Source organism: Dasypus novemcinctus, chromosome 17 (genome assembly GCF_030445035.2).
Source record: "Dasypus novemcinctus isolate mDasNov1 chromosome 17, mDasNov1.1.hap2, whole genome shotgun sequence".
In the NCBI taxonomy this organism is placed as follows: Eukaryota; Metazoa; Chordata; class Mammalia; order Cingulata; family Dasypodidae; genus Dasypus; species Dasypus novemcinctus.
This window is the reverse complement of record NC_080689.1, coordinates 98,279,973-98,352,061: the sequence shown is the minus strand read 5'-3', so window position 1 is coordinate 98,352,061 and position 72,089 is coordinate 98,279,973. Positions and strand designations below refer to the sequence as shown.

General features: G+C 41.0%; 1 long non-coding RNA gene and 1 pseudogene across 2 annotated transcripts; both read right to left on the bottom strand.

Moving 5' to 3' along the window:
• Positions 1-20,569: 20,569 nt before the first annotated feature.
• LOC131274110 (uncharacterized) lies at positions 20,570-70,819 on the bottom strand. Of its 2 annotated transcripts, XR_011646219.1 has the most exons (4): positions 70,577-70,819; positions 65,731-65,925; positions 35,866-35,961; positions 20,570-20,703 (listed from the first exon to the last, which is right to left on the bottom strand). It is a non-coding gene; the product is annotated as an uncharacterized lncRNA (long non-coding RNA). The 2 variants fall into 2 exon arrangements; XR_009181316.2 differs by lacking the exons at positions 20,570-20,703; positions 35,866-35,961 and adding an exon at positions 43,575-43,637 and having other exon boundaries at positions 65,738-65,925.
• On the bottom strand, positions 25,312-25,466 carry LOC111762222 (U1 spliceosomal RNA; annotated as a pseudogene).
• Positions 70,820-72,089: the final 1,270 nt, after the last annotated feature.

Here is a 72,089-nt window from a genome sequence, read left to right as displayed (position 1 = left end):
CAAAAAAGAGAGAGACAGAAAACAAATCCCAATGTGGGAAATATACATCTGAACATGACAATAACTATATTAAATATGAATAGTCTAAACACTCTGAAGTCAGAGATTGTCATGCTGGATGAAATTGCAAGACCCAATTATGTACTGTCTATAAGAGACACACATTACATTTGAAGACACAAATTCAGTACCATAATAGAAAAAGATATACCATTAAATAGTATCCATTAAAGGTCTAGAGTAGTTATATTATTATCAGGCAAAATACACTTTACAGCAAGAAATATCACTAAAGATACAAGGAAATATTGCATAATAATGAAAGGGTCAATACATGAGAAATATATGACCATTGTAATTACATGCATAATTAACAAATATGCCTTCATGTATTAATACATAAAGGAAAAGGACTGGCACCTAGCACAGAGATAATGAAGTAAAGAGGAGGAGGCAAGGTTACTGTCAATTCCTCCCACTGTATGCTGCCAACAAACAGCATTTATCATGATTGTTTTAATCATCTGTTAGTTTGGCTCATATAGAGCAGGATCTTCCTCTAAATGCTCAGCCTATAGCTCTCTTTAGCATGTACATTTGATGTGCAATGAGTGTTACTGAATGAATGAATTAGTAAGCAATGAATAAATGAATGCAACCTCTGCCGTAGATGGGGAAGCAAGGGACCATAATTTGTTATAGGAACTATAATAAAATTTTTGTAGTCCAAATGGAATTCCTAGACTTGTTAATAGAAATTCATTGAAAAACAGGAATGTGGTACTCAACCTTTAGCATCTCTATTCCTTGCTTGGATATTCTCATTGCTCATTGCTGTGTTTAAATCCATTTCTTCACTTTTGCGAACTTATTTTACCTGAATTTTATTAAGATCTTGAGAACTGCCCCTTAGAACCCTCTTTGTAATACTCTGACCTCTAGTGTAAGATAGCTCTGAGGTGGTGGGGGATGAGCCTGGAGAGGTGGATCGTGCTAGGCCATGGTGGGGAATTTACACTTTATTGTGCAGACTACATAACCCACTGAAAGATTTTAGATCTGGGAGTAACTGTCTAAGAGTCATTTTATAAATATCCTAGCAGCTGCATAGAGGATGAATTGGAGTAAGACCAGGCCAGAGGAGGTAGAGGGAAGTTTTTGACAATGATCCTAAGACTTGAAAACAGGAATGGGTGGAGGAATGAATTTAAGGAAACATTTAAGAATTAGGGTTGACATATTTTCATGATTAAATTACAACAGAGAGTGGGAGTAGTTAAGGAAACCTGCCTTCTTCTGGCTTAGAGAATTGTTGGTGACATTCATCCAGACAGAGAAGATCTTTAGTTTGAGTGCCCATGAGAGTCCACTTGGGAATTCAGATGGGAGCTCAGGAGAGTGTTCTGGGCTGGACTTGAAGGACTGGGCTCCCTGGCATGTGGACTGAGTTGAAGCCATGGGCTTTGGTGTGATCACTCAAAGTGGGAGGGAAGTGGGCAGGAGCTTGAACCTTGGGGAACATCAAATTGTAAGGAATATTCAGAGAACAGGGTATTGGCCTAATGACATCTGAACAGCCTCTGCTTATAAAGACCCAGCCATATTGGAGTAACCCACCCCCATTCAGTTTGGCCACACCTTAACCAAAAACATCTTCAATTCTCTACTTACAGATATGTTCACATGCACTGGATTCAGATTTCAGACATGAGCATGCTTTTTGTGGGGACATGGATTGATCTTTGCATGTGTTTACACATGAAATAATATGTATGTATAAATATAAATACATATATATATACACGAATACACACATATATAGACAGACATTCCACAAATATATGTAGTCACACTCAGATACATACAGACACTTACAGCAGACTTACCCTAAAGGAGATGTTAAAGGAAGTTTAGGCTTTCAGTTTGAAAGGATAGAAACAGAGGGAAGAAGACTTGGCCCAATGGATAGGGCATCCGCCTACCACATGGGAGGTCCATGGTTCAAACCCCCGGCCTCCTTGACCCATGTGGAGCTGGCCCATGCACAGTGCGGATGCACACAAGGAGTGCCCTACCATGCAGAGGTGTCTCCTGCATAGAGGAGCCCCACACACAAGGAGTGTGACCTGTAAGGAGAGCCACCCAGTGTGAAAGAAAGTGTAGCCTGCCCAGGAATGGCACCGCACACACGGAGAGCTGACACAGCAAGATGATGCAACAGGTGCCACTGATAAGGATAGAAGAGGTCACAGAAGAATATACAGTGAATAGATACTGTGGGGGGGGGGGGGAAGGGGAGAGAAATAAATAAAATAAATCTTTAAAAAAAAGAATAGAAACAGAAACTTGTGACAATTACTCAACCCTACTATCTTGGCACAGAAACACCATAGACAATATATATTAAATGAGTGTGACTGTGTTCTAATGAGACTTTATCTATGGACACAGACATTTGAATATCATGTAATTTTCTGATATTCATGAAATATTGTTCTTTTTTCCCAGCCATTTAAAAATGCAAAAACATTCTTAGCTCAAAGACTGCAAAAAGAGGTGGGAAATTTCATCTCCCACACACTCCAAGATCTAAATACATCAGATAAATGACAGAAATTATTAGACTGGATACAAAGCAAAATGCAACCATATCCTTTTTATAAGAAATCCAATTAACTATTAAAAAATAGCTAAGTTTAAAAATTGAAAGGATAAAGATAAAACACCAAAGATAAAAACAAATAATTGAAAGGGTATTTAAAAAAAATACCATATAAATGCTAACCGAAGAATGATGGAGTAGCTCTATTTTTTTTTTCAGACAGAAATTCTATTTGATATTTTCAGTGTGGTGAAAGCAAGTAAATACATGAATGAATGTAAGGAAAATATTTTCCTCCATGTTCATAGGTGACAATAGTATTTTCACAGAAACAAATTAAAAGGTATAGACAATAAGAATTAGTATTTAACTAATACCCCTAAATACAATATTTATAAGCAAACAGAATACTACTCATGTTTCTTTTCTTTGATGAAGGAAATAGATAATGGGAGGAATGTTTCAATACTTACAAAAATTTCAAACATAAAATAACCTAGGAATCAAGGCCAAACACACGGTTAAATAACTCCTCTTAAAACTACTGTGTATTACTAAGAAATATCACAGAGGGTCAAATTAAATGGATGGACATACCATATTTATAGATTGGAAAAATATTTCAAAATATCACTACTAGCTCTATTACCAGCACACAAAGTAGACTTCAGAACAGGAAATATTATCAGGGATAGAGAGGGACAGCATGTAATGGTAAAGCAGTCAGTTCTGCAAGGTGACATAATCCTAAATGTGAATGCCCCTAACAACAGAAATTCAAAATAAAAGATGAAAGGAGAAAAAAACACATCTATACTTATATTTGAAGTCTTCAACACTTTTCTCTCAGTAATTGATAAAAGAAATAAGTATAAAATCAAGATGGGTATAGAGGACCTGAAAAATAGTACCATCAACTTGATCCAATTTACACATATAGAACACTAAACCACACCAGAGCAGAATATATATTCTTCTCAAGTGCACATGGAATATACAACAAGTCAGATCATATTTAGGACAATAAAACACACTGTTTCAAACATAAAATAATATAACACAAAGTATCTTCTGTGATCATAGTGGAATTGAACTAGAAATCAATGACAAAAATAACTGGAAAAACCCCAAGTATTTGGACATTTACCAGTGTTCTTATCAACCCATGGGTCAAAGAAAAAATTACAAGGGAAATTAAGAAATATTTTAACTGAATGAAAATGAAAATACAATGTATAAAACTGGGTGAGGTGCAATAAAGCAGTGCTTAAGAGAAAATTTTAGCATTAATATTTGTTTTAAAAGGAGATTTCAAATCAGTAAGCTAAAACTCCATTGAAAGACTCTAGAGAATGAAGCGCTGGGTCTGCCAAGTATAGTATTTAACTAAGACCAGAAACCCTTTCTAATGCGAGGAAAGTTTCTCCTCAGTGAAACTCACTCAACAGGACAGGTGCTTCATGCTGAGTTGTCCTTTGGGGAAGGGCAGGTTGAGAGACATTTGTTTTTCCATTTTTTTATATATGATGCATCATTATGTTGAGTGACATAAGCCAGGCACAGAAGGACAAATATCGTATGGTCTCACTAATACGAACTACTCACGTAGTTGTACTCACATAGGTAAACCCTAGTTTACTAGGAGATAAAATGTGGGTTGAGAATGGGAGATGATGCTCAATGTATGTTGAATTTTTAAAATTGTAAAAGTGTGGAAATGAAGAGCTGATGGTAACACATTACAGTGCATATAACTAACACTGCTGACTTAGAAATGAGATTGTGGCTGAAAGGGGCCGAATGAGGATGTAAATGCCAATTGCAAGGAAACTAGAGAATAATCTAGCAAACATATAGCCATTTCAGTGTTGAATGAGAAGGTGATTAATAGTATAAACATAACAAAGTTCTTTTACAAAGGATTAAGAATATGGTGATATATGGGAAAATTACAACAAATGTTAGTTAAAGATGATCGTTAACAGTAATATTGTAATGTTTTTGCAGCAATAGGGGAATATATAGGGAATATAAGGGATTTTTCCTTCTGGAGTAATGAAGTGTTCTAAAATTGACCAAAGTGGTGACAGAATAACTGTGTGATGAAAGTGAGAGCCACTGAGCATACACTTTGAATGGACTGTCCAAATCATGAGACTGTATAACACAGGGAACCTGGTGGCAGAAGGACTGTGGATAAGATCAAATATTAAAACATTCTCTCATGAACTATAACACATATATAATACTAACATAGTGTGTTCATAAACAAAAGGGTTGGGGGAGAATACACCAAATATAAGACATGGGCTATTGTCAGTTCATAGTTTGTAAAATGTTTCACAACAAGGCAAGGTGTTGGTGGTAGGGTGATGTATGGGAGCATGCTTGTTAAATAAGTTCACAAATTTTATTATGTACTTACAGTTTAGGTGGGTGCCTGTATGATATAGCTCATTAAAATTTTAGAAAAAATATGTAGAGCACAAAACATACATTAGGTGCTCATTAATTGGCAACTATTATAACTGTTGCTACTATGGTTGATAAATGCCATACATATTAGCTCATAATTTGCATTTTACAGTGCCCTAACACAGACAAATAATTATGACTTGCCCTTACTGTGGTCTTACTTTCTGCCAAGCATGAGGCTAATTCTTCATAAAAAAAGTGATGTGCACCTTTTTATTACAAATTACTAAACCCTAATTACTCTAGAATGTGATGGCATCCTCTGGCTTATAACACGTTCATGGCTACCCATTATACTTAGAATCAGATTAAGTGCTCATTTTAGTTTATGTGGTGAGCAGCCTGTAAATGGCTTCTAAGGATCTCTGCCTCCTAGTTTACACAACTTTGTCTGGAATTAGGGACTCTTCTAATGAAATAATATGGACAAAAAGATGATGTGTCACTTCCAAGATCCATTAAGAAGCCATCTGTGATGACTGTCCTGCTAGTTCTCTTTTGTTCTTTCTCTATGGATGTATGTGTCTATATCTATCAATCTTTCTGCCTCTATCTTTCTCTTACTCTCCCTCCCTCTCTCTATCCCTCATCTGGAAAACAAGCCGCAGTGTTATGGGCTGCCCTGTGCAGAGGTCCACATAGAATAAAACAGAGGCAGTGCCTGAAAACAGAAAGGGACACAGGCCCTCAGTAGAAACTGAATCCTGCCAATAACATGAGTGACCTTGGAGGTGGATCCTTCCCCAGGGGAGCCTCAGCCTTGGGAAGGGTGACAGGGGGTGCCAGGGGCCTCCAGATTAGGAGAACTGGGCCAGACTTGACCCTGGATTTGGCAGCAAGTAGATTGTTGGGGATTGCCAAGAACAAAAGTGGGGGTAGAGGTCATAGTGGGGTCCCAGACAGAGGTCATAGACACAGGGAGCTGTGCATTGGAAGGCAGGAGGCAGGGCAGGCCGCTGGGAAGGGGCTGTTGTCAGTTAAACTGCTGCAGGCTGATGGGGCTTTGTGTGCCCTAAAACTCTAAAGAGGAGGCAAGGGACAGTGTAATCACCTGTGCCTCCTAATGCAGGGAAGCAGGGAGAAGAGGAAGCCAGGGAGCTTGGAAGCATGAGAAGGACCCCAGGTGCCGCTGCTGCCCTGAAGAGGGAGGAAGATGTGGAAAGCTTGAGGAGCAGAATTTGCCAACCTCCTGAATGGACTTAGAAGTGGATGTTCCCTAGAACCTCCAGGAAAAGCAGCCCTGTGCACCCTGGATTTCTGCCTGGTAAGATCCTGAGCACAGGACCCAGCTGAGCTCACCCAGACTTCTGACCCACAGAAGGTGCTGGGTAATAAATAGGTGCTATTTAAACCATTACATTTGTGGTAACCTGCTGTGTGGCAAAAAGCCAAAACCAAACCAAAACAAAGAACCACACAAGACACAATCTGATGCAGGCTACTTGATGGACTTTACCTGAGTGAAACTTAAAAAAAATAAACAGGAAATATCTTCATATGTGTGATCTTACTCTTTTTCCTTTTCTTTATTAAAGAAGTGTTTGGTTTACAGAGCAGTCTAGCATAAAATACAGGATTCCCATCTACCGTGCTAGTATTGACACCTTGCCTTGGTTCAGAATATTTCTTACAATTGATGATGGCACATTTTCTAAGTGTACTATTGGATACAGGCAATGGCTTGACTTAGGGTTCATGCCTGTGTAGTGCAGTGTCATGGGTCTTTCGAAAGAGTTTATTCTACTGCCATCTATGCAACCTAACATTTCCTTTTCTAACCTCATTCAGATAATATTTCAGTGCTGTTAATTACATTCACAGCATTGTGCTCCTCTCACCACCATCTATTACCAAAACTTTACAATCACCCAAAACAGAGGCTCTGTAGAGTTTAACCCTGGACTTCCTATTCCCCAACCCCACCCTGTCCCCTGGTAACTTTATTCTAGATTCTGACTCTGAGTCTGCTTATTCTATTTATTTCATATCAGTGAGATCATACAATATAGGTACCTTTGTGTTGTTGTTTGATTCCATTGTTTACATTCATTTATTTATTTTTAACTGTTAATCAAATATTTTATTATTTTATTTTTAATTATCTCCTTAAAAAGTTAATAGATCATGCAAAATGTTACATTAAAAAACATAAGAGGTTCGCATATACCCCACTTCCCACCCCCCCAACATAGGTACTTTTGTGTCTGCCAATTTCATTCAACATAATGTTTTCAAGGCTCATTCCTTTTTATGGGCTTCTTTACATTGCCAATTACAAAGGAGCATGAGAAAACTTTGTTGAATGATGGATATATTCAATGTCTTAATGCGGCAGTGAATTCATGGATATAGTAGTTTAAAAATTATGTCTACCAATTATGTTATGCTCCTGCCTTCAAGAGGTGGAGCTTAATTCCTCCCCTGTTGAGCACAGGCTGCCCTAGTGGCTCACTTCTAATGAATAGAATGTGGCAGAAGTGACGGTGCATCCTTCCAGTGCTAAGTGATAAAAGGCATTGCAGCTTCCTCACTGTGCTCTTCCAGGTCACTCACTCTGGGGGAATCCAGCTGCCATGGCATGAGGACACTCAGGCAGCTCTATGAGGAGACCCATGTAGCAAGGAACTGAGGCCTCTTCCCACAGGCAGTAAGGACCTGGAACTTTCTGCGCACAGCCCTGGCGGTGAGTGATCTTGCCTGGGGATTGTCCAGCCTCAGTCAAGCCTTCAGGTGAGGCTGCCTAACCGAGGTCTTGATTGCAGCTTCCTGAGAGACCCTGAGCCCCAGGCAGCCAGCAAGGCCACTTCTGGATTCCTGGCCCACAGAAACTTGTGAGATAATAAATCTTTATTGTTTGAAGCTGCTAACTTGGGGATGTATTTTATGTATATATTTATTTTTCTTTTATTGAAACATATAATTCACACATGGATATACATAAACATTAAGTATATAGTAAAAGTTGTGAACTTACAAAAATAAACATACATAGCATCATACAGGGGTACCATACATCATCCCACCACCAACACCTTGCATTGTTGTGAAACATTTGATACAAACTATGCAAAAGCATCATCAAAATATTACTAACTGTAGTCCATATCTTGCATTTGGTGTATTTTTCCCAAAATGCACCCTATTATTTTCACAGTATATTTTTATTACAGAGATTGTGAACTTATAAAACAATCATGCACATTTATATAATTCCCATTCTAACACACCTTCACCAACACACCACACTGTAGTATAATATTTGTTACAGATTATGAGGTAATACCATCAGACTATTACCATGAACCATGGTCCATAGCATACATTTGGCACACTTTTCCCATGTCCACACCCCACCCTCCCATTATCAACACAGTACACCTTTGGCATTGATGCAAGAATATTATAATATTGCTGTTAACCACCGTCCATAGGTCATGCCAGTTGTATTTTTCCCATGCTTCTCCACATTCCCTCTGCCCTGCACTATTGATGTTCATCCGCTCTAGTTCACAGAAGCACACTCTTCAATCTGAACCATCAGCTACAATGTTCATCCAACTGAGTTCACCGTGTTCATTCCTAGATCATTCTCTTGCTTTCTTTCAATTGACATTTACATCCTAGACTATCCTTTTCAGCCACAATCTCATTTATAAACCAGCTGCTACTCACTCTAATGTGTTACCATCAACTCTATCCATTTCTACACTTTTACATTTTTGCTAATTAAAACTTCTCTATATGTTAGGCATCAGTAGTCCTTCTCAGCTCTCTTATCTTCTAATGACCTATCCCCTAGGATTTAAATCCATGAGTTTATTCTTGGTATTTAGTTCATGTTAATCAGACTATACAATAGTTATCCTTTTGTTCTGACTTGCTTCACTTAGCATAATGTCTTCGAGATTCATCTATGTTATCATATGTGTCCCAATTTCATTTCTCCTTACTGAAGTATAGTATTCCATCATATGTATATATAATATCACATTTTGCTTATCCATTCATTGCTTGATGGATAATTGGGTTGTTTCCATCTTTTGAAATTGTGAATAATGCCACTATGAACATCTCTGTGCTAAAGTCTGCTCATGTCAGTTTTTAATTCTTCTGTCCTAGTAGAGGAATTGCTCGATCATATGGCAGTTCTCTAGTTAGCTTTCTGAGGAACTACTAAACTGTCTTCCACAGAGGCTGCACCATTTTACAATCCCATCAACAGTGAAGGAGTGTTCCTTATTCTCCACATCCTCTCCAGCACTTATTGTTTTCTGTTTTTTAGTAATGGCAATTGTATGTGATGTGAGATGATATCTCATTGTCACTTTGATTTGCATTTCCCTAGTAGCTAGTGGTATGGAGCTTTTTTCATGTGTTTTTTGTCCAATTGTATTTCCTTTTGTAGAAATGTCTATTTAAATCTTTTGCCCATTTTTAAATTGGATTGCTTCCTCTTTTAATAAGTTGTATGATCTCTTTATATAAAATGAAAATCAAACAATTATCAGATATATGGTTTCAAATATTTTCTCCCATTGAGTGGGCTTTCTTTTCACCTTCTTGACAAAGTCCTTTGAATTAATAAAGTGTTTTAAGTTTGAGATGGTCATATTCATATTTTCTTTCATTGCTCATGTTTGCAGTGTAAGTTTTAAGAATGCACCACCTACCACCAGGTCTTGAAGATGTTTCTCAACATTGTCTTCTAGGAGCTTTATGGTTTTTCCTTTTATATTTAGGTCTTTGATCCATTTTTAGCTTGTTTTTAAATAAGATGTGAGATAGGGGTCCTCCTTGATTCTTTTGGATATGGATATCCAGCTCTCCGAACACCATCTGTTGAAGAGACTGCTCTGTCCCAGTTTGATGGCATTGGCAGCCTTGTCAAAAACTAATTGACCATAGATGTGAGGGTCTATTTCTGAATGCTCAATTTCATTCTACTGGTCAATCCATCTGTCTTTATGCCAGTACCATGTTGTCTTTACCACTGTTGCTTTGTAATATGCTTTAGAGTCAGGAAGTGAGAGTCCCCAGCTTTGCTCTTCTTTTTTATTATTATTATTATTTTTTAAAATATTACATTAAAAAATATGAGGTCCCATTAAACCCCACCACCCCCACCCCCCACTCCCCCCACAGCAACACTCTCTCCCATCATCATGACACATCCATTGCACCTGGTAAGTACACCTCTGAGCATCACTGCACCCCATAGTCAATGGTCCACATCATAGCCCACACTCTCCCATGTTCCATCCAGTGGGCCCTGGGGGGATCTACAATGTCCCATAATTGACCGTGAAGCACCATCCAGGACAACTCCACGTCCCGAAAATGCCTCCCCATCTCATCTCTTCCTCCCATTCCCCGCACCCAGCAGCCACCATGGCCACCCGTCCCATAACCATGCCACATTTTCTCTGTGGACATTGGATTGGTTGTGTCCATTGCACATCTATGTCAAGTGGGGGCTTAGATTCCACATGGATACTGGATGCACTCCTCCTGCTGTCAGTTGTAGACACTCTAGGCTCCATGGTGTGGTGGTTGACCTTCTTCAACTCCATGTTAGGTGAGTGGGGTAAGTCCAATAAATCAGAGTGTAGGAGCTGAAGTCTGTTGAGGCTCTAGGCCTGGGTATCATATTGTCAGTCCAGAGATTCAAATCCCCTAAATATATCTTAAACCCCAGCACCAACTACAATTCCAGTAAAGTAGTATGCAAGTCTTGTGAAAAGAGATCCCCTCTGAGTCCAGTTCCATCACGCAGAAACACCAGCTCCAAAGAAGGGCCATCTGCCATGGCAGTGAACCCCATCTGCCATGACCATAGAACCCATGGGTCTCTTTATCCCTCAAAAGAACCAATACCTGGGGTTGTATCTACTTTATCTGTCTCTTAGACTCTGCTCAGTTGTGCATAAGGGCATTCCTTCTGACAACCTCCAGACTCTTTTTTAGAGACTCGTAGCCTTATAAACTCATTTCTCCTTTCCATTTCCCCATTACATTAGGTCAAGCAGCATTTTGAAGTCATGTTATTATATGTAGACAGGGATATTCTGCTGATCCGCATTGAACATTTAATTCAAGGTCATTTTCTAGTTGCATCTTCAGCTGGTATGTGGTAGTGATCCCTCGGTGCCAGGGAGGCTCATCCCCGGGTGTCATGTCCCACGCTGGGGGGAATGCACTGCATCTACATGCTGAGTTTGGCTGTGAGAGTGGCCACATTTGAGTAACATGAAGGCTGTCAGGAGGAAACTCCCAGGCACAATGCTACTCTAGGCCTTGTTCTTATTGCAGGTGTATAGGCTCACAAGCATAGCCATTAGTATCAGGAGCCCACTGTTGGACCCTCATTCCTTCCTGGTTCTTACCGTTGCACCTGGGGGACTGCTGCTGCTCCCCCAGGGACCATGACAGAGACCCCCCAGCCAGTAACCCAGTACCCCCCAGCTGTTGTTTTTAATTGTTTCCACTATTAGTATATCTAAACATTACCATGTACCCTGGACATATGCCCTGTATAACTCCCTGTCAACCATATATAGCCTGTCAATAATATCCCATATCAGTATTCCTCCGCCACCATTGTTGAACCACTCTGTGATCCAAAACTTCCTGTAAAGTGAATCCCAACATAATGTCAGTTTCCCTTACTAGTAAAATGGAATATACTGATGAGTTTAAAGGTTAGATCTAGAGTCCATATTGATTCGGAAAAATTTCTACATCCTATCTTTTTCTTTTCTTTTTTTTTCTAATTATTGAACTTCTCTTCACAAGAGTCTTAGATCACAGTAATTCATATATACAATATACAGTACTCCCACAGATCCACCATAAAACCTTTTCCCTTCCACAGCGATAATCTTTTAACTTATTCATATCATATTTCCTGAAACTGATGTACAGATTCCGAAACAAAACTTTCAAACAAGGTGATATCTGTGCTTACAATGTGGTCCATACTTTAGGATGTACAGTTTTCTAAATTTTTTAGTTATCCTATGTTTTGCATTATGGTTTACATTATTAGTCTGTTGTCCCCTATATGTTTTTGGTGTAATATTACATGTTTTATATTCATCCTCGTGTATTCTTGCAAAACTCCTCTCTTGCTCCCACATTTACCTTGGTTCCATCCATTCAACATCCATTTTCCCCTCCCCTTGGGGCCCACAGCGCCAGCCAATCTCCATTTCCCGAGAAGCCACATCCAGAGATACTTGCAGCAGTGTTCAGGGCCTGACTTTCTCAACTGCCCTAATGCCCTGGGAGCCACCCTTTCTCACGAGAGATACAGTTCTCTCTATTTGATGGCATTAGTCCTCCCCAGGATGTGGGTCCACCCCAACTCCCACTTCTTGGGTCTCTATCCAATGGTACAACCCACCCTGGCAAAATGAGCCTTCAGCTATTCCCCCGGAGTCCGTCCCGCATCAGACCACCCCCCTGAGCATCCTAAACAGGTAACCCTCCTAATTATATTTTGATACGATTTTCTCAACATTTTACTCTCAACAAACACCTGACACTCTCCTATGTTCGTATGTTACCCCTCCCTCCCCCCAATTTTTGGACGATATTACCCAGCCCCCCTCAAACCCACAAAGCCCCATCCAAAGGCAACCCCTTGCCCCCATTTTGTCCCTTCTTTGTGCTCATACTTACCACCAGCTCATCATAGATTCCACCCCTGCAGACATCGGCTCACATCCTTCCTCCACCCCCCGATTTCCTGTAAGCCTCTTTTCCAGTCTCTAGCTCTCTGAGGCAGGTTGCTTATTTCATATCATTGAGGTCATGTAGTATTTGTCCTTCAATGCCTGGGTTGCTTCACTCAACATAAGGTTCTCAAGATACATCCATGTTATCACGTGTGTTTGTAGTGTATGTTCTTACAGCCGAGTAGTATTCCATTGTGTGTATATACCACATTTTATTGATCCACTGGTCTGTTGATGGGCATTTGGATTGATTCCAACTTTTTGCAATAGTGAACAATGCTGCTATGAACATTGGTGTACATATATCAGTTTGTGTCCTTGTTTTCAGTTCTGTTGGGTATATACCCAGCAGTGGTATTGCTGGGTCATATGGCAAATCTATGGTTAGTTTTTTGAGAAACCGCCAAACTGTCCTCCAGAATTGTTGGATCCTTCTGCATTCTCACCAGCAGTGGATGAGTGTTCCCCTTTCTTCACATCCTCTCCAGCATTTGTATTCTTCTGTTTTTTTTCATAGCTGCCAATCTTATGGGAGTAAGATGGTCTCTCATTGTAGTTTTGATTTGCATTTCTCTGATAGCTAGAGATTTGGAGCATTTTTTCATGTGCTTTTTAGCCATTTTTATTTGTTCTTTGGAGAAGTGTCTGTTTAAATCTTTTTCCCATTTTTTAAATGGGTTGTTTACCTTTTTATTTTCAAGATATAGGAGTTCTTTATATATGCAAGTTATAAGTCTCTTATCAAATATATGGTTGCCAAATCTTTTCTCCCATTGTGTGGGTTCACTTTTTACTTTCTTGACAAACTCCTTTGAGGTGCAGAAGGCTTTAATTTTGAGGAAGTCCCATTTATCTATTTGTTCTTTTGCTACTCATGCTTTTGGTGTGATATTCATGAAGCCATTTCCTATTACAAGGTCCTATAGATGTTTCTCTACACTGCTTTCCAAGATCTTTATGGTCTTGGCTCTTATATTTAGGTCTTTGATCCATCTTGAGTTGATCTTTGTATAAGGTGTGAGATGGTAATCCTCTTTCATTCTTCTATATATGGCTATCCAGTTCTCCAGGCACCATTTGTTGAATAGGCCATTCTCTCCCAGTTGAGAGGGTTTGGTGGCTTTATCGAATATTATATGGCCATATATATGAGGTTCTATATCAGAACTTTCAATTTGATTCCATTGGTCTGTGTGTCTCTCCTTATGCCAATACCATGCTGTTTTCACTACTGTAGCTTTGTAGCATGTTTTGAAGTCAGGAAGTGTGATTCCTCCAATTTCGTTTTTCTTTATCAATATGTCTTTGGCTATTCAGGGCCTCTTTCCTTTCCAAATAAATTTCATAGTTAGTTTTTCTAGTTCCTTAAAGAAGGCTGTGTTGATTTTTATTGGGATTGCATTGAATGTGTAGATCAGTTTTGGTAGGATAGACATCTTAATAATATTCAGTCTTCCTATCCATGAACAAGGAATATTCTTCCATTTATTTAGGTCTCCTTTGATCTCCTTGAACAGTCTTGTATAGTTCTCGGTGTATAAGTTTTTTACCTCTTTAGTTAAATTTATTCCTAAGTATTTGATTTTTTAATTTACTATTGTGAATGGTATTTGTTTCTTGATTTCCTCCTGATCTTGCTCATTATTGGTGTACAGAAATGCTACTGATTTTTGCGCATTGATCTTATAACCTGCGACTTTACTGAACTCATTTATGAGTTCTAGAAGCTTTGTTGTAGATCTCTCAGGATTTTCTATGTATAAGGTCATGTCATCTGTAAATAATGAAATTTTGACTTCTTCCTTTCCAATTTGAATGCCTTTTATATCTGGTTCTTGCCTCAGTGCTTGAGCAAGTACTTCTAAGACACTGTTAAATAGGAGTGGAGACAATAGGCATCCTTGTCCTGTTCCTGAGTTTAGAGGGAAGGATTTCAGAATTTCTCCATTGTAAACAATGTTGGCTGTAGGTTTTTCATATATACTCTTTATCATGTTCAAAAAGTTTCCTTGTATTCCGATCTTTTGGAGTGTTTTTATCAAGAAAGGGTGCTGTATTTTGTCAAATGCTTTTTCTGCATCTATAGATATAATCATGTGATTTTTTTCCTTCAATCTGTTTATATGGTGCATTATGTTGATTGATTTTCTTATGTTGAACCATCCTTGCATACCTGGAATAAAGCCCACTTGGTCGTGGTGTATAATTCATTTAATGTGGTGTTGAATACGATTAGCAAGTATTTTGTTGAGTATTTTTGCGTCTAGGTTCATTAGAGAAATTGGTCTGTAATTTCCTTTCTTGTGGTGTCTTTGTTTGGCTTTGGTATTAGGGTAATGTTGGCATCATAGAAGAGTTCGGCAATGTTCCTTCTGTTTCGATTTTTTGGAATAGTTTCAGCAGGATTGGTGTTAGTTCTTTCCGGAATGTTTTTTAGAAATCACCTGTGAAGCCGTCTGGCCCTGGGCTCTTCTTAGTTGGGAGATTTTTAATGACTGATTCTATCTCTTTGCTTGTGATTGGTTTGTTAAGATCATAAATTTCTTCTTTCGTCAATATGGGCTGCTTATGTGTTTCTAGGAATTTGTCCATTTCCTCTAAATTGTCATTTTTGTTGGAATATAGTTTTTCAAAGTATCTTCTTATGATCGTCTTTATTTCTGTGGGGTCAGTGGTGATATCGCCTTTCTCATTTCTTATTTTGTGTATTTGCATCTCATTTTTTCTTTGTTAGTCTCGCTAAAGATTTATCAATTTTGTTGATCTTCTCAAAAAACCAGCTCTTGGTCTTGTTTATCTTTTCAAGTGCTTTCTTATTTTCTATTTCATTTAGTTCTGCTCTTATCTTTGTTATTTCCTTCCTTCTTCTTCGGGTTGGGTTACTTTTGTGCAGTTAGTTCTTCAATTTTTGCTCTTTCTTCTTTTTTGATATATGAATTTATGGCTATAAATTTCCCTCTCAGTAGTGCTTTTGCTGCATCTCATAAATTTTGGTATGTTGTGTTATCATTATCATTTGTTTCAAGGTAGTCATTGATTTCTTTTGAGATTTCCTCTTTGACCCACTGTTTTTCTAGGAGTGTGCTGTTTAATTTCCAAATCATGGTGTGAAGTTTGGGTCTCTGTCCCTTGCAAATTTCCAGCTTGACTCCACTGTGGTCAGATATTGTTTTGTATGATTTTGATCTTTATGAATTCATTAAGCCTTTCTTTGTGGCCTAGCATATGGTCTATCTTGGAGAATGTTCCATGTCTGCTTGAGAAAAATGTATATCCTGCTGTGTTTGGGTGTAATGATCTATATATGTCTATTAGATCCAGCTCTTCTAATATACTGTTCAAATGTTTTGTTTCTTTAGTGATTCTCTTTTGAGATCTTCTGTCCAGAGTTATAGTGGTGTATTAAAATCCCCCACCATAATTGTAGATGCATCTATTTTTTCACTTAGTTTTTCCAGCGTTTGCCTCACATATTTAGAGGCACCCTTGTGAGGAGCATAAATATTTATGATCGTTCGATCTTCTTGACAGATTGCCCCTTTCACTAAAATGTAGTATCCTTCTTTGTCTCTCACAATTGTTTCGCATTTAAAGTCTATTTTTTCTGAAATTAATATAGCTACTCCTGCCTTTTTTTGGTTATTGTTTGCTTGTATGATTGTTTTCCAGCCATTCACTTTCAATCTCCATGAGTCTCTGGGTCTAAGATGTGTCTCTTGTAGACAGCATATAGATAGGTCATATTTCCTTATCCAGTGTCCCAGTCTGAATCTTTTGATAGGTGAGTTTAATCCATTGACATTCAGTGTTATTACTTTCAGGGAATTATTTGTGTTAGCCATATTTTGATTGGATTTGTGTTTGTCATATTTTGTTTGTATTATTTTTTCCCTTCTATCTTTGTCTTTTTTGTTGCTCTTACACTCTCCTCCAACTCTGCCTGTCCTGTTTTTTCCTTTTTTCCTGCAGAACTCCCTTTAGAATTTCTTGAAGGGGAGGTTTCTTGTTGGTATACTGTTTCAGCTTCTGTTTATCTGTGAATATTTTGAACTCTCCATCATTTTTGAATGCTTGTTTAGCTGGATAGAGTATTCTTGGTTGGAATTTTTTTTCCTTTATTACCTTGACTATATCATACCACTGCCTTCTTGCCTCCATGGTTTCAGATGAGAAATCAGCACTTAATCTTATGGAGCTTCCCTTGTATGTGATGGCTTTCTTTTCTCTTGCTGCTTTTAGAATTTTCTCTTTGTCTTGAGCATTGGATAATTTGACAAGTATATGTCTTGGGGTGGGCCTGTTGGGGTTTATTACCAGTGGAGTGCGCTGTGCTTTTTGGATATGTACATCTGTCTCTTTCAGTAGATTTGGGAAGTTTTCAGCCATTATTTCCTGCAACACTCCTTCTGACCCCTTTCCCTTCTCTTCTCCTTCTGGAATGCCTATAATACGTATGTTTGAGCGTTTTGCATTATCATTCAGGTCCCTAAGTCCTATCTGGATTTTTTCTATCTTTTTATTGACCACTTCTACTATCTGTTTGATTTCCAATGCACTGTCTTCCACATCACTAATTCTCTGCTCTTCCTCTTCTAGTCTGCTGATATTTGCTGCAAGTGTATTTTTGATTTCTTGAATTGTGGTGTTCATTTCCATCATATCCGTTATTTTTTTACGTATGTCTGCAATTTCCCCTCCAAGTGTTGTCTTCATGTTGTTAACCTCTTCCTTTACTTCATCAAATTTGTTGGTGATAAATGTTCTGAGATCTTTCATTGCTTGTGCGAAGTTCTCCTCCCCTTCCTGATTTTTAGTTTGTTGATTGGATTCAGCCATGTTTTCCTGATTACTGGTTTGGTTTGTAGATTTTTCTTGCTGTTTGGTCATTTATTTTTTTGATGGGTTTAATCAGTTCCTTAGCTTCTTTGTCTAGTCTTGGAGATTAATTAGCTGTTTTTTTGCATAAGTGTTACATCTTCTCTTTGTCACTTTGTTCTTCTTATTCTAATTTCTTATTGCTGGTTAAGTTCTCTTTAAAGGAAAGTATTAGTGCCAGGGAAAGGCAATTGTATAAGGAAGAAAAAAGTGTAAAGTAGTATTGGTGATATATATTAACAAAGCAACAATATGAGTTCTGGGAGGATGAAGGTTAGATTCATGTAAATTGTGTAGAGTTATAGCAGTAGGTAGAGTACCTATAATGAGGTAGATGACTGAATATGGGAGGAATATGGTACGTACTAAGAAGCTATTGTTTTCATGAGAGAGGGAAAGAGAAAAGGTAGGTAATAGTTTCAATAGTGGATACCAGACAGAAAATGAAACAAAGGTATTAGAAATTAAGAGTTAGACACTTTGTGGATCAAAGAACGGGAGGTGGAATATAGGAGAGATAGCAGATGGTGGAGGATATCAAGATGTAGGGGAAAGGGGATAGCGTAGATAGCCAAAATCTATTCACAGAGAAATGAGGCAGTGGAGGATGAGGAAACCCAGCAAATGTGAAGTGTTTCCTGCAGGACCTATTGTATTGTTAAGATAAAATAGAATAAGAAGTAGATGGGGGACAAGAAAGAGAGGAAAAAAAAAGACTTTGGGGGATATGCTGGGAGAAAAGACTAGGGGATAATGCAATGCCAGGAATCAGAACCTTAAAAAAATAGAATAAAAAATAGAAATAGAATAAAAATAAAAACAAAACAAAACAAAGAAAAAATGCAAACGTTGAGGGCTAGGACATTCAAGGACCTCAGATGGACCTCAGGGCATGGTGGATTCAGGGATGAGAAGTCTGAGATATTGAGGACTCAAGAGGTGTGAGTCTCTGGGGTGTGGGCCTCCAGAGTCCAGGGAACTCAGACCTGGCAACCTCAAGTCCAGTTAACAGGAAGCCTGGGAGCACCACAGTGCATCACAGCCTTCACATCCCTGCAGCTGGGTGCCAGCCCTATGGGTGAGGTCACATCCACATGCTCTATCCTGTGTTCTGTACCCTACAATTCACTCATTTACTAGGGTCTATTGTGTGGATATATCACCAATTGACTTCAGGAACCCTCCCACCCTGTGGTCCCCTGGAACGGCCACCTGGGGGCACCTCTAGGCTGCAGCCAATTTAATGACTCAGATCAATATCCAGGTCCGGGGGAGGGGCTCCAGCCAGAAACACTAATAGCAGAGTCCAAACCCGAAATTCCCACGCTTCACAAAATATTCCCCTTATCAGCTTCCAAACGTCTCCCACTCTATGAGACCCTGGTAGCATCTCTTTGTTGCTATCACTTTAAGACTGCTGTAGGTCAGCAGCCGGGCTTGGGCGGGGGGGGGGGGGGGGGGGGGGGGGCGTGTGGCTCTAGTCGGAAACACTATTGTTTGTGTCCGCAATCAAAAATTCCCCCCCGCTTTGCCATAAAACTCCCATCTGTCTGCCCAAATCAGTCTGCAAGTGCCTCCCATTCCACCAACCCCCCAATAGGCGGCCCAGGGCCCACGAACTCCCCAGTACTGCAGAGCCTCCAAAAAAAAGAAAAAAAAAAAACGCCACCGCTCCCGGGCTGTGGCGACTCCCCGTGCTGCCGCGGCTTCCCACGCTGCGGGCGGCTCCCCATGCTGCAGCGGCTCCCCATGCTGCGGCGGCTCCCCATGCTGTGGCGGCTCCCCATTCTGTGGTGGCTCCACCCACCCAAGGAGGGAATCTTCCGCGCACAGCTGGGATCTCCCTGTATATTTCACAGACGCATCCTCTCTGTTATCTTCCCTCCAAATCGATGTCCAGACACCTCCCGACCAGCAAAAATCCCGAAACAGCCCAGTCCCCTGTCTTCTTAATGAAGTGTTTTTGGCTATTTAGGACCTCTTACCCTTTGAAATAAATTTTATAATTTGCTTTTCCATTTCTGCCAAGTAGGCTGTTGGAATTTTGATTGGGATTGCATTGAATCTGTAAATCAATTTGGGAAGATTTGATATCTTAATATTTAGTCTTCTAATCTATGAACACAGAATGCAGTTTCATTTACTTAGGCTTTTAATTTCTTTTAGCAGTGTTTTTGTATTTATATAAATATTTATATTTTTATGTTTTTATATTTAGCCATGTGTGCTGAGGAGGAGACCCTCACTGGGAACTATCAATTCCTCAGAACTGTTGGAAAGGGTGGCTTTTCCATGGTGAAATTAGCATGGCACCTTGTCACTGCTCACAAGTCAGCCATGAAAATCATCCAGAAAACTGAAAACTCTGCCAGCCTCTGCATGCTCTCATGAGAGGTGAGCACATTGAAGGCCTTGAAACTTCCAAACATCATTCAGTTGTCTGAAGGTATTGAGAACATCATGGAGTGGAGTACGCCAGAAGAGAACTCTGACTACCTCATGGCCCAAGGCCCTCTGTTAGAACAAGAAGCCCAAGAGAATATTCACCAAGCAGTATCTGCTATGCAGAATTGCCACCTAAGTTTATTGCCCACAGGGACTTGAAAAGAGAAAACCTGCTTTTGAATACTGTTGAGAATATCAAGCTTACCAATTTTGGCTTAAGTAATACATTTAACATTGACCAGAAGCTGAAAGCCTTGTGCAGCAGTCTCTATTGTACTGCCCCCGAAATCTTTAAGGGACACATGTATGATGGGTCAGCCATCGATGTCTGGAGCCAAATAAAATTAATAAGAAAAAGAAATAATAATAATTTATTTATTTATTTATTTCATTTTTTTCTCTGCCTTTCTCCCACCCCACCCCACCCCATGTCTGAGTTCTGAGTCCATTTGCTGTGTGTTCTTCTATGTCCTCTTGCATTCTCAGCAGCACCAGGAATCTGCATCTCTTTTTGTTGCATCATCTTGCTGCATCAGCTCTCTGTGCGGCACCACTCCTGGGCAGGCTGCACTGTTAGGCACAGGGCATCTCAATGTGAGGAGCACTCCTTGTGCATGGGGCTCCCCTACACGGGGGACACCCTTGTGTGGCACAGCACTCCTTGTGCATGGCAGTGCTGTGTGTGGGCCAGCTCACCACATGGGTCAGGAGACCCTGGGTTTGAACCCTGGACTTCCCGTATGGTAGGTGGACACTCTATCAGTTGAGCCATGTCCACTTCCCATAATAGTTTTAAACATAAGAAATAAAAATCAGAAAATTAAAAAAAAAAAGTTAAAAATTGGGGTTTAAAAAACAATGAAAAATATTTAAGAAAAATTTTTTTGACATTTTGCCTTTCATCACTGTAAGATCTGTTGTCCTATATGTACACTGACATTTTTTTTCCATTTGTTCCCATAGTGTCTTACTTTTTTTCATTTTGTCTTCAAAGAAGTTTTAGGTCACAGTAAAGTCACATAAAAAATACAGTGGATCCCATTTACCCCACACCCTCCCTGTTTCCCCCTTCCCATATTAATCATTTTACATATGGATGATACATTTCTTACAAATGATGAACATAGATACTAACCATGGTCAATAGTTTACATTATGGTTTACATTTTTGATCATACACTTTTACAAAATTTGGTGAAATTTAACGTGGCCTGTATCTATCATTGCATGATCATTTAGAACACTTCCATTGCCCCCAAATTACCCCCTGTTTCATCTTCTATTCCTCCTTTCCCTTCAATTCTGTAGTTAGCAAAAAAATTAGGAGGAACAGTTCAGTGGAGACATTGGTCTCAGCCAGAGGTAACATGATGTCTCAATTTAATAGGAGAGAAAGTGTAGCCAATATGTGTGATTGCAAGGAATATTTGAAGATGTTAGGATATGAAAGGGTAATTTGAAAACTGATGATCCATCTGTTTATTAGGAGATTATCTATTAAAAATGAGGCATTAGGTTAGGATAAGCATGATCAAAAGTCATGGAGAAGACTTCATGTATTTCTTGAGAACAAACCAATAATTCAATTATCAAGACACTAGAGTTGCCTGATACATTTGATAGTCACTAGAGTAGTGAGTTTGTGTTTATACCAGGAACAATATTCTAATCTCATGATGTGTCAGAGGCAATCATGCAAAAATGCAGGTATTTGGGTCTTGATCACTAGAGGTAGCAGTTAGTATGAGGGACATAAGAAATTAAATGTTGAACTTGTAATGTTGAAATGTATAATTGGATTAAACTAGACCGTGAAAATGAGGAGAGAGCTAGGTCACAGGCTGATGTTTGGTGAGAGGCATGAAGGCATGAGGAGATTCCTGTGAACAAGCCAAAAGGGAGGTGGTCATGACCACAGGGTGTGTCCTCTGATGAGCGATGTGAGATGGGACAGTTCAGGTAAAGCCTAAGTGTGGCAAATAGCATGCCAGGAATTTAAGCTTGGCACACAGGCTGAGCAGCATTCAAATTCTAGCTGTGTAATCTTCTAGGCATGTAATTTGAACATGTTATTAAAGTTTGGTGTACTTCTCATCACAGCCTTTGTTAAATTGTTTAAGAAAAACAATCAACAGGATTACTGTGACAATAAATTAAGGGAATCTATGTAAATATTTTTCTTTCTCTAGACGAGGTAAAAATGGGTGTTTACATCATTTATGACACATTAACATTTTTGTCCTTTGAATGCAGTTAATTATTAGCAAAGTTTTAAGGGAAGAATTTACAGTTTATAAACGATTAAAGCTTTTACACTTATGTATATTTATATATAAATAGAAGGATGTTGCAGCAATATTGATAAATATAGGACAGGATTTCAGCAAGCAGTTTCTTAAAAGATCAGATGGGCAAACACCCGTCCATCCTATATTTTCTGAGCCTCTTTGTCCTACAAGGATTGTGTCTCTAGGCACAATATTATAATCTATGTATTTCTGCTAATTTCTAATAAATGGTATTTTCAGAGCTGGGCTTGGAGGATGGGTGACATTGGTCACTCCAAATGAATACATTTTTAACTTATTAACTCCTTCATGAAATAGATTTTAATTTGCATGAATGATATCCAAATGTACAGGAGAAATATCTAAAAGTCAGGCTTGAGGGAGTGATAATTCTTGAAATCCCAAGTGGGACAACCAAAATGATTTAGGGAAAGTGTATATAAAAGGGCAGAAACTGGAAGGATTGAAGTGGGTGGTTTCCAGAGGACTGTGAGAGACATGGGTGAAACAATGAAGTCCTGATGTATGCAACTACATGGATGAATCTTGAGGACATCATGTTGAATGAAATACATCACATGCAAAAGACAAATCTTCTATGGCCTCAGTAATACAAACTAATAAGTAAACTCATGGAGCTAAGATCTAGAGCATAAGTTACCAGGAGAGACAATGAGGATAGATAATGGGGAACTGATACTTAATGTGTGCAGACTTTTTAATAAGGTTGACTGTAAAGGTTTTAAAATGGATACATGTCATGGTAGCAAATTATTGTGAGTGTTCCTATATGGGCATGATTGTGGTTGAAAGGGGAAGTTTATGGTTGTTTATGCCATTAGAAGGAAACTAGACAATGAACTTGGCACTATATAACATAATGAATCCAGTTGTTCATGAATGTAGTCAATAATACAAATATAAGAGTGCTCTTTAATGAACTATAATAAATGTATACCACTCATACAAGATGTTAATAATAGGGTGTTATAGGGGAACAATACAAATAATGCAAATTCTGACTATAGTTAACAGTAATATTATAATATTTTCAACTGTAACAAAAGCACCTTAACAATGCTAAAGAGCATTAATAGAAGAAATAAAGAGTATGGTAGCCTTCTTTTTGAAGTAGTGAAAATGTTCTAAATTCACTGTGTTGATGTATGCAAAGTTATGTGATTATGCTGAGAGCCATGGATTGTATGTTATGAATGGAATGTGTGGAGCACAAATAATTAAAACTTTTAAAAAGAAAAAAATCTGGCAATAATGTCATTCAATTCCTGGCTTAGATGTTAATAATTTGGAAGATTTTCTTGGTTATTCAAGTCCAACACTGGTGCCTACATTGGGCTCACAAAAAGTTACTTTTCTAACATCAAAGTATGATATATTCACTCATTATACCATATTATTAGTGACTCTCCCAGTCATTGACTTATGTGGAGTAGAAATCATGTATGTCAATGTCATCTTTTATGCCAAATCTTGGCAAAAAGAGCAGCTCAAGAATTTTATTGGCTGAATTACAGATTTTATTTTCAGGCATTTTGTGATGTTTCAGAAAGAAAACATCCACAGGGTAGTACGTCAAGAGATATAAAGACATCTGTGTCAGCATAAATACAGGCAGATTGACCAATGGAACTGAATAAAGACCTCAGAAATAGACCCTCACAGCTATGGTCAAGGGATTTTTGATGAGGCTATCAAGTCACCCCCGCTGGACTGGAAGAGTCTATTCAACAAATGGTGCTGGGAAAATAATAGCCATATCCAAAAGAAAGAAATGTGACCCATATCTCACATCTTATACAAAAATTAACTCAAAATGTATCAAGGGCCTAAATATAAAACCAACAACCATAAAAAATACTTGAAGATGTTATAGAGAAAGCGCTTCAAGATCTTGTGGTGGGTGGTGGCTTCTTAAACCTTACATGCAAAGCACAAGCAAAAAAGGAAAATATAGATAAATGGGACCTCTCAAAATTAAAAACTTTTGTACCTCAAAGGACTTTGTCAAAATGGCAAAAAGGCAGGCAAGCATATGGGAGAAAATATTTGGCAATCACATATCAAATAAGGATATAATATCCATGATATATAGAGATCATATAGCTCAACAATAAAAAGACAAACTACTGGATTTTAAAAAATGGGCAAAAGATTTGAAAAGACAATTGTCCAAAGAAGAAATAAAAATGAAGGAAAAAACCCACATGAAATATTGCTCAACATCAGCAGCAATTAGGGAAATTGAAGTGAAAACTACACTGAGAGAGAATTGTGAAAAGATGGTATTAGATTTGGCAGGCAAGACTCAATTCTCTCACAAAAACAATGGAGAAAGTGTCAAAAGCTATCTGAGGGAACTGCTATGGGGGTCAGCAAAACAGTACAGTGCTACATAAGTGCCAGGAAGGTAAGGGACAGAGAGAGGAAGAACCCAAAACAACAAATGCCAGTTACCAAATGCCTGCAGTGTTTGGGCTGGCTCCCCTCCCCACTGCAAAGATATTAAGCTAGGGTAAAACCCCTGGTCCATTGCAGCTGACTGGTATGGGAACAGATTTCTTCCTCCCTTTCAGCTCATTCAAGGTAAAATGGACAGGGAGGTGGGAGGCTTTTTGTGAATTTGGCCAGCAAAGCCCCATAAGAATCTCAGCTCTAGATAGACCAAGACACAGGAAAGCCAAGACTGAAACACTTCCATGGAAATATGTGGTGTTGAGTGCCATCTGCCAACATGTCTGAAAATTGGATGGGAAAAAAAGTTTCTACTTCTCTCTATATCCTATATATCCTAACCACTGGGAGAAAATCTACACCCCATTGGTGAACCCTTGGTCTGATTTTGATAACCTAAGCTGGGTGATTTTTTAAAAATGTGAGAACACAAATGCAGTCACCCACTACCACAAATTAGGCAGGAGATTTTCCCATACTCAGAGAAATCGCACATCCAGAGTACAATGGGTAGACCTCACCCTGGGAAAAACCACCTTCATGATCTTTGTATCTCTCCTGCTAGGTAAGTATGGGGTAATTTGAAGAACATAGAATAAGTTGAAACAAATAACAAAGAAGAGCTGTGAAAAAAAAAATGGAAGAGAGAATTTGGCCATCAGAGTAAATTCACCAACATATTCAGATAGCTAGACATCAGCAAATAATCACAAGCCATACTAGAAAAGAGGAAGAGATGGCCCAGCCAAAGAAACAAACCAAATGACCTGAAGAGATACAGGATTTAAGATAATTCATAAGTGATAAACATGCAACTCTCCTAAATCAATTCAAAGAATTTAAAGAAAATATGACTAAAGAAATAAAGGATATTAAGAAGATACGGAGTGAGCATAAAGAACAACTTGAAAGTCTGCAAAGAAAAGTAACATACCTTATGGGAATGAAAGACATGATGGATGAGAATAAAAAGATATTGACATATATGAGCAGATTTTAATTGCTCTAGGACAGAATTAGTGATTTCAAAAACACAATATCTGAATTGAAAAGTCAAGAGAACAAAAAGAGAAGAGAATGGAAAAAATGAAACTGAGTCTCAGAAAATTGAATGGAAATGAGAAATGTTTGTATACATTGTCAGTGCTCCAGAAAGAGAAGAGATTGGAAATGGGGAGTAAAGAATATTTGTGGAAATAATGACTGAAAACTTCCCAACCCTTTTGAAAGACATAAGCATCAATATCCAAGAAGGACAATGCACCCCAGAAAGAATAAATCCAAATAGACCTACTCTGAGACACCTACTATTCAGAAGGACAAATGTCAGAGATAGAGGATTCTGAAAGCAACACATACAAAAAATACTTGAAAAGATTAAGTGCAGAACCCTCATCAGAAACCATGGAGGCGAGAAGAATTCTACATCTGGCAAAACCGTACTTCAAAAATGAGGGTGATTTCAATGTTTTCACAGACAAATAAAAATTGATGAAACACATTACTAAAAGACCAGAATTACAAGAGATACTGAAGGGAGTGCTGCAGCTTCCAAGGAAAAAGCAATGTTGAGATTTCCAGAAGAGTATATAAATGAAGATATTAGGAAGGGTAAAAATTAAAGTGTAAAAAGGCAGACAATAGAATGATATTCTGAGGGAAACAAAGGACAAAATGGATGATGTAAGTAATGGCTTTATAATAATAACATTAAACTTTAATGGTTTAAATTCCCCAATCCAAAGACATAGACTCATAGAATGAATTAAAAAATATGAGCCATCTAAATGTTTTCTACAAAAGACCCACTTCAGATATAAGGCCACAACCGGGTTAAATGTAAAATGTTGGAAAAAGGTATTTCATGCAAATAGAAAACAAAAGAGACTGGAGTAATGATATTTGTATTGGACAAATAGATTTCAAGTGAAGAGCTGTTATAAAGGATGAAGAAGGTCATATATTTTAAAAGAGGCCATTCACCAAGAAGAGATAGCTGTATTAAATATTTATACACCTAACCTGAGTGACCAAAGATACATGAGGAACACACTGGTAAAACTGAAGGGAGAAATAGATGCCTCTATAGTAATAGTTGGAGACTTCAATACACCCCTCTCAGTATTGGATAGAAAATTAGGACAGAGGATAAATAAAGAAAGAGAGTGTGAATAATATGATAAATGAACTAGACCTAACAAATATCTATGAAGCACTGCACCCCCAAACAGCAGGGTGTACTTTACTTTTCAAGTGCTCATCAATCGTACTCCAAGAGAGACCATTTGTAGGGTCACAAGACAAGTCTCAATAAATTTATAAAGATTGAAACTATACAAAACACTTTATCTGATAATAATGGAATGAAGCTGGAAATCAGTAATGGATGGAAAAAGGGAAATTCTTAAACATATGGAGATTAAACAACAGTCTTTAATCAGTGGGTTAAAGAAGAAATTAAGAGAAATCAGCAAATTTCTTGAAACGAATGTAATGAGAACACAGCATTTCAAAATTTATGGGACACTGCAAAGGCAGTCTTAGATTAAAAAAGAGGAAAGACCTAAAATTGAAGATCTAACTGCACACTTGGAGGAACTAGAAAAAAAGCAACAAACCAAGGCCAAACCAAGCTGAAGGAAAGAAACAAAAAGAAACACAGATTACCTAACACAGATTCCCGTGCCGCTGATAACAACAGAAGCAAACAAAGAAGAAGATGCAGCACATAGACACAGAGAACAGACAACCAGAGGTGGGGGGGAGGGGAGAGAAATAAATAAATAAATAAATCTCTTTAAAATAAAGAACAAAGAAATAATACAGAAAAATAAGAAAACCAAAAGTTTTTTTGAGATCAACAAAATCAACAAACCCTTACCTAGACTGACAAAGAAATAAGAGAGAATACACAGATAAATATAATCAGAAATGAGAGAGGAGATATTACTAATGGTCCTGCAGAAATAAGAGAGCTCATAATAGGATACTATGAACAACTGTATATGAAAAAACCAGACAATGTTGAGGAGATGGATAATTTCCTAGAAACACATGAACCACCTACACTGACCCTGGAAGAATTGGAAGAGCACAACATATTGTAAGAGATTAAAACAGTCATCAAAAACCTCCAAAGGATGAAAAGCCTGGGACCAGATGCCTTAACACGTGGAATTACCAACCGTTCAAAGATGATCTAATACCAATCTTGCTCAAGCTCTTCCAAAACACTTCGGAAGGAAAGAATACTACCAGACTCATTTCATGAAACCAACATCACCCTAATACCAAACCAAGATAAAGATATTTAAAAAGTTTTAAAATTCTGGACCAATATCTCTAATGAATAGAAATGCAAATATCCTCAACAATATACTTGCAAACAGATTCCAAAAGCACATTCAAAGATTTTCACACCAGGAGCAAGTGGGTTTTATTCTGGTTATGGAAGGGTGGTTCAATAGAATAAAATCAATTGGTGTAATAAGCCATATTGATAAGCTGAAGAAGAATAATCACATGATCCTATTCATTGATGCAGAAAAGGTATTTCACAAAATACAACACCCTTTCTTGTTAAAAACTCTCTAAAGATAGAAATAGAAGGAAGCTTTCTCAATATGGTAAACTATAGATATGAAAAACCTACAGCTACCCTTGTACTCAATGGGAAGGACAAAGCCTTCCCACTGAGATCTAGAACAAGATTGTAGGCCTGATGCCACCACTGTTACTCATTATGTGCTATAAAAAGACAAAGTAAACAATTAAAAATGGGCAAGTGACTTGACAAGATAACTGTCTGAAGAAGAAATACAAATGGCAAAGAAACACATAAATAAATGATTCAACATCACTAGCGATTAGGGAAATGCAAATTAAAACCACAATGAGATGTCATTTCAAAACTATTAGATTGGCTGCCATAAAAAGTCAGAACCTGTAAATGTTGGAGAGGATGTGAGAGACAGTGATGTTTATTTACTGTTGGTGGGAATGTATAATGGTACAGCTACTGTGGAGGACTGTTTGGCAGTTTCTAAGGAGGTTGTATATAGACTTGCCATGTAACCTGACAACATCATTACTAGCTACATACCCAGTAGGACTGAGAGCAGAGACACAGACTCTGCACACCAATGTTCATATTAGGATTATTCACGATTGCCAGAGGTTGGAAACAACCCACGTGTCCATCAGTTGATGAATGGATTAACATTTGTAGTTTGTGCACATGATGGAATGTTATGCAGCTATAACAAGATATGAAGTCATGAAGCATATGACAACATGGATGAACATGGAGGATATTATTTTGAGTAAAGCTTGCCAGACATAAAAGGACAAATACTGTATGATTATGCCATTATGAACTAAATATATTGTGTAAACTTAAGGAGCTAATAATTAGAATACAAGCCACCAGAAAATAGAATGAAGACAGAGAATGGAAAGCTGAAGGTTAATCTGTGCAGAACTGGTAAAAAAAGGTTGTTTGTAAATCTTAGAAAATTAATAGAATTGGTGAGAGCACATCCTAGTGTTTGTAACTAGCAGAGCTATTAACATGGGTTTGATAGTGGTTGAAGGTCCGAGGTCGTGTACATTATTAGAAGGAAAGCTAAAAACTGTAACATGGGACTGCGTAAGATAGTAAAACCTCACATAAAACACGGATATGGGTGATATTTTATACTTAAACTGTTTTTACAAAATATAAATAAAAATAACCTAGAAAAAATGAAAAAGAATAGCAGCTATGTATGGCAGGGGAAACAGAGAGAGATTGGGAGGTGCTGAGATTGCTTTATTATTATTATTATTATTACTATTATTATTGGAATAATGAAATTGCTCTAAAAATGACTGAAGTGATGAAAGCACAACTATGTGTTTCTACCAAGTACCACTGATTGAATATTTTGGATCGATGTATACTTTAGTAATATGTATCAATAAAATAGATTTGTTAAAAAAAAACTACAATGAGGTATCATTTTACACCTATTAGAATGGATACTATTAAAAAGTCAGAAATCTCAGTGTTGGAGAGGATGTGGAGAGACAGGAATCTCATTCACTGTTGGTGGAGTGTAGAATGGTACTACGACTGTGGGGGACCGCCTGTCAGTTCCTAAGGAAGTTGAACATAGACTTGCCATGTGACCTGGCAATGTCATTACTAGCTACATACCCAGAAGGCTGAGAGCAGTAACACAAAGAGACATCTACCTGCTGACTTTCATCGTGGCTTTATTCATGATTTCCAAAAGTTGACAACAATCTAGGTGTTAATCAACTAATGAGCAGATAAACAAACTGTGGTGTATATACATGATGGGATGTTATGCATTAAGAAAAAATGAGGTCATGAAGCATATGACAACATGGATGAATCTATAAGACATTATTCTGAGTGAAGCAAACCAGACAAAAAAGGGCAAAGAGTGTATCACTGTGCTATTAAGAACTAAATATAAGGTCCTGAAGATTCGTCCATGTTATCCTATGTGTTAGTACTATATCCCTTCTTACAAATGAGTGATATTCTATTGTATGCTTATTCTACATTTTGTTTATCCATTAATCTCTTTTTAAAGTGTACTAACCACTGAATGGTAAATATAATAACATTCAATTTACTTTTATTTTTTATTTTTTAAAGACTTATTTTATTTATTTCTCCCCCCCTTCCTTCCCATTGTCTGCTCTCTGTGCCCATTCGCTGTGTATTCTTTTGCATCCACTTGCATTATCAGGCAGCACTGGGAAAACTGTGTCTCTTTTTTGTTGCATCATCTTGTTACATCAGTTCTCTATGTGTGTGGTGTCACTCCTGGGCGGGCTGAGATTTTCAAGTGGAGTGAATCTCCTTGTGAGATACACTCCTTGCGCAGGCGTAGCACTGTGCATGGGCCAGCTAACCACATGTGTCAGGAGGACCCTCCATATGGTAGGTGGGTGCTCTATCAGTGGAGCCATGTCTGCTTCCTATATCCATTTATTTCTTGATGGGCATTTGGGTTGATTCCAACTTTTAACAATAGTGAACAATGCCACTATGTACATTGGTGTGCATTTATCTGTCTGTGTCCTTGCTTTCAATTTTTCTGGGTATACACCATACTGTGGAATTGCTGGGTCATATGCCAGATCTACAGTTAGTTTTTAGAGGAACCATTAAACTGTCCTCAATAATCACTGCATCATTCCACATTCCCACCAGCAGTGGAGGACCAGGTTTCCCATTCTTCCACACCTTCTCCACCACCTGTAGTTCCCTGTTTTTTACTAGCTGCCAGTCTAATGGGTGAAAGATTAATATCCCATTGCAGTTTTGGTTGGCATTTCTCTAATAGCTAGTGATGTTGAGCATCTTTTAATGTGCATTTTAGCCATATGTATTTCTTCTTTAGAGAAGTGTCTATACAAATCACTTGCCCATTTTTAAAATGGGTTGTTTGTCTTCTTATTTTCAAGGTATAGTATTTCTTTATATATGCAGGATATTAAGCACCTATAAGATATATGGTTACCAAATATTTTCTCCCATTGGGTAGGCTGCCTTATATTGATTGAAGCAAGCCAGGTATTGAAGGACTTCACTGATAAGAATTAAGCAAATTGAGCAACTCACAGAGCTAGATTTGTAAGACATGTTTACAAGAAATAGAAAGGGAGAAGGTTGTTAACCAATACCCATAAGGTAAAATCTATGATAATGTGAAAATTTGTACTTGTGCAGTGAAGTGGCATGACAGGGGTGTAGGGATACAAATGGGTTGGGTGGTACAGTTTTGACAGGTGGGTAGGGTGGGGGGATGTGTTGAATGGTCCATGGAACTGGGGAGAGGGTTGGAGGAGGGAACTGGTGAACACTGGGGATTCGTGGGTACATAGCTGAAACTACCATGTGGGGAAAGCTCTTTTGGCAATATGACAAGAAAGGGTTACTGATTTAGGGTCTTCAGTGGTGAGGCATTTGGGTCAGGGCAGGCTTGTCAGGAGTGTGCAAGGGATCATTTTGCCATAGTGTGTTATATCAGTGGGTGGAAACTCACATAGAGTGGGAAGGAGTTGGACTCCCATCCTGGGGAGGCCTACTATGTCCTCAAATAGAGGGATGGGAGTTTCTTGAGAGCATGGGTGGTGCCTAATAGGGGAGGACAGACAAGTGTGTCAAGCCCTCAGTGTTGCTGAAAACAATTATGAATCTTGTCCTTTAAGGAGTGAAGCCTGGTGGTCTCTGTGTACCACAGGGGAGGGGTAGGGAGGAATAGAATAGATGAGACAGGGGATATTTTGGGGACAATAGAAGTTTTCTAAATGATCTTGCAATCATGGATACAGGCCATGTTAAACTTCATCAAAATTTATAAAAGTGTACAGTCAAAAATGTAAACCATAATGTAAACTATTGACCATGATTAGTAGCTGTGTTCATCAGTTGTAAGAAATGTATCATCCACATATAAAAAGGTTATTAATATGGGAAGGAGGAAAATGAGCAGGATGATGGGTAAATGGGATTCCCTGTATTTCTTATGTGACTTTACTGTGACTTAAAACTTCTTTGAAGACGAAACAAAAAAAAGTAAAACACTATGGGAACAAATGGAAGAAAATGTCAGTGTACATATAGGACAACAGATCTTACAGTCATAAAAGGCAAAATGTCAAAAAAATTTTTCTTAAATATTTTTCATTATTTTTAATCCCAATTTTTTATGTTTTTAATTTTTAAAAATTTTCTGAATTTTATTTCTTATGCTATTTCTTATGTTTAAAACTAACAATATTATTTCATTTTCTGATTAATTGTATTTGGGTACTTATTGGCTTCACTTTTGAGAAGTTGTGTATCACAGAAGGGTTACAACTCTGGCAGGGGAGGTTCAGTGGGGCAGGGTGTCAGTGATTGGGGATACATGGGAGGAAGTTCACTGGGCATAAATATAAGGCATAGAAATGTGTTCAAAGGTTCATGGGGCATGGCCACAGTGGCTGGAGATTCACACAGCAACCAAAGAATATCAAATGCCCATCCTGGGGATCTCTGCCACATTCTCTCCTGAAGCCCCAAATACAGGGCCAATGGCTACTGGAGGAGAATGGTCCACTGATGGGCCATTGATACTGATGACTATGATTATGAGCCTTTGCTCTTGAAATTGAAACTTGGCATAGTATTGTAGGATGCCTAAGAATTACCTACAGGGAGCCTCCTTGTTGCTCAAATGTGGCCCCTTCTAGGCCAAAATTCAGTTTATAAATGCAATAAATTCCCCCAAGGGAAATGACTCCTGGGGATGAGACTACCTGGCACCCAGGGGTTGCTACAAAGTACCAACAAACAATGCAAGTGGAAAAAAAGGCCTTGACCAAATGGGGGAAAAGGTGGAGGCAAATGAACTTATTTGGTTAAGAGACTTCAAAGTTAGTTGGGAGGGAACTCCAGAGGTAACCTTTATGCACATCTTAGCATGATTACATGGACTGCCAAAGTAGATTCAACCCAAATAGTGGGGCTCCTGAGGGCTCTGGAGACATCCAGACACTATAGTCAGGGTAGATAGCTCAGGAGTTTGGTCCCTTGCCAGTGGGCCCTACTTTGGGATTTATTCTCCCCAGTGTGACAGAATCAGACTCATTTGTGGTTTCCCTACACATGGCTCCTCTGTCCTTCTGTTTGAACTTATAATTAGTACTGAAGTTGGTAGGTATACCTCTAAGAGACATAAATCTCTGGGCTGTCCTTGTGCCAGCCTAGCCCTGAATCTTAAAGGAGTCATGACACCTCCTCTCCAGTTCATTGGACTGACCCAGGACAAGAAACAAGGAGGAGATGAAGGAGAACCAACATACCAAGGAATCAAGAGTGCCTACAACTGCTAGCAAGAGAGTTCCATACACTGGCTGTATGGGATTGAAGCACCCCCCTCAAATAAAGGTGGAGTGGGCATCACCATCCCAGAATCCTCAGGATTGGGGAATGTACTATGGATTACAATACACTTACTAGTATTCTACTCTAGGCCTTTTGTAATTCTAGCAACGGAGGAAATATTGATGTGCAGACAGTGGCCCTGGAGGTTCTGAGGGTAGGGAGAGGGAGAAAGAGGTATAATAGGAGGGCATCTTTGAGACTTGGGAATCAGCCTGAATGACATTACAATAACAGACACAGGTCAATATATATATACTGCCGTAAGTTACAGAATTGAGTGCGAGAAAGTGTAAACTGCAATTCAAACTATAAACCATAATGAGAGGCAATGCTCTAAAATGTGTTTTCAATGCAATGAATGTACCACACTAATCAAAGATGTTGCTAATGTGGGAAAATGTGGGAGGTGTGGGGAGCAGGGCTTATGAAAATCCCCTATATATTCTCTGTAACATTTATATAGTCTAAGTATCTTTTAAAAAGTAAAAAAAAAAAAAAAAGAAAAGACACATACACAAAAGAACTGGAGAAATTTTGTAAGGTCTTGGAGTTAACACTTAGAATACAGGTCACCAGAAAATAGAAAGAGGGTAGAGGAAATAAAAGTTAAGGGTTAAACTGTGCAGAATTGGTATAAAGGTTGTAAATCTTTAGAAGTGAATAGAAATTGTGAAAGCACATCATAGGGTTTATAAGTAGCAGAGCTATTATATAGGTATCACACCGGTTGAAAGGATAAGTCCAAGGTCATGTATATTATTAGAAGGAAAGCTAAAAAATGTAACATGGGACTGTATAACATAGTGAAACCTTATGTGAAATATGAATATGGTGGATATTGCATATTTTAAACTAACAAAATATAAATACAAATAAGTAGAAAGACATAAACAGAATAGCAGTTATGTGTGGCCAGGGAAGCATAAAGAGATTGGCAGGTGTTTTTTGTTGGTATCATACCCAGAGGGATAGATTAGTTTACAAACTTAAGCTTTTCCTTTTGGGGATTTATAAATAACTTCAAACAGCCACATACTGACTGTAGCAGTTTGATATGGCTATGAATTTCAAAAATTGATATTGGATTAAGTTTGTTGTCTGGTCTGTATGTGGGCATGATTAAGTTATGATTAGAGCTTTGTTGGGTCATGTCATTAGGGTGTTCAGTCCCCACCACTTGGTGGGTGGGGACTCACAGATAAAAGGCATGGCAAAGGACAGAGTTGAGGGTTTCTGAAGTTGGAGTTTCAATGTTGGAGATTGATGCTGAAGCCTTAACCTGGAGCCCTGGGAAGTCAGCTGACAGAGGAAACAGAAGCAAGCCCCAGGAAGACAGGAACCCTGATCCCAGGAAGAAGCAAGCCCTGGGAAGAAAGGAACCTTGGATCCAGAGAAGCAAGATCCTGGAAGGGATGAACCCAGGAAGCCTGAATCCTCACAGCTGTCAGCAGCCATCTTGCTCCAACATGTGAAAATAGACTTTGGTGAGGGATGTAACTCATGCTTTATGTCCTAGAATCTGTAAGCTCCTATCCCAAATAAATACCCTGTATAGAAACCAAGCAATTTCTGGTATTTCACATCAGCACCCCTTTGGCTGACTAATACACTGACTTAAGACTTTTCTTTCCCATAATTAGCAAGGTCATTATTATATGGTGAATGAACTGTTAATGAATTCCAGGGAAGAAGAGATTAAACAGGTGTTTTCAGATCTAGCTGTGCAGGCAAGTCAGCGACATCCTCGGGGGTCATTTCTCAGCCTTGTCTCCCCTCCTCACCTTGGTGCACAGAGGCTTCTCCATTCTAGAACCCTGGGAGGGTGTAGGTCTAATGGAACCATCTGAGCACAGCTTGTGACCCAAACGGTGAACAGAAGCCCCAGCTGCTTCTCAGGATGGGAACTGCACAGAGGTTGTGTGGTACCTGCTTCCTCCTCAGGGGCTAGGCCCGCTCCCCACTGGACGTCCTGCCTCTCCAAAGCAAACCTGTGTGCAGGGAGCTGCTGTCCAACAGCCTGACCTGAGCCGTGGACCTCCTCGGGGGATTGGTGAGGAGGGCATCTCTTCCCAGGCCCTTTGGGTGCTCTGTGCTGAAGAAGTCATAAAGTGGTCAATGCTGAAAAAAAAAAAAAAAAGAGTCAGTGTTAAACCAGGCAGTGCTGGGCAGTTACTTGGGTGCAGATTTGTCTTAAAGAGTCAGTGTCAAAGCCGACACACTCACAGCCATCCAGGCTGACTGAGTCAAACCATTTCAAAGATTACTGAGCAAAGACTGCTGAGGACTGGACAGTGAGAGGGAAAGGCTGACCAGAAAAGCCCAAATCTGTGAATACTGAGAGGTTTGTTTTCTCAGGTCAAATAGTTCTCATAAGAGAACTTAACAAACACCAATCACAGGGAGTTCTCATCAAGAGGGCATTTTCTCTAGAGAAGGGCATATATTCTATTTTTCCCCCTGTTCATTGGTGAGCCATTACATTAATTCTGAGTATTTCTTTTTACATTTTATCAAAATTATTTTCATGCTTTAAATCTAAATCATGAAAACACTCCAAGGAACTTCTATTTTAAATGATGGCATCTTTTCTTTTGAGAATTATCTTCTAAATATTTTAATGACATTCAGATTTTTGAAGATTGAAATTTATCAATGAAATATTAGCAATTCCTTAATTTATCTTGTGAGGCTATTGCTCTTATTAGGATTTTTCTTTCTGGTAATAATCAACTTGCAAAACTTTGGCACTCTATAAAATTTAAATATTTTCAGCAATTCTCCTCAATCTTTCCAGGATTGTGACATTTCTGTGTTTCATAAAATTTTATCACTATTTAAAGTAATACATCCCTGATCAATTTTTATATGGACTTTTCTATTGTATCGAATACTGAATCTTCCTATTTCTCCTACTGGGGACAAGAATTTTCACATCTGGGACTTGAAAGAATTTCTTGACCTAAAGACATGATGGTAAGAAAATGAAGTCAACAGTTTGCCAAGCTTAGTTCAAAGCCCTCTCTAAGCATCAACTTGGTTTATCCTTCAAAACCTGCGTGAGATTAATGGGGGAGGGGTGGTGTGGAGGGAGGGGAAGGTCCGTGGGAGCCGATCTCCTCGCGGTCACCGCGCCCATTGTCGGGGCGTACGGAGCTGCGGGGGCCCAGCTGGAGCCCGGGAACCCCCGAGCCCGCAGCCAGGCGACGGGACCAGGCTTGTGCGCCTGGGGCAGGCGCGGGGGAGCCCGAATCGATCCCAGCCGAGCCGAGTTAGGGCGAGTTGAGTCCCGCCGAGCCCAGCGCACTGCGCCCATATGAGCCCAGGCGAGCCCAGCCCAGGCGAGCCCAGCCCTGCCCCGCTGAGCGGGGACCAGCTGAATGGAGCCAGACGAGCCCAACCGAGCGAAGCCCAACCGAGCCAGGCCCAGCAGAGCCGAGCCCTGTTAAGCGCAACCGAGCTGAGTCCTGCTGAATCCAGCCGAGCTGGGTCCAGTCCAGCAGTGCCCAGGTGAGCCCAGCGGAGGCAAACCCGGCCGAGCAGAGCCTAGGCCAGCCCAGCCCGAGGAGCCTGGCCCAGCCGAGCCGAGCCGAGCCAGGGCCAGACTCACCGAGCCGAGCCGAGCCCAGCCGAGGCCAGACTCACCGAGCCCAGCCGAGGCTAGACTCACCGAGCCCAGCCGAGGCTAGCCGAGCCGAGCCGAACCCGACTGAGCCAAACCTTACTGAGCCGAGCTGAGCCCAGCCCAGCCCAGCCTCCCTTGCCACGGCACGCTGCACCTGAACTTCCTGCCAAAGAGAGGGAAACTGGAAAATTCACAACTCAGTGAAAATTATGAACTACACTCAAGCTACAGACGTTAGAGGAATAAAAGGTCAGTAAAAGAATATCATGAACAATAGTACAACAAACTAGATAACTTAGGTAGAACAGACAACTTCCTAGAAGCATACAAACTACCAAAACGGACTGAAGAATAAATAGAAAATAAGATCAGAGCTCTAACAAGCGATTGAACGATCATCAAAAATTTCCCCACCCAGAAGAGTCCAGGACCAGATGGCTTCCTTGGTCAATTATACTAAAAACATACAGAATAATTCAAAACTAATAGTTTTCAAACTCTTCCAAATATAAATACAGAAGGTGAGAGAATTTCCTCATTCCTTGCGTGAGGCCACCCTCATCCTGATATCAAAGATACAGACCAAGAGTTACTTGAATTCGTCTGCAAACTCCTGAACCTGCCGGCACAGCAACCCCTGCAGCTCGTCTGCAGGGTCTTGAGCAGGAGGAGCAGGAGTCACCCAGGAACTCAGCAGGGTCCACGCAGGAAGATCAAGCACTGAACAGCACCTTGGGCTCCTCAGCTCGGCCCACCAGTGGCTGGGGGTGCAGGGGCAGAGCTGGCCAAGTCGGGGGTTGCGGGCCTGCCAGGGCTGTGGGCGCTAAGCCCTGACACCCCAGGATGCTCCATCGCCCCCGGGGGCGGGGGGGCCACCAGGCAGGACGCACAGAGGAGCTTGGCGGCGCATGCGCAGTAGAGCAAGGTGTGGGAGCCGCGGGTGGGCTGCGAGAGAGGGGCTTCCTGCGAGAACCCGGGTTACTAAAGACCCTGGTGTCCATGAAAGAGAAGTCGAGGAGTGAGCTGACCCCCAAGGTGAACCTCCCAGGGAGTGGCACAGATACGTGCAGGTGAGCTCCACCTGCAGCCTCCGTGCACACCTGGCCACGCCCCTGCTAGTGCCAGCAGCAGCGACGGGCTGAGCCCTTCCCTGCCTGGCTGGGGCAGCCGCTATTGGGACTAAGCAGACCCGCCCCTGCCAGGAAAGCCACAAAGAAAACTGATGAACCCAGGTGAGAAGATGAAGATGATCCAGCTGTCACAGAGCAACTCTGAAATAGGGAGGGGATCCTGCCCCTGTTGTAGGAACAACCGGGAACCAGGTCAGTTCTCTAAGAAATCTCTAAATTTTTTTCTGCAAACTCTGCAAAATCAACTGAACGCTATATCTTTGGCACACTGAGCTTGGTCTCATAGTTTTAACTGAATAAAAACATTTGTGTACACTTGTTGACTCAAGAACTAAAATAATGTGATTATTTTACAGTATTCCTTTGAAAAGAAAACAAAACATAAATGAACTTCATTTAAATGTTTTGGACTTTAAACTAGAGGTCACTTTGTGGCCATTTGAGTAAACTTTTTTAGCTCTGGAACTTTTTGTAGGCTTATTTTTTTCTCGTGGACATCTTATTTCATTTTTTGAGAAATATTATATTGTTCCTGTGTATTTGGAAAACAAGAAGGGCAAAATATGGTAGTATAATGCGAACCTACACATTTCAAAATCTTGAATTCTTACAGAACAGATCTTAGGATTCCTTCTCTGTGAAACATAATGAAATTCAGCAAGAGGAAACATGAATAATTTGGGGTTGCACAATTTAAACAAAGTTTGATAGTGGTTATGGGGAAAAGTACAGCAGTAATCTCTCCTGTAATTTTTATTCATGTCAATGTTATTGTAGCCCAATTGAACTCACTTTTTAAAAGATTTCTAGTACCATGAATGTCTTACGTCTGTTAAGATCTATTTAAATACAGTTGATTTCCAGCGGCAATATTTTACTGCAAAAATACAGTGTTTTAGAAAACTGACAGCTGGCTATCAAGCAATATTGGAAATGTGTCCTCTTTGTTTACAGTAAAACATGAATTCCGTACAATTTGGTAACAAAATATTTTTTAGATCGGAAAATATGTGTTTAGAAGTTGGAAACTTTAAACACTGTTTTTAGGATCCATTTGGATTTTTCTTGGATACAAAATAGTGAAAGTTTTACACTCAGAACATGAGTAGGGCATTATGATTTTGCATGTGCTTGAACCAGTTAGTTTTATCTTTGTGGTGGAATTTTTTTTTTTTAGCTGAAACTTACCTCATTTATAAGTTGGGAAAGTAAAGTAGTAGGTAATTGATATTTCAATAGAATCAAGTAAAATATAAAATTTTTAAACTTATTCATTTGAGTTTCATAAAACATTAAAAATGTAAGTTATTTTAAAGTACCATCTACAATAAAAAAGGAAAAAGCTGAAGATATATATTTAGACTGGCATAGAATTTTGATTTTAATTAGTCCTGTTCTGATTTTTTACTTATACATGTTATGCAGACGTTTTCACTTACTTTGCAATTGAGACCAGAAACACTTGAAGATCTGGTCCTGCAAAGGAAGTGGGAAACTTACTCTCAGATCACAAATGCTTGCCTCTGAGTAAATGTGTTCCCTTGAGATGAACCACAGAGGGGCCATGTTTTACTCAACCTTTCCACTGTAGGATAACAGCAGATTTACTTTTTAAAAACCATTCCCTTTTGTTAATAACTTAGAAAGTGTGAGGAGCTGTATTTAATTTTTTAAATGTGGGAAGATAAATCAGATTTAACATGAACATGTTAGTTCTCTAGGAAGAAAAGTACAGTCCAAAATAGCAAAAGTGGGACCAGGTAAAACATGTAGTCTTTATTTTTAAAAACATGTACTTGATCTTTTGTCTGTGCCTCTTTTATGCCACTACAGTAAATGTGTCCTTGATGTAAATGCAAATTGTTTTGTCTTGATTAAATTGTAGACATACTACTTAAGCCTTTACAATATAATTCAATAATAAAAAAAGTAATTAACCACTAAACAAACCTCATGCTAATTTCCTGAGGGACATGAGCCTCAGTGTATCAGATTGAGCCAAGTTGCCTGCCCAAGGACTGCCTCACCAGTTCTAGAGAATGTGATGGAAGGTTTTGCTCATGTGAATTTGCTGTAATGCTGGTGCCTCATGTGCAGGCTTTCTTCCTCATAGAATCATCCAGATTCTTCATGTAATGAAAATGGGTGGAAACAGCATGCTGACAGTAAGTGATCCTCTCTGTAAGCACATAGTGTTCATTTTATCTTCCTTCCCATCCTCTCTCTCCCTTCCACCTTCCCTCACTACCCCAGCTGCCCTCCATGGCAAAGATATTTAAGCCAGGGAGGCTCCCAGATGACTTTTCCATCCAGATGCCAGTCTTCTTCTGACACCCACAGTGGGCACATTAGGGGTTTCATACTTTGGCAAGAGTAGAGAGTTCATATTCCTCTTCTGGAGCTTCAGAAAGCCTGCAAGATTAGTAGCCAAGCTCTTACAAGTGCCACAGCTGCTTGCTGGATTCCTAACAGCTCAACTTTCAGGAAGTGCACAAACTTTGGAGGAAGTAGAGTATCTGCAAATCACAGCTACACCACCCTTGGACATCCAGTTCCTGTTTTCAGCTCCTTTAAATCTGAATTTCCAAATGTTTCTTGCCTCTATAAATGTGTACACATTCCAGGTAAACACTACCACATATAATTCTCATGTGGATAAAAAGACTGTGAATGTTAATATGACCTGGTAAATCTTAAGCTTTGTTAACTTGTCAAGTTAACTGCCAGGTGGCTTTTAATGTATTTAAAAATATACTGCATTCCAAACAAAACAAAACAAAACTATAAAGCTATTGTGATTAAAATAGTGTGGTCATGGATAAACAATAGACAGGCAGTTAATTGGAACATTAGAGAGAAAAGAAGTAAATCCTCCACGTATATATAGTGAACAGTCAACTAATCTATGACAAAGGAGCAAAGGCAATTCAAAGATGTAAGGACAGAGTTTCCAAGAAATTAAGCTGGAAAAACTAGACAGCCAAATGCAAAAAGAATATAGACATATACTTTATAAATTTATCTAAAACAAACTCAAAATGCATTCTTATTCAAAAATAAAATGCAAAAATATACAATTTTTAAAATTATAGGTGGCATTGGGTTTAGCAATGACTTTATACAGAATACTAACAGCACAATATATTGAAAGAAAAAATAATGTTAGGTTGGGCTTCTTTTAAAAATTAAAAACTGTATTCTGCAAAAGACACTATTAAGAAAATGAAGAGATAAACTACAGAGTGGGAGGAAGTATATGCAATCCACATTTCTGATAAAGTATTTATATCCAAAATATACAAGGAACATTTAAAACTCAACAATTAAAAAAAAACAATTAAAATGGACAAAAGATCTGCACAAACACCTCACCAAAAAGGAGATACAGATGACATAGAAGCATAGGAAAGCATATGCATTGTCTTTAGGATGTGGGTATTTAGGGAAATACAAAATTTTAAAAGTTAGATACCACTACACAACTATTTGAATGGTTAGAAACCCAAAAGCTGACAACTGCAAATGCTGGTGCAGATGTAGAGCAACAGTAACTCTCATTCATTGCTTGTGATAAAGCAAAACAGAACAGTCTTTTTTTTTAAAGATTTTATTTTATTATTCCCCCTCCCCCCTTGTCTGTTCTCTGTGTCCATTTTGCTGCATGGTCTTCTTTTTGTCTGCTTCTGTTGTTGTCATAGGCATGGGAATCATCAGCTCTCTGTGTGTGCAGAACCATTCTTGGGCAGGCTGCACTTTCTTTCATGCTGGGCAGCTTCTCCTTACAGGGTGCACTCTTTGCTCATGGGGCTCCCCTACACGGGGCACCCCCGCATGGCAGAGCACTCCTTGCACGCATGAGCACTGCACATGGGCCAGCTCCACAGGGTCAAGGAGGCCCGGGGTTTGAACCGCGGACCTCCCATGTTGTAGGCAGATGCCCTATCCACTGGGCCAATTCTGCTTCCCAAGAACAGTCATTTTTAAAGAGAGACTGTCAGTTTTTTAAAAAGCTAAGCATAGGCTTGCCACACAATCTAGCACTGATACAGCTAACTATTCATACAAATTACTTGAAAATACACATCCACACAAAAACCTGCACTAATTGTTTATAGCAGCATATTCATAATTGCCAAAAATTGGAAGTAATCAATATGCCATTCAATAGGTGCATGGATAAACAATGTGTGATATGTCCATAGAATGTTTTCCAGTGATCAAAACATATTAGCAGGAAGCTGATATGGCTCAACTGATTGGGCTCCCGTCTACCATATAGGAGGTCCAGGGTTTGATCTCAGAGACTCCTGGTGAAGGGATGCTTGCCTAAGTGGAAAGCTGGCCCACACAGAGTACTGTCCCACATGGCAAGCTGGCCCATGTGGAGTGCTGGCCTGCATGGAGTCCTGGACTGTACAGTAGTGCTGGCCCATGCAGAGTGCTGGCTCATGCAGTAGTGCTGGCTCACATGGAGTGCTGGCCCATGCAGTAGTGATAGCCCATGTGGAGTGCTGGCCCACATGGAGTGCTGGTCCATAGAGTAGTGTTAGCTCACATGGAGTGCTGGCCCACATAGAGTGCTGGCTGTGCAGTAGTGCTAGCCCATGTGGAGTGCTGGTCCATGCAGAGTGCTGGTCCACACAGTGCTGGCCCACATGGACTGCTGGTCCACATGGAGTGCTGGCTGACATGGAGTGCTGGCCCATGCAGTAGTGCTAGCCTGCATGGAGTGCTGGTCTGCACAGAGTGCTGGCTCACATGGAGTGCTGGCTCACATGGAGTGCTGGTCTACATGGAGTGCTGGCTGAGATGGAGTGCTGGCCCATGCAGTTGTGCTAGCCTGCATGGAGTGCTGGCCTGCACAGAGTGCTGGCTCACACGGAGTGCTGGCCTGCATGGAGAGCTGGCATAATAAGATGACACAGTAAAAAGAGACACACAGGAGAGACAAGAGACACAGCAGACCAGGGAGCTGAGGTGTGCAAGAGAATGATCGCCTCTCTCCCACTCCAGAAGGTCCCAGGATCAGTTCCCAGTGCTGCCTAAAGAGAAGATAAGCAGACACAGAAGAACACATGGCAAATGGGCAGAGAAGGTGGGCAGTGAGTGCAAACAATGGGATGATTAAATAGATCTTTAAAAACAATAACAACAAAAACAAAATAGCTATCAAGGCATGAAAAAGCATAGAGAAATCTTGAATGCATATGACTATGTGAAAGAAGACAGTCTAGAAAAGCCTACATACTATCTAATTCCAACTATATGATATTCTGGAAAAGGCAATACTATAGAATCAATAAAATGTTCATGGTAGCCAGAGTTTCTGGGGGACAGAGGGAAGGGTAAGTTGGTGGAGCACTGGCATTTTTAGGTGAGTGAGCTGTTCCATATGGTGCTATAATGAACACATGACCTTACACATCTGTCAAAACCCATAGAACTACACAATCCAGAGTAAACTCTAACCTAATCTATGGACTTTCATTGACAAAAATGGATCAATATTGATTCATCAACTGTAAAAAATGTACCACACTAATGCAAGATGTGAATAAAAAAGACAACTGTGGGCAGAGGATGAAGAGGCGGGTATAGGAAATAACTATACTTTCTGCATACTTTCCCTGGAGACCTAAAAGTGCTCTGAAAAATGAATTTTATTGTAGGAAATTAAAATCCAGGTTACCTGTGTCAGGGTGGGGATAGGGAATGGGGTAATTCTAAATTGGTATCGATTTTCTGTTTGGGGTGGTGGGAAAATTGGGGTGGCAGATGTAGTGACAATATTGTGAATGTAAATAACACCATTGAATTGTATATTGGAAAGTCGTTAAAATGGAACATGTTAGGTTGTATATATGCTACCAGGAGAAAAGGATTAAAATATCATAGAATTCTACAACAAAAACAGTGAATCCTAACATAAACTATGACTTAAAATTAAACATATAAATCTTGTCACAGGGTTTCAGTTTTAACAAAATTACCACATTAATGCAAAGTGTTAAGTATAAGGAAATCTGTGTGTCTGTGAGAGGTACATGGGGATTCTGTACTTTATGCATGATTTATCTGTAAAAAACTTCTCATAAAATAATTAAAGTCTATTAAAATACAAAATAATGTATACCATTAATTCAAAGAAAATGAAACAAAAAATTTGATCATGTCTATTGCCACAGAAAAACTATTTGACAAAATCCAATAAGCATTTGTTCTTAAAAACAAATAAGCAAACAAAATCAGGAATACATATTTAGTTTTCTAGTCATTAGGAAAGACTAAATGTTTTCCCAATGGGATAAGAAACAAACCAAAGATAATATTTCATCACGGCTATTGATCATTGTCCTGGATATAACAGCCACAGCAATTAGGCAAGAAAAATAGAATAGGCATCCAAACAGGAAAGGAAGAAGTAAAACTACTGCTACTTGAAGATGATATGATTTATACATAAAAAATGCTCTAGAATTCACAAAAATACTTTTACAGCTAATAAGTATTTTCAGCAAAGCTGCATGAAAGTTTCTTGTATTTCTATACCACAGCAACAAATAATATGAAAAGGAAATTTAAAAAGTCATTAATTTAACAACAGCATCAAAAGAACAAAATACTTAGGAAGAAATTTTAACCAAGGAGGTGGAAGATCTGTAACTTGAAAATGACAAACCATTGCTGAAATATATTAAAGAAGGGGAAGCTGGGGAAGACATTTTAGGAAGGTGTATTAGTCAGGGTTCTTTAGGAAAACAATCAACAAGAGATATCTGTCAATAGTATGCGATTTTATGAGTTTCTCATGCAGCCATGGGGATGCACAAGTCCAGGTTCTGCAGGCAGGCTACAACCAGGGGCTGCAATGAAAGTCCATTGAATGTTCTTGATGAGTTCTGGGAGAGGTTGGCTGTCCAAAGATAAGCTGGGAAATTCTCTCTCAATGCTGGAATCACTTTCCCTTTAAGGCATTCAACTGATTGGGTTAAGCATCACTCACTGCGGATGGCAATCTCCCTGATGTAATTATAATCAGCTGTCTATGATTTACTGCTGCAGTAAAGTCAATGGTGACTAAAGTCCATAAATGCCCTTTTACTACAGTCAGCCCAGTGCTTGCTTGACCAAGCAACTGGGTGCAAACACCTGGCTGAGCTGACACAATATAACCATCACAGAAGGTAACATGAATGAAAACTTATTAATACATAAATATGTGTTAGAAGTTAAAAAAAACAAACACAAACTTATTTAACACCATTACTGGTTCATGGGAAATTGTTAAATGCTGCAATTACGCCAATTGAAAATGAAATGAACATATAGTAAAATTGGAAAATACTTTTGAAATGTCCATTTTCCTAAATTCAAGAAATAAATATTGAAATAAATCCTGGATTTGTTACATATAAAATTTCATACTTAAAATATTGTGTTATTTTCAGTTCACATATTTCTCAATTTTAAACACTTTTCACTACACTAATGTTGGATGAATTATTGCACATTAAAAATTGATGCAAACATGTAAACAGGGCCACCCATGGTCTCTTTCTCCTTGGGCTTCAGTATGGCTCATCTGGCACCAGCCTGTCCCCAACTTAACCAACTGTAAAATCCCATCCTTTTGTATTTTTGTGTCCCAATTGTATATGCTTTCCCACTCTCTCTGAACCTATCAGAATTTTACATGAAAACAACCCTCAGTCAGAAACTATAGCATGCCTTGATTGGAAATTTGCTTAAGTCTTGCTTAAGCATTCCATGAGAAAGTTAAGAATAAACCTCATGGGAACAGTGCAGAAAATGAAATGTTTGTGCTCCCTAAGAACAATTTTCTCAGGGAACACATGGCAAAGCCCCCTCCTCAGGACAGACACAAACAGAAAACCTTTTACTCACTGAGGAAATATCTAAGAATAAATCTAACCAAGGAATAAAGGACTTGTACACAGAAAAATACAAAACATTGCTAAAAAGAAATCAAAGAAGACCTAAATAAATAGATATACATTCTGTGTTCATGTAGTAGAAGACAAAATATTGTTAAGATGTCAGTCATACCCAGAGCAATTTATAGAATCAACAAATTCCCAATCAACACCAACAAGCTTCTTTTAAAAATGAAAGTTTTTCTTTTTGGAGTAATGAAACACTTCTAAAGATTTTTGTGGTGATGAATACACAACATTCTGATTATACTAAAAGTTACTGATTATACACTTTGGATAGATCATATGATATATAAATATATCTCAGTAAAACTGCTTAATAAAGAATTATGGAGGGAAATTGACTTGGCCCAGTGGTTAGGGCATCCGTCTAACACATGGGAGGTCCGCGGTTCAAACCCCGGGCCTCCTTGACCCGTGTGGAGCTGGCCCATGCACAGTGCTGATGTGCGCAAGGAGTGCCGTGCCACACAGGGGTGTCCCCCGCATAGGGGAGGCCCACGCACAAGAAGTGCACCCCGTAAGGAGAGCCGCCCATCCCGAAAGAAAGGGCAGCCTGCCCAGGAATGGTGCCGCCCACACTTCTGGTGCCACTGATGATAACAGAAGAAGACAAAGAAACAAGACGCAGCAAATAGACAGAGAGAACAGACAACCAGGGGAGGGGGGGGAATTAAATAAATAAATAAATAAATAAATAAATAAATAAATAAATAAATAAAAGAATTATGGAAGAATAGCCAGAAACAGCAGCTATGTACAGCAGAGGAAGGATAGAGAGATTGAGAGGTGAAGAATTTTCTTCTTTATTTGTTAGGTTTTTGTTTGTTATTATTATCATTGAAATAATGAAAATATTCTAATGATGATTGAGGTGATGAATGAATAACTATGCACTTATACCAAATACCACTGATTATACACTTTGGGTGATTATATGCTTTATTAATATGTGTCAATAAAATTGATGTGTTTAAAAAAAAACACAGAAAAGAGCATGATATCCCCAAGGACGGGCATAGAGATCAACAGACTAAAATTGAAATGTCAGAAACAAACCCTTCCATTTATGGCTAACCTATTTGACAAGGGGGCAAAGACCATTCAATTACTCAATTATGAAAGAGTACTTTCTTGAACAGGTGTTGTGGGAAAAATTGGATTTCTATTTGCAAAAAAAAAAAAAAAAAAAAAGGATGACTGCTACCTCACACCTCATACAGAAATCAGCTCAAAATGGATGAAAGACCTAAATGTAAGACTAAGATAGATCAAACTCCTGAAAGGAAACATAGAGAAGCATCTTCAAGACCTTGTGTTAAGTGATGGTTTCATAGACTTTACACATAAGGCACAAGCAGCACAGGAAAAAATAGATAAATGGGGCCTCATAAAGTTTAAATTTTTAGCCCTCAAAGGATTTTATCATAGAAATGAAATGACAACAACTTACACAATGGGAAAAAATATTTGGAAATCACATTGTTAGAGGTTTGCAATATTAACGAGCTGTAGCTCAGTTTCCCCTGACATGCACTGGGAGAAGGGCAACCCACTCCCCCATGTCTGAGGGCACTTCCCCACAGGTTAAACAAAGGAACCTCGTAGAGTCAGGAGTAGAGGGAGATAGAGACCTTCATCATCTGCCTGTCAGAGGGAGATGGAGATCTTTACTAGTCTACCTGCATGTCAGAGGGAGACCGGAAACCTTCACTGTTTACATACCAGAGGGAAATAAAGAAACCCTTGAAAATGCTACAGATCAAAAGAAACATCTGGCTGTGTGGGCGTGGCTCTGTCCCGTGTTGTCTGGTCCTCCAACCGCCCCTGTTGTCAGTTGGGAACCGGTTCCAGAAGGGAAAAACATGTGCACAGGGAGGAGGGCAAGTCCATAATTGTGAACCCCAGGGTCTGGGTGGGAGGGGTGTCCCATCACCCTAGTCCCACCACTTCCACCTGCTTTTTTATGTCAGTTGTATAAAAAATAAAGGTGAAGAGTGCGCAAAAAAAAAAAAAAAAAAAGAAAGAAAGAAACATGTGCTCCTGCAGCATTCCAAGAGACCCTGAACTCCCTAATCATTATCAGGAAAATTTTCACCTCTAAATCTCCCTATTGGTCCCTGCACCTCGCTCAGACCTTCAACCCCCTCCCACTAACTATCACTTCCCCACCTAGGAAAGTTCTGTATAAATTCAAGTCCCCCCATCCAGGAATGGCTGAAGTCTCTCTTCAGACCCCCACCATGCTGGTGGGGGGACTGAGTCTGTTCTTCAGATCCCTTCATTGGGAGAGCTTCTCAATAAATTCTTTTTCTGCCTGTGGTCAATCAGTCTCCATGTCCCCGTGTGAGGTAACAAGCATGCTACCATCGTTGGGCAGGCCCAGCACGTTGAGATGAGGCCTCGTCTCCTGCTGGGTGAGTGCTTGGCGCGGGTAGATTGTCGCCCCCCTGCTACTCTTGCCCATAACGGCTGCCTCCTCTATCTCCACCCAGCATCCGGTCTCCATAGGGGCCACCCTAGGGTAATCGGCCTGCCTCTCCTGTGCCTCACCAGAACCCAACCCACAACTTCGCCTTATCTTCTGCCCCAGCCCCCATATACGCTCCGCTAGAATGATAACCTCACCTCTGCCCCTTTACCTAGCAACAGCCTCCAACAACCAATCGGAGGTCGCCTTCAGCTTAAGCCAATCCACACCCCACACGTCACCCCTTACCCTCGTACCTCACCCCCAACCGTCCCCCAGCCAATTAGTGGCCTCCCCTCAAATACATTGCCTTATTTGGCTTAGCCTTGCTACCGCCAGTGCCCTAGCCTATATAAACGCTTGTCTTCCTCAATAAAGCAGACCCGTTGCCACCACTCTCCGTCTCCGCAGCATTCTTCGCGCTGCTGTGCGTCTGCCCTTGACACCACCCGCTGTCCGCCATGCGCCCTCACCTGTGAATGCCGTCTTTCTCCAACATGCATATTTGATAAACTTTAGTATTTAGAATTTATCAACAAATCCTTTGATTTAACAACAGAAGGACACCACCAAAAGTATAAAACAGGGAAAAGAATTGACATCTTTCCAAAGAACATATAAAAATGGCTACAATACACATAAAAAGATGTTCAACATCATTAAATATAGGGAACTGCAAATCAAAACTACAGTGACATACATCATCCCGCACCTATTAGAGTGACTGCTATTAAAAATAAAGTTACACATGTTTGAGAGGTTGCAGAGCAATAGGAATACTCATTCAATGCTGGTGGGATTATAAAATGGTTCAGCCACTGTGGGAGTCAGTTTGACAGTTCCTCATAAAGTTAAGTATAGAATTACCATATGATCTCTCAGTCTCCCTTGTGGGGAGCTCTACAAAGCAGGGTCCCCAGAAACCTACAAAGCAGCCTCCAAAGTTCACAGGAAGAATGTAGATAAAGAAGGAGGTGCCCCTGGGCAAAGTTATGTGCTGAACAAAATTTGCTGTATGTGGATAAGAATTCTAGGAGGACTGTTATCAGAGGGCTATTGAAAAGAATAATAACTATTGTATTTGTAGTGACCTAGAAACAAGAGCTTCCCATGAGAACTGCTGAATGTGCTGATGTCACTTAAGCTATAAAATAACATGCCTGATTAAACTGGGTACCCGAGGTAGCTGCAAGCTCCTGCAATCTCCTCATGGTCCACCTGGTTCCCACTATTTTGTGTCTTTCATTTCTTCATCCTCTCATCCCCTCCTTGCAACTGTGCAGACCCTGTTCAGCTGTGACTGCACTGCGGGGGTCGCAGCATTCACTAAGGAAATACCCAAAGAGATATTTGCACACAGCTATTCATAGCAGCATTATTCCCAATTGCCAAAAGAAGCAACCAAAGTGCCCACCAATGGATGGATAACAAAATACATACATACAATGGAATATTTTCTCAAGATCTATTATCTTTATTTTTATACCCCCCTTACCACTTGTACTTGCTGTCAGCTCTCTGTGTCCATTTGCTACACATTTTTCTATGTCTGTCTTCTCAGCTTGTCATCTCTTCTCATCTTTTCTGTAAGAGGCACTGGGAACCAATCCCAGGACCTCTGATGTGGGAGAGAGGCATTCAATTGCTTGAGCCACCCCAGCTTCCTGGTTTTGTCTCTCATTGTCTTTTCATCTGCATCTCCTTTTTTTGCTGTTGTTGTTGTGTCATCTTGTTGTATCATCTCTCCACACAGGACAGCTCCACCACACAGGGCAACTCACCTTCACCAGGAGGCCCTGAGAACTGAATCCAGGATCTGCCATATGGTAGATGGGAGCCCAATCACTTGAGCCACATCCACTTCTCTATGATGGAACAGTTTTAAATTGTAAAAACGAATGAAGTCCTGGCACATGCAATAGCATGGATGAAACTTGAATACATCTTGTTGAGTGAAATAGCCAGACACAAAAGGACAAATATTGTAGGTTCTCACTGATATGAAATAATCAGAACAAGCAAACTTATAGAGTCAGAATCTAGAATAGCAGATAGGGCAGTATTAGGGAATGGGAAGTCAAGACAAAAAATGTACAGAGTTCCTAATTGGAATGGTAGAAATACTTGATAATATACGGTGCTGATGGGAGCACTACCTTGTGATCATAATTAAAAGCACCGAAGTGTATATATCTGAATGTGGCTAAAGGGAAATTATTAGATTGTACCTGTGGTAACAAATTAAAAAAACGAACATGGAACTGCACTACGGAGAAAGTGAAGCTTAAGGTAAACCATGGGCTATAGTTAACAGTACAATTATAAATCTGTTTTCATCAGCTATAACAAATGCTGCATATCAATGCAAGCTGTTAACAATAGGTGGTATATGGGAATCCTCTATTTCATGCAAGATTGGTCTGTAAACACACACCTGCTCTAATAAAGTTTTAAAAAATGGTTATCAACATGTGATGGAAGAAAAAAAATTCATGCAAAATCAAGTAATTAATTTTTAAAAGTAGCCACAATATGATGATCAGCCTCACATCATTAATAATATGAGCAATTGGAGTTGTGCACAACTACCACTAGCTGCCTCAGCAAGCAGCGAGGGCCTCCTCGGGTTACGATGTGTATGAGCCCTACAGTGCTCCAGGCGCAGGTGTTATCCTACCACATGCAGACAATGGTTGCTATTTCACTGGGAACTGGTCCACATTAAAGCTTCTGGATTCTTGTTTTAGTGAAATGTTTTCCTTTATAGGAACCAATTGCATATTTACATCTTAAAATATTTATGTGAACTAGAAAAAGAACAAACTTATCCCAAAGGAAGAAGAAAGTAGGGAATAACAAAGATTAGAGCAGAACAAAATGAAATTGAGAATTAAAAGCAAAAAAAAAGCACTAGAAAAATTAGCCAAAAGCTGTTTTTTTGAGATTAATAAAATTGATATTCTAGATGAACCAAAGAAAAATGAGAGAGGATGCAAATAAATAAAATAAAAACCAAGAGAGGGACTATCACCATTGATCCCACAGAATTAAAGAGCATCATTAAAGAGCATACTTTGAAAAACTGTATGCCAATAAGATGGATAACTTAGATGAAATGGAAACACACAAGCATCCTACACTGATGAAAGAATAAATAGAAGAAATCAAGAGACCAAAATTGAATTAGTCATAAAAAATCACACCAAATCAAAAAAGCCAAGCACCAGCGACTTCCTGGGTGAATTCCACCATCATTCCAGGAACATCTAAAACCTATTCTGCTTACACCCTTCCCGAAACTTGAAGTGGAGGAACATTATCTAGCTTGTTCTTTGATACAAAAATTATTCTAATACCAAAGCAACATAAAGACCCCACAAGGAAAGACAACTGCAGATCAATCTCTCTAATGAACTAAAATCCTCCAAAAGACATTAATATCCTATTCAACAACACATCAAACAAACTACACGCCATGAGCAAGTGGATTTTTAGAAAAGATTTATTTATTTACTTATTTTCCCCCTTCCCCTTCTCTCACCCCGCTGGGTTTTTTGTTTGTTTCTTTGTTTTGTTTGTTTTTTGCTGTCTCTGTTGTCTTCTCTTCTCGCCTATCTCCTCTAGGACTCTATCCTGGAGACCTCTGATGGGTAGAAGGGTTCCCTGTCACCTGCACCACCTCAGTTCCTGGTGTGTGTTGCATTTCTCCTTGACTCTCCCCTTGTCTCTTTTTTGAAGCAATATCATCTTGCTGCATGACTCACTTGTGCAGGGCACTGGCTCACCACATGGGCATTCCTGTGCACACTCGTGTGGGCACTGGTTCATCACACAGGCACTTGCTCTGGCACTGGCTTGCCACGTGGGCATGGTCTCACTTCTTCTTTTTACCGGGAGGCCCCAGGGATCTGCCCCACATCCTCCCTTATAGTAGGTGGAAACTCTATCACTTGAGCCACTTCTGCTTCCCATGAGCAAGTCGAATTTATCCCTAGTATGCAAGGGTAGTTTAACATAAGAAAATTAATCAAATTAATAGACCACAGTAACAGATCCACAGAAAAAGCTACATGATCATCTCTATTGTCATAGAAAAGGCATTTGACAAGGCACAGCATCTTTTTTGGATAAAAAACACTTGAAATTATAGGAATAGAAGGAAACTTCCTAGACATGATGAAGGCTATATATGAAAAACCCACAATTAACATCATATTCAATGGTGAAATGAAAAAGACTTTTCCTCTAAGATCTGGAACAAAACTAGGACACTCACTGTCACTACTCTAATTTAACATTTTTTATTAGAAGTACTTGTAAACATCTAGCCAAGAAAAAGAAATAAAAGTCATACAAATTGGAAAAGAAATAAAGCTTTCACTCTTTGTTGATGACATGATACTGTATGTACAAAGCTGAAAAAAATAAACTGCAACAAAGCTGTATAAGAGCTTGTAAACAAGTTTAGTAAAGTGGCAGGATAAAAGATCAAAACATAAAAATTAGTAGATTTTGTATGCTAAAAATGTGCAGTCTGAGGTACCAGTCAAGAAAGAAAAATCCACTTACAATAGCAACTTAAAAGAATCAAGTAGCCACCAGTAAGCTTATAAATGCAAAGGCCTTGTACACAGCAATCTCCACAACAGCATGAAAAGAAGTTGGGGTGCACTGGGGGATGTGCTCAGGAGGACTGGGAAAACCCCTCCCTCCAGGGTGGGGCTCTGGGCCTTCCCCCTGCAGGACAGGTGGTGAGGAGAGCTCTGGGTGTGGCCCTGGCACCCTGGGGAGAAGGGGAGAAAGGGGTCTCAGGGCCAGCTCTTGAGAGCCCATCCCCCCACAGCCCATTCCCAGCTCTGTTTGCGCACCCAGTCCTCTCCAGCCCAAAATCATGGTCCCAAAAGGGAGGTGTGGTGAGCGGCCCACTCACCAATCCAGGCAGGGGAACTCAGCTGCATTAGGGCTGAGCAAGGCTTTCTCCCCACCTATTGGGAGATTATCATCAGTGGGCAGGGACACCCACACATGGTTGTCAGAATAACACAGCACGAGGGAGCTGGGCAGGTGATGGGGAGACTGGGGGGCAGGACCCAGGAAGATCCTCAGAAGCTGCTGTTGTCCAGAAGCTAAGGAAGAGGAAGCCCAGACCACGCCTCCAGGGGCTGCAGCCTGGGGTGGTTCCTGGGGGTGTTTGGGCTGCTCAAGGCCATGGGGTGTTCTGTGCTTTGAAAAGCAGAGGGATGGCCATTGTGGGGTGAATGTTTCTCCTCTTCCAGCTCCAGCAGCAGGTCCAGAGCCAGACCTACAGCTAGACCTGGAGCTGGACTTCCCTGCAGCACCATCGCTGTCACCAGCTCCAGCTGCAGGTGCAGCTTCTGGGTTGAAGGTACCTCACATTTCAGAGGCAGCTCCAGCAGCTGCTCAAGAGCTTGAGACTGAGGGGGTGTGGCCCCCTCTAAACCAAGCCCTCCCTGGAGAGATGAGAGGGAGACCCTCTTCCAGTGAGGGAGCAGGCCCAGCACGGACCTATTGATAAGCTCAGGACCTACAAGTTCCAAGGACACTGCTTCCTGGATTTAGGAGAGAAGACACAGGAACTAGTGGGGATGGAGGATTTGGGGGAGAAGTGGGAGGGCAACTGATTTCTGTATAAAAGTCAAAAGAAATACAAACCACGTGGGTAGGGACATGATGAGTTTTTAAAATAGCAAGTTCTTGACGAGAATATTACCTTAAATTTCTGTTTCTAGGACAGCCTGGAGGTGCCGCTTGGTTCTTCATTTCCTGTGTTAATTAAAGTGAGACACAGACTCATTCTTTCCTCCTTCAATCAAGTCTGAGGGTCATCAGTTTTTTAATGTGTGGCAAGTTCAAGGGCCATCCATCCTTCTCTGGTGCTGAAGGACACACATGAGTCCCCCTGCAGCAGAGCGATGTGCATTTCACTACCGTCGAACTGGGCGAGGACCAAGACAGCCCATCAGAACCCCCGGGGTGAGGGGTGAGGAGTGAGGGGTGAGGGGCATTCACCAGGCACCACAACCACCTCTGAACAGTGGGTGTCTCAAAAACCCCATGTTCAAGGGCCATGTCCTGAAGCATGGCAGTGCCTTCTTTCTGTTTGGAGAAAGAGGGAATCTGCTTCTCATGCTAAGGTTTCTTTTTTTTTTTATTTTTTTATTTTTATTTTTTTATTTATTTATTTTTTTTTTAATTTTTTTGAGGTTTCTTTTCACCACTGCTTAGGAACCTGCAGTCTTCATGGTGGACTCTGGAGCCCATCAGCACTACGTGGGGGAAGTGTACAATGACCGAGACTTCCCACGTGGAGGGACAGGACTGGGGAAGCCTGATCGCTGGCATGTGGGCTGTGTGGGCAGGACTGCACACCCTCAGCTCACTCTGGAGTGAGGAGTTCTTAGGCTGCCTCCTCCTGGATCCAGGCCCCTGACCTCCGAATGTTGACCTGGTTGGGTGGACCCAGGGCAGACACTTAGGGCACCGTCAAGGCTCCAGCTGGGCCTCCTTTCATGAGCATCAGTGCTCCTGTGAACTGGCATTTGACAAGGGGTGCAGGGAATGGGTGTCCTGGTCTAATGGGAGCAGTTTCTATGGGGTGATAGAAAAATCTGGTAGTGGATGACAGTGACAATACTGTGTATGCAAATTAACATCACTGAATTGTATATTTCAAAAAAATAAATGGGAAATTTTAGGTTATATATATCTTACCATAATAAAAATTTCAAACATAGAACTGTACAACACAAACAGAGCCCTAAAGCAAACTACAGACTACACATAACAGGATAATTCTAGTAATATTGTTTCATCAGTTATAACAAAAATACAGCATTAAAGCAAAGAATTAATAATAGAGAAAACTGTCTGTGAGAGGGTTATATGGAACTCTGTAATTTAAGCATGATTTTTCTGAAAACCTTAAACTTCTCTAATAAAATATTTAAAAAAATAAAATGGAATTAAGATGCAAAGTAACAAAGCAACATTAATTCATCAAGAAATGAATACTGTGGGGAAGTGGATGTGGCTCAAGTTATTAAGCTTCAACCTACCATATGGGAAGACCTGGGTTCCATCCCAGGGGCCTCCACATAAAAAAAAAAAAGCATGCCTGTGTGTGAGCCAGTGTCCATGCAGTGAGCCAAGTGACCTTGCACTGAGCTGAGTGCCTGTCTGATGAATCAAGTCCCCAAGCAGCAAGGCAATTCCTATGCAAGGGAGACATGAAGCAAGATGATCACACAACGAAAGAGAAACAAGGGGAGAGTCAGGGTGAGACATAACAGAAACCAGGAATTTAGGTGGCGCAAGTGACAGGGAGCCTCTCTCCACAGCAGGGGTCCCCAGGATGGGAATCCTAGAGGAGAAAAAAGAGAAGAGAAGACAAAAAGAAATAAATACAGTAGATCACACAGCAAAGGGACACAGCAAAAACAGCAGGGCTGGGGGAGGGGGAAGGAAAGGGGAAAAAAGGAATACTGTGGACATGCCATTTGCTGCAGATAAATCATTCGACACAACCCTATACCTTTTCATAATGATATACAAAGAAACAAGGCAGCAAAATGAGGACTATGTAATTAGCATCATTCTCGATGGTGAAAGACTGTGAGTTCTGCCAATAACATCAAGGCCCAATCCATGGTGCTGCTTTTGCCACTGCTATTCCTCACTGTCCAGGATGTCCTAGCCAGAGTAATTAGGCAAGAAAAAGTTCCAGGAGGTAAAGGCCTCCAAACTGGAAAGGAAGAACAAAAGTGTCTCTATTTAGAAAGGACAGGATTGATATATAAAAATTCCTCTAGTATTCACAAAATACTGTTACAGCTAATAATGCCAGAAAGTTGCACAAAAGCCTGTTGTATTTCTATAACATTGAAGCAAACAATCTGAAAAGAAAGTTAATAAAGCAATTTCTTTTACAAGAGCATCAGAAAGAATAATATACTTAGGAAGAAATTTAACCAAGGAAGTGCAAGTTTTGTTACCTGAAAACTCCAAACCATTGATGAGACACATTCAATGAGGGGGATCTGGGAAGCCATTTTAGGAATTAACATGAATGAAAACTTATGAATGAAGCTTTTGACTCACTACAGACAGGGCAAGAGTTTTTCCATGGCCACCAGAGCTTCCCAGGACTGTCCTGCAGAATGAAGTATTTGTCCACATGGGACAGGGCACCAGGCCTCAGGGCCCACAGGGAGGCCTTCTCCACTGGGTCTGAGGTTCAGTTGGGTCAAAATGATGGCTCAGTTGTCCTAAATGGTATTGCAGGGACAGATGCTGGACATGGTATGTCCTGCCATAACCCACTGAATGGACTGGGGAGGGTGTAAACTACAGTGTAAACCATTATCCACATGGTGCAGCAGTGCTCCAAACTGTATTCACCAAATGCAGTGACTGTGCCACAGTGATGAAAGAGGTTGTTGAGGTGGGAGGAGTGGGGTGAGGGGAGATGTGGGCATAGGGGAACCTCATATTTTTTTATGTAACTTTTTTATGATCTAAGTATCTTCAAAAAATAGTTAAAAATGGATGGGGTTGGGGAGTGGGGTATATGGGAACCTCATGTTTTTTAATGTAATGTTTTGTGTGGTCTCTTAACTTTAAAATAAGATAATTTTTAAAAAAAAGATCCTCTGGCACCTCTCCTGGCAGCCAGGGTGCAGGAGAGGAACTGTTTGAGCTCACTGTTCAGCTGTGTACAAGTGCCCCCTTCAGGCTATCAACAGAATCACAGAAATTAAATTTTTATAAATTTGCTATAAATTTGGAAGTTCAAAGGAAATGGAGCTAACCATCCAGTGCCTTGATTAGACTGCATGGAGATAACAAGAAGCAAAGTACTAGGTAAGTATACAAAAATCAATAGATTTCTCTTTCTCTGCAGTGAACAATGAAATAAAAAACAAACAAATGCATTTATACTTGTAAAACCACATAATAAATTCCTTTGCTCAAACCTAAGAAAATAAGTACGTATTTTTCTCTCATAACCTATAAAAACTTGCAAGTAGTAAAAAGTTAAATAAATGGAGAATTATTCCTGTTTCATGGTGGGTAGAGTCAATATTTTTAAGATCTTACACAAAATCATAGAAAAATATTTTGTGTATATTTTTGAACTTTTTCTGCTCCCAGAAGAGCATGCAAAATGCTTAAGAAAACAAAACTGAGCAGTCCATACTGCCTGGTTCCAATTCTTATTATAAATCTACAATAATTAATAGAGTTTGACTTTGGTACACAGAAAAATGGGGGAAAAATAGAGCCCATATGTAGACCCATTAAAATATACTCAAGTGAACATAATCCTTTCAAAATATGGAAATGGAACAACTGGATGGCCATATCGAAAATAAAGAAAGACATAAACTTTACACCTTACACATAGATTCATCTAAAGTAGTTTATATGTTAATGTCTAAGAAGCAAAATGATAAAAAAAAAAAAAAGTGTGGTTCCAACAGAAAAATGACCTTGTGTTTGCTGATGAGTTTTTAAATGCAACATCTAAAGAAAGAGTCACAAAAAGAAAAAAATGGTAATGGGACTTTATTTGAAAAATTAAAAGTTCTACTATGTGGAAGACACTGTTGATTGAATGAAAAGACCTCAATCCTGCACTGGGAGAAAGTTTTGTAAGACACATATATTTTGTACCAAAATATACAAAAGGCCTATAGAGCTCAATAAAAAGAAAACAAACCACACAACTAAGAAATTGGAAAATGACTGAACAGACCCCTCACCAAATTAGGTATATAATTGGCAAATAAGCACACATAAAGACACTTAACATCATTTGTCATTATTGAAAAGTAACTTAAAACAAAAATGAGAGACACTACCCACCCACTGGAATGGCTAACATCCAAAGAACAGACAATCCAACTGCTAGCGATGATGTGGGACAACAGGAACTCTCCTTCCTTGCTGGAGGGAATGCAAATGGCACAGCCCCTTTGGAAGACATTTTAGCATGGCTTACTTAGGTAAACACATCTCAGCATGTGACTCATTAATCACACTCCTAGGCATGTACCCATTTGTTGACAACTAATGTCAACATAAGAAAAACCAGCACTGATATATTTATAACAATTTTTAGTTACAAAGCCACAAGCTAGGAGAAACCAAGATGTCCTTCACTAAGTGAATGGATAACCAAACTGTGGTACAACTATGCCAATATAGTTACTCAGCAGTAAAAAGGAAAGTGTTATCCTGCCACAGAAGGGCATGGATGCATCACAAATTCATATTAAGAGAAAGAAGCTGCTCAGTTAGGGCTACGTAATGCATGATAAGGTCACATCTGCTTTGTTGATGGGGTACAGTGTTAGGGACCTCTTTGCATACAACTAAACAATTTCCTCCAAAAGTTGGCAAATGAAAAAATTCAGGTATTTGCTGAACTGTCATTTTGTCTTCCTTTAAGATCTGAATTGCACTGGGGAAAAGAGATGATATTAAGTACTCAAATCTCCGCACCATAAAATGAGTTGGGCACTGGTCCATCTGCTAGAGAGGTAAATAGACAGTTGAACAAACAGAAATATTCTTGTCATCTTGTCTCTTACATTACTGCAAGATAAAGAAATACAAAACACACCGCGGCAACTAGTTTGAGTTTCTTCAAGTTTCCAGAATAAGAAAAATTCCAGGACTCTTGCTGGGCCTTTCTTAGTTGAGACATGCGGGTCCATAGTTCAACATCCTGTATTTTAGTTATAGTACCAGAAATTAGATGAATTTGGTAGGAGGTCTTTTTCTTAATGAGGGTCTGTCACCTTGATGGAGCACCATAACCTGCCAAAATGTTTCCATCATTCCAAATAGGAATGCTGTCAATTTTAAGCCTTTACTTATCATTCCATATGCACACCGCAGGAATGAATACATTCTGATGCTATGAGATTATTTATTGTATATTTTTCAAAAAAGTGACACTACAATAATTGTCCTTTGTGTCTGGTTTATTTCACTTAACAGGATGTCTTCCAAGTTCATCCATATTGTCATGTATATCATGAATTCATTCCTTTGTACAGCTGAATAATATTCCATTGTATGTCTGTACTGTTATACATTTTATTTCTCCATTCATCTATTGAGGGAAACATGTTGCTTCCATCATTTGGCAATTGTGAATAGTGCTGCTATGAACATTGGTGTCCAAATATCTTTTTGAGATGCTGCTTTCAGTCCTTTGGGGTATATACCTAGTAGTCCAGTTGCTGGATCATATGATAATTCTATATTTTGCTTTCAGAGGAGCCATCCATCTGTCATCCATGGTGGCTACACCACTTTGCATTGCTACCAGCAGTGAATGAGGGTTCCTTTTCTTCCATGTCCCTCCAGCACTTGTACTTCTCATGGGCTTTAATAAAATAAGAGGTGGCCAATTCAGCTGTAAGGACACTCCCACTGTGGAGGCTCCCTTCTGACAGCAGCCTGGGGAAGCAAGTGCTGAGAGGGCAGGGCCACATGGGGAAGGAAACTCAGTCATCAGTCACCTCCAGGAGAGACCCCCATCCAGGAAGACTTGTATTAGAGGGGGACCAATGTCTCCACAGAAAATCCGTTAAATTTTCAGACAGTGCCAGTCCCAAGAGATTTCTCCCAAGATCCTATGACTGTCATGCAGGTAAATTTGGTGAGACACTGCAGAAGTCCAGTGCCCATGCTTGCCTTGAGGAAAGGGGAACCCATGGGGAGGAGGTTTCCTGTGATGCCTGCGACAGGATCCTGCTTCCCAAGGGCAGAAAGAAACACTTAGGAGAATAAACCCACCAGGTTGTGGGTACAGGCGCCCTCTATTGGCATGACGCCCACCACTGTGCCCTGACATGCTCCTGTGCAGGGGAGGGGTGATGTCAGGGCACTGCTTGATCCTCTGGGCTTGCTGTAGGTCCAGGTGGGGCTCAGAGAGGCCAGAGCACAGGGGCTGGTCTCCTTTGCCTGACATCAGCCACATCCCTTTCATTAATGCACAGGACAATTAGCACTTTCTAGCAAAGCTAGAGAGACCTGTTATATAGAGCCTTGCTTGTCTCCCCCATAACAGGCCAATGACAGTCTTCCCTAGTGACATCAGGACAGCTTCCCTGAAGACCCCAATACAGCCTCCTCTGGCTCTCCTTTCAGAGCTAAGCTCCTTAGAAACAGTCCCATGCAGTACCTCTCCAGACCTGTTCATCTCTATTTCAGCCCTCTGTTTTTGAACTTGCTGAATCCTATCCAACCAGTTGTTCCAGTGGAACAACTCTCCTATGGGTATTCCAATTACATTCAAATTCTCACATGCAAAGTCCACTTTTTTTTTTATCATTCTTGTACTTTCCTTCCTGATTTTCAGCAGTTTTACACATTTGATTATGTTCTTCCCCTTCTGCTATCTTGGCTTCACCATATTTCCCTTTTGGGGCTCCATGCTAATTTTCTTTCATACATCCCAGTGTCCTCTTCCTCTGTTAACTGTTTACATGTTGATGTTCCACAAGATTCAATCTTCTTCTCACTTTCCTTCTCATTCACCATAGTCTATTTAAGTGACCACATCCAAACCTATTGTTTCAAGCAGGATGCCAAGGATGCTTAACTTTTCATATCTAGCCCAGATCTTGTTCCTGAGTCCCACATGTGAATTTCTCACTTGTCTTTCATAGATCCCTCAAACTAAGGCTGTTACCCCACAGTTCTACACCATTTTCTTTTTCAGTATGAATGTCACCACCCTCTGCCCAATTCTCTAAGCCAGAAACTGGACAATTTCCTTTATATTTCCCACTCTATCATTCTTACATACAATTAGTCTGAAGATGTGTCAATACTACTTCCTAAATATATCTTCTCAATTCCATACCACCTTCCCATTTCTCACTGTAGCCTTAGTCCAGTATTTCATCACTGATAGGTTGGATTATTGTCACAAGCTTCCAAATATTTTTTCTGCTTCTGGTCCAGCCTCCTTCAAATTTATCTTCTACACTGTGGCTATGACATGTATAAAATTCAAAATATTTCTTACCTAAAACCATTCAATTATTTATATAGTTTGCATAATAAAATTCAAATCCTTCCAGCATTTTAGAGCAGAAATCTCCAAACTGGCCACGATCCACATCTATGACTCATCTGTGAACCACCCAACAGAATTATCTTACACTAAAGGTCAGCATATTCTAAACAGTGTTCCAAGGAGCACTTCTTCCAGATATGAATAAAATTCTGGTCTAATAAGTTTGTGAACATGGGGAAATGGACTTAAACACAGTGATGGGCAGAGAGTGTAAACTACAACGTAAACTATAATACACATTAGTGGCAATGCTCCAAAATGTGTTGATCAATTTTAACAAACATATCACACCAATGGAGGATGTTGTTAATGTGGGAAAATGTGGAAAGGGTTGGGAGTGGTACATATTGGAATCCTCTCTATATTTGTTGTAACATTTATGTAGTCTAAGTAAATTTTTATTTTAAATTTAAAAGTATATTTTAAAAAATAAACACAGTAATGGGCATTGGGGATATCTAAATAAGGAACAGAGAAGATAAAGTTTGAGTACTGAACTCCTGTTTTTCACTCAATAGCTACTAACATCTGAAGGCATTTAGTTTGGTAAATGTTACTGAAAGCATTTGGGAAAACTTAAATTTCCAACAATATGCTCTACTCTCCTACTTCTTCACCTCTGCCTGGTGAGCCATCCATCCATCCATTCATTCATTCATTTGCTCATACACTCCAAAACAATCATTGGAAATCAACTAGTATATGCTTTACATTCAGGGGGAGAACACGCTCTTGGTGAGCCAGACTTTGTAAACATATGATTAAAACAGTCAGGATAAGTGCTCTGAATATTGGAGCATAGTGTAAGGACCTGAGTTTGGCAGATCAATCGACAGCAAGCTTTCCCCCTCCTCCTTGACAGGGATATCTCTCAGATAGGTGTGAATTTTTTATTTTTTTTATTTTTTACTTTAGGTATTAAATTGAATCTTAGGTGTTAAATGAGCATATATTTACAGGTGTCATATCTTTCCCTTAGGTTGATCCTTCTATTGTTATGAAATCTCCCTCTCTGTTTGTAGAGGTATAGGTAAAGTATATGTACATGTCATGAAAGTTAAGGTGGTATCAAATGAAATATGATTTTATATATTCAGGATGTTGCATTTTAACCCCAAGGAAAACACAGGAAAAGGAAATGACAATATATTCATATAGGAAAAGGAAGGCAATCAGTGTGGTACAATTCAAACATCCAATACATATAATAGTAGGAGAAAAGGGCTGTTTAAAATGAATTGTTACATTAGGAAAAACTTTCTGGATAGAGTTAAGAAATTCATAATAATAATAATTTGTAAGAGTGGCAGAGTAAACTAGGCTGAAGGGACAGAAGTGATTGTGAGATTATTCTAGATAGATATTTTTCATTATGTTAATGTACCTAATCAAGAAAAGTGATATATTTTCATAAAATGCAGATTTCTGGTTCTCCACACTAAATAAAAATATCTGGGTATAAGGTTTAGAAAATAGTATTTTAAATATGTTTCCTACACGATTTTCAAGTACAATAAAGATCGACACTTTCTGTTGGGAGACTGTAATGAATTCAATAATTGAAAGGTTCAGAATCCCTGACATAAATCATATATGTTGGCTTCTTCATTTTCCACTGACCACTAAAATGTTACATACCTGCACCACAGCTTAACCTCCTGCCAAAATGTCTTTTTCAAGTGATACTTTATAATTATACTTTTGTTTTTTATTTACCAAGAAAGGGTTCTTATTTGCTAAAAAAAAATTATCTTTATTATTGTTCTTTTTTCTCATTGTCTCTAATAACAGTTATATGTTATTTATTTATTTATTTTTTTTAAAGATTTTATTTATTTATTTAATTTCTCCCCCTCCCCTGGTTGTCTGTTCTTGGTGTCTATTTGCTGCGTCTTGTTTCTTTGTCCGCTTCTGTTGTCATCAGCGGCACGGAAGTGTGGGCGGCGCCATTCCTGGGCAGGCTGCTCTTTCTTTTCACGCTGGGCGGCTTTTCCTCACGGGTGCACTCCTTGCGCGTGGGGCTCCCCCACGTGGGGGACACCCTTGCGTGGCACGGCACTCCTTGCGCGCATCAGCACTGCACGTGGGCCAGCTCCACACAGGTCAAGGAGGCCCGGGGTTTGAACCGCGGACCTCCCATATGGTAGACGGACGCCCTAACCACTGGGCCAAAGTCCGTCTCCCTATATGTTATTTAATTACCCCTGTAAAAGCTACCAATTTCAGCATTCTTGTATCAGGAAAACTTTTTCTTAAGAATGGTATTGCGATGGCTTGCTTGGTCGGTAGAGGTGGGGTCTGGCTGCGGACGAGGGGTCGGTCCAGCTCTGGACGAGGGGTCGGTCCCGCTTGGGAGGAGGGGTCGGTCCCACCTGGGACGAGGGGTCGGTCCCACCTGGGACGAGGGGTCGGTCCCACCTGGGACGAGGGATCGGTCTCACAAGGGGTTGCGCGGCTCGGCCGACGGGGTCGCCCGGCGAAGCCGGCGACGAAGGGGTTGCCCGGAGAAGCAGGCGACGAAGGGGTCGCCCGGAGAAGCAGGCGACGAACTGGGGACAAGGGAGGCCAGGCCCTTGTCGGGGGCCCTCAGGACTGGAGGGCGCACGGCAGAAGAACTACCACGGAGACAAGGTAAACAGGCAAGTCCACTTTACTGAGGGAGAGGCAACAGTTTTATAGGGGCTGGGGAAGGCTGATTGGTCGAAGCCACGCCCTGTTCTGATTGGTTGCCAGCGAAAGGTCAGTGGGCGGTACTGGACGGGGGAGGGGTGGTGGTTAGGGATTGGCTGTCGCTGTTGCTGGGGGAAGGGGCAGGGTTTAGGGATTGGTGGCTGCTGTTGCTGGGGTGGAGGGCAGACTGGATTTTTCCGCCCACGCCTGGCTGTTGCTGCTGTCGGGGGGGGGGGGGGGGGGGGGGGGGGGGAGGGAAAAGGGCAGACTGGATTTTTCTGCCCACACCTGGCTGTTGCTGCTGTCGGGGGAGGGGAAAAGGGTAGACTGGATTTCTCCGCCCACACCTGGCTGTTGCTGCTGTCGGGGGAGGGGAAAAGGGCAGACTGGAATTTTCTGCCCTGCGCCTGCGCAGGGAGAAAGAAGAAGGGTGCTGCCCCACAGGCATCGTGTGGCGCCATCCGGGAGGAGGGGCGGCCGTGGAAGCATGGCTGCCGGGAAGGGGAGACCCGAGGGCACTCTGTGCCCATGCCGAGCTCCCTTCAGGGGTGGCGGTGAGTCCGACCAGCCACCCTATTATGGGGGCAGCGGCTTGGCCTGCCGCGGCCACTCCCCCGCCAGGCCAGCAAACCACACTTCAGCCCGAGGGGTGACCGCATGGTATGCTTTCTTCTCTGTGAAAAACAAATATGTAATCGTGTTTTGGCCTGAGAAATTATTTAACAAAAAATGATAAAAGCAGGGCTGCCCTGATGGGAGGGGCTGAGGGTCAGAACTGTGTACTCTGTTTCCTCCATGACTCCTGCATTAATTTCCTTGCTGCTGTAATGGATTCATATAATGGGTTGGCTTACCAACAGGGATTTACAGACTCAAGGTTTCAGAGGCTAGAAGGCTTGCTTCCTCCCAGAGTCAGTACTTACATCTCACCAGCAATCTTGGTGCTCCTTGGCTTTTCTGTCATGTGCTGATGCATATGGCTGCATCTTCTCCTTTCTCTTCTGCGTTCTGTTGACTTCCAGCTTTTGGCTGCTCCCACAACTTCCTTTCCACATCCAATTTCCTTTGCTTATAAGGACTTCAGCCACACTGGATGATGGCCCATATATTCAAAGGTCCTATTTACAAAAGTGTTCACATTCACAGACCATACCTTTTGTGGGGGACATTATGCAATCCCAAATACCAATTATAACCTCTGACCACTCATCTTTCCAATTGGACACATAAAGCAATTCAAAAAATCATTAATCACTTTAGAAATCAGTATTTCAAATGTCCACAATTCTTGCTTTGCCCTGAACACTAAGAAATTCAGTCAAATTTAATACAGTATTGTATTAACTCTCTGTGTGAGAATGTTTACTTTTGCCTTCTTTATGGCTTTAACTTCCTAGCGCTTTAGTTTCAAGAGAATTTCTTAATTATTTCTATAAATATGTATTTGGTTCCTATTCTAAAAAACCATTATGGAAAGATGGGGGTAGAAATAGTCCAAATACATATGCATTATTATTATCTTTATTAAAATCTTGTGAACTCAAATGGCCTTCATTACTTTATAATGATTCTTCCTGGAAGATGGCAGACTAGCAAGACAGAGGACTCTCTTCTCTTCCAGAAAAATAGCTAGAGGACAGGCAGAAAAGGACTGGAAAAAAATCCTTTAGGGTTCAGGACCCCAGGGGAAGGCTGGACACCACCCAGCAGAGAGAGGGGCAATGGAAAAGAACCATGGTAGCAAAACTATGAGTACATGCTGCAGCTGCCAGTACCCACCCCCACCATATAGACGCTTTGAATTCTCAGGCCTCAGGGCCACTGGCTACAAAGGGGGACCCACCTCCCAGAAGTGAGGAGAGAACAACACAGCCTAAGGCTGGCTACTTTTGACCCACAACTTTGTTCTGCTGTGCCCTTGAGTTCCTGCAGGCTGGGTGGGGCCCTGCTATTGTTTGTGTGGGAGCCAGCAGGGGACTAAAGAGATCCAGAACTAAGGAGATCTGATCCTCTCAATTGCGCTCTCTATTGACCAGGACTGACTGAATTAGGAGGCTCTTAGCCTCCAGGCAAGATCCTCTATCACAGTGATCTGGTCTGGTGGATGCAAACACACTCTGACCAGGCTTTGAACTGAAGGGATGACAAAGAGTGCCATCTGCTGGTGGACCAAGGAAAAGCATGTGGGGAACACAGACATAAATAAGCAAGAGAGGCATTTTCTGGTCTTTACAGTCTCCCTCCCCAAGGCCCTAGGAAGCAGGTCTGCAACACATTACTCTGCTCAGGGCCCAGATCTGAGCAACTAACAGGGACAATCCTAAAGACCCAGAACAAGTTGAACCAAGAATCAAGGACACCAGTAACACACAGCCTCCTGCCACTAAATCCCTATGAAAGGAAAGTGAGCATCTGAGTAAACTCACCATCCAAATCAGATGCCTAGACATCAGCAAAAGTAACAAGTCACTCTGAGAAAAGAGAAGAAATGACCTAAGAAAAGGAATATATCAAAGTCTCCAGAAGAGACGCGGGATTTCAGACAACTAACCAAGGAGATGCACACAAACTTCCAAAATCAAATTAATGAATTGAAAGATGATATGGATAAAAAGATAAAAGATATCAAGAAGACACCAAGTAAACACAAAGAAGAATTTGAAAATCTGAATAGAAAAGTAACAGAACTCATGGGAATGAAAGGCACAATAGTGGGATAAAAAACAAATTAGAGGAGAGCAGTTGTAGCTCAAGTGGTTGAGGATCTACTTCCCATGTACAAGGTCCCAGGTTTGATCCCTGGCACCTTCTAAAAACAAACAAATGAAAAAATGAACTCTCACTGTGGAGCAGATGTAGCTCAAGTGTTGGGTACCTGCTTACACTGCACAAGGTCCTGGGTTGAATTGCCAGGACCTCCTAAATAGGAAACAAACAAACAAACAAAAAACAACAAAAAACATTAAAGGCATACAACAGCAAGTTTGAATGGACAGAAGAAACAAAAAGTGATGCAGAAGACAGAACAGCAGAAATGGAAGAGAGAAGAGAACAGAAAGAGAAAAGAATGTGAAAAATTGAGCGAGGGCTCAGGGAGTTGAGTGATAATAGAAAACACAACACATGCATGTCATGTCAGTTCCAGAAGGGGAAGAGAAGGGAAAAGGGGCAGAAAGAGTATCTGAGGTAATACGAGCTGAAAATTTCCCAACCCTCATGAACGTAATGACCTTGCATGTCCAGGAAGCACAGTGTACCCCAATCAGAATAAATGTGAATAGACCTACTCCAATAGGTCTATTCATATTCATAGTAGGTCTAATAGGACTACTCCAACTGTCAAATGTCAAAGATAAAGAGAAAATTCTGACAGCAGCAATGGAGAAGCAAACTATCATATACAATGGATGCCCAGAAAGATTTATTGTGGATTTCTCATCAGAACTTGGAGAAGAGAAGACAATGGCATGATATAATTAGGATACTAAAAGAGAAAAACTGCCAGCTGAGAAATCTTTATCCAGCAAAATTGGCCTTCAAATATGAAGGTGAGTTTAAAATGCAAAGAAAACAGAAATTAAGAGAATTCATAAAAATGATTCCATTTTACAGGAAATAGTAAAGGAAGCCTTACAACCTGACAGAAAAAGACAGGAGACAGAGGTTTGGAAAAGATTACAGAAGAAAGAATAGCAGAAAGGATAAACAAAAGAGCAAAAATACAGACAGAAATAAGACAGGACATATGAAAACCAAAGAATAAAGTGATAGAAGTAAATAATGCATTTACCGTAATATCATTGAATGTGAATGTATTAAACTCCCCAATCAAACGATATAGGCTGGGAAGCAGACATGGCTCAACTGCTAGGGAATCCATCTACCACATGGAGCGCCCTCGGCTCAATCCCCATGGCCTCCTGGCCTGTGTGGTAAGCTGGCCCACATGCACTGCTGCTGTACTCAAGGAGTGCCCTGCCATGCAGGGGTGGGTGCCCCCCCACGTGCAAGGAGTGCGCCCCACTAGGAGAGGCGCCCCATGTGAAAAAAAAGTACAGCTCGCCCAGGAGTGGCACTGCACACGGAGAGCTGACACAGCAAGAGGATGCAACAAAAAAAGAGACAATTTCCCAGTGCCACCAGATAATGCAAGCAGATGCAGAAGAATGCACATGGATGCAGAGAGCAGACAATGGAGGAGGAAGGGGATAGAAATAAAATAAATCTTAAAAAAAAAAAAAATAGGCTGACACAATGGATGGAAAAACACGAGCCATCCATGTGCTGCCTACAAGACACTCACCTTTGATCCAGGGATGAAAACTGCCTGAAAGTGAAATCTTTGAAAAAGATACTCCATGCAAACAGTGAACAAAAAAGATCATGTCCTCTACACCAGTAAAAGAAAAAACTTGCAAACTTTGATGAATGATTCTGCAGTTCTTTGGGATTTGAGGGTTCTATGACAAAGGAAATGAGGCCACTGCCTCTTGTGGTTTAGAAAAGTCTGACAGAAGAGAGAAAAGAGGGAGGAGGAAGAGGAGGAGGGGGAGGAGGAACGGGAGGGAGGAGGGGAGAAATGGGACATATGGAATGGCAGGGAAGGTTCATGTGGTCAGAGAGGACCCTGCAAAGGCACTAACAGAACAGGGGAAGCTTAAGTGAGCTAGGAGAAAAACCCTCTGACCAGGTTCTGTACTAGAGCAGAAAAGAAAAATGCTTTAATTGGTTCTAATAATGAAGACTAGCAAGAGACTTGCTCAATTGCAAAATTTCTTTTTCCTCCTAATTCACTCTTGAGTAGGTCTGTGTTGATAATACTTGTTTAACTTAATACCCTAGCTTTTAGCCATTTTTAGAACTAGAGAAACCTATTCCTTGAACAGGAACCAGTCAGGATTTTTGTGGCTCCTTTCCAATGTAGGCACACCTTCTCCTTTTGGATGGCATGGAACCCTACCATCAGCAGGTGACAACTCAGAACTATGCAAGTGAGATATATAGTAGAAAGTGTTCCTTTCAAGCACCAAAGAGCATTATGATTATGAGAGTTTCTTTTTCCTCCACTTCACAGTATCTATATATTTTTTGTTAGGTGAAAGTGACATAACATAAAATTAACAATTTTAACAGTACATTCTGTGGCATTTAGTACATTCACTACGTTGTGCATCAAACTTATCTAATTTCAGAACATTTTTATCCACTCTGAAGGAAATCTCATAGACCCAAAAGGAGTTACTCCACCTTCCCCACTCCCCTCAACCTCTGCCAACCATTAATCCTCATTCTGTCTGTCTTTATTTGCATAGTATGGTGGGGGCAGGGGTTGCAGGAACCTCATATTTTTTAATGTAACATTTTTTGTCATCAAGGTAGCTTTAAAAAAAAAGGCAATTAAATAAAACTTTTAAAAAAGTTTCCATTTATATGATAGTTTTTTGACATTACAGGAATAATGTGTTTGGAGTGATTACACAAGTCCTAAAAGATCAATTACTGACAGTTTGTCCCAAGTACTGGTCTAAAATATTCCAAGTGCTGATTCAGTTATAACCATAGCATTTCATAGATTTTAATTTCCCTTTAAGATTTTCCGCTTTAAAATTCCTATGTATCTTGTGAAACTACAACAATTTTGCCTATTTTAACTATTTTTATCATCTTGGGTCCTAGAATCATGACCTGTTAGCTGAAAAGGAGCCAGTAACCATCTGTTTACAATGAGACTCCCCGCTCCGCTCCCCCCCCTCCCCGCCCCCAGCGCACCTCCTGCTGCCCTTTATTGCGCTGCACCCTGAGCCTCAGTCTTCTGTGATGCAGAAAAACCTTAACTCTCCGGGGGGGGGGGGGGGCGGCAGCTCTTCCCGGAGGCGTCCCCACTACTGGCCAGGGGGTAGCCGCGTGGCCGCCACAGTCTCCGGCGGGAGATGCTCCGCCTGGAGGACGCAGGTAGGGGTCTCCGAAGTCTAGGGAGATCGGAGCGGCAGGAGCCCCGAGTACGAGCGGGTCCGCCTGGGGCCGCGGCGGGGGTGGGGCTCCAGGCAAGGGCGTGGCGGGCGCTCAGCCCCGCTGCTGGCCGCGCAGCCGCCTTCCCCACCGCTCAGCCCCGCCCCTGGCCGCGCAGCCGCTTTCCCCACCGCTCAGCCCCGCCCCTGGCCGCGCAGCCGCTTTCCCCACCGCTCAGCCCCGCCCCTGGCCGCGCAGCCGCTTTCCCCACCGCTCAGCCCCGCTGCTGGCCGCGCAGCCGCCTTCCCCACCGCTCAGCCCCGCCCCTGCCCGCTCAGCCCGCCCCCTGAGGCCCTGTTAGCTGAAAAGGAGCCAGTAACCATCTGTTTACAATGAGACTCCCCCCCCCTCCCCACCCCCAGCGCACCTCCTGCTGCCCTTTATTGCGCTGCACCCTGAGCCTCAGTCTTCTGTGATGCCGAAGAACCTTAACTCTCGCGGGGGGTGGGGATGGGGTGGGGGGGCCGGCAGCTCTTCCTGGAGGCGTCCCCACTACTGGCCAGGGGGTAGCCGCGTGGCCGCCACAGTCTCCGGCGGGAGACGCTAGGCCTGGAGGACGCAGGTAGGGGTCCCCGAAGTCTAGTGGGAGGGGAGCGGCAGGAGCCCTTGGTACGCTCGGGCCCGCCTCGGGCCGCGGCTGGGGTGGGGCTCCAGGCAAGGGCGTGGCGGGCGCTCAGCCCCGCTGCTGGCCGCGCAGCCGCCTTCCCCACCGCTCAGCCCCGCCCCTGGCCGCTCAGCCCCGCCCCTGGCCGCTCAGCCCCGCCCCTGGCCGCGCAGCCGCTTTCCCCACCGCTCAGCCCCGCCCCTGGCCGCGCAGCCGCTTTCCCCACCGCTCAGCCCCGCCCCTGGCTGCGCAGCCCCGCCCCTGCCCGCTCAGCCCGCCCCCTGAGGCCCCGCCCAGCACGCGGCGCGGCGGCTGCACCTTTCGGGACCCACACTTGTTCCGGTCCTAGCGGTGTCCCGGTGCTCGGGCCAGGCCGAGGCGCCGCACGGGGCAGCGAGCGCCAGCCCGGAACCCTCAGGCGGAGCGCGCGGCCCGGAGCCCGGTACGAGTGCGGGCCCCACCTGGCGGCGGCGGGGCGAGCCGGCGGGGAGCGCCCACGGGCCTGTGGGGGCAGCGGGGCGCGGGGCTGCGGGGGCCGCCGGCAGCGCGGAAAAGCCGGGGAGCGGCCGTCCCCGCGCTGCGCTGAGGGCGCGCTGGCCCGCGCGGCCGCCGAAGCTCCCGCTCGCTGGACGGTTGTGCGCGGCGCCCCCGCCGCTCCTGCCCTCTCTG